The 72,089-nt window shown below is 33.3% G+C and overlaps 3 protein-coding genes and 1 pseudogene across 7 annotated transcripts; 2 read left to right on the forward strand and 2 right to left on the reverse strand.

Moving 5' to 3' along the window:
• The first annotated feature begins 7,483 nt into the window (after positions 1-7,483).
• On the forward strand, positions 7,484-9,741 carry LOC120113498. Its single transcript, XM_039134639.1, has 6 exons — positions 7,484-7,790; positions 7,876-7,978; positions 8,855-9,036; positions 9,283-9,364; positions 9,437-9,547; positions 9,641-9,741. Exons 3-6 carry the CDS (start codon positions 8,963-8,965, stop codon positions 9,719-9,721), a joined length of 348 nt encoding a protein of 115 aa, XP_038990570.1. The 5' UTR covers positions 7,484-7,790; positions 7,876-7,978; positions 8,855-8,962; the 3' UTR covers positions 9,722-9,741.
• An 8,738-nt stretch (positions 9,742-18,479) lies between these two features.
• Positions 18,480-19,857, reverse strand: LOC120113477 (protein DOUBLE-STRAND BREAK FORMATION-like). Its single transcript, XM_039134629.1, has 5 exons — positions 19,790-19,857; positions 19,496-19,703; positions 19,235-19,378; positions 18,944-19,085; positions 18,480-18,753 (listed from the first exon to the last, which is right to left on the reverse strand). The coding sequence occupies exons 1-5, from the start codon at positions 19,855-19,857 to the stop codon at positions 18,572-18,574; spliced, it is 744 nt and encodes a 247-aa protein (XP_038990560.1). The 3' UTR covers positions 18,480-18,571.
• Positions 19,858-24,342: 4,485 nt separating this feature from the next.
• LOC120113493 (transcription initiation factor TFIID subunit 15b-like) lies at positions 24,343-27,642 on the reverse strand. 5 transcript variants are annotated; one of them, XR_005515309.1, is made up of 8 exons: positions 27,417-27,642; positions 27,192-27,324; positions 26,311-27,022; positions 25,895-26,045; positions 25,748-25,820; positions 25,028-25,242; positions 24,847-24,901; positions 24,345-24,570 (listed from the first exon to the last, which is right to left on the reverse strand). XR_005515309.1 is itself a non-coding variant. In XM_039134637.1 (6 exons), exons 1-6 carry the CDS (start codon positions 27,580-27,582, stop codon positions 25,128-25,130), a joined length of 1,350 nt encoding a protein of 449 aa, XP_038990568.1. In that variant the 5' UTR covers positions 27,583-27,642; the 3' UTR covers positions 24,805-25,127. The 5 variants fall into 5 exon arrangements, 1 of the variants encoding a protein (XP_038990568.1); XR_005515308.1 differs by having other exon boundaries at positions 24,343-24,570; positions 24,847-25,242; XR_005515310.1 differs by lacking the exon at positions 24,345-24,570 and having other exon boundaries at positions 24,805-24,901; positions 27,192-27,282.
• A 42,179-nt stretch (positions 27,643-69,821) lies between these two features.
• LOC120113518 lies at positions 69,822-72,040 on the forward strand (annotated as a pseudogene).
• Positions 72,041-72,089: the final 49 nt, after the last annotated feature.

Raw genomic sequence — 72,089 nt, forward strand, 5'->3', positions numbered from 1 at the left:
GAACCCATATACTTCTAACGATTTTTCCATTAGAGGTTCTTCGTGGACCTCTATGATTGTAGTTTTTAAAACTGTTTCTAACAAAGTTGGATTTTGAATTTTCTCCATTTTCAAAACGTTTTCTTCTATCTTTATCAAAAGAAGTTTTAAGATCATCAATTTTCTTTTGATGATCATCATTGACCTTTGAAAGTAAATTTTGCAAATCCAAAATTTTCTTTTCAAACTCTTCTAGTTTGATTTGCAAATCTTTGATTTTATTTTCAAGATCGTTGTTGGTTTTGGATATGAGTTTATTTTCATTTTTCAATTTTGAAACATCATTTTTATATTTTAAAAACAATTTCTCATAATCTGAAGCCAACCCATTATATTCCTCTAATAGCTCATCATAAGATAAATTATCAAATTCAGATGAGTTAGAGGTTACCTTAGAATCTTCCCCGAATGCCATCAAGCACAAGCTTGCTACTTCTTGTTCCTCTTCATCGGAACCCTCTTCATCGCTCCATGTAGCCACATGAGCCTTGTGCTTATTTTTTGATTGACCATTTCTTTTCAATTATGGACAATCATATTTGACATTCTCTGGCTTTTTGCATTCATAGAAAATGATAGGGTCATTCTCTTTTGGTTCATTTTTGAGGCCTTCATTTCGTTTGAATTTTCTTCCTCGGTAAGGTCTCATCATTTTTCTGAACCGTTTGGCAAACAATGTCATTTCCTCGTCATCGTCATCTTCATCCGAATCACTCTCATCTTTTGTGGATTTAAGAGTAACTCCAATGTTTTTCTTCTTCTCCTTCTCCTTTGGTGTCTCGTCAATCTTATCGAGGTCCACCTCATCTTCAAGCATCATTTCATGAGTGAGGAGGGAACCGATTAGCTCTTCAAGAGTTAAGGACTTTATATTCTTCGCCTCGATGATTGCAGTCTTCTTGGATTGCCATGATTTTGGAAGTGAGTAAACTAACTTCCTCACAAGCTTTTCGTTTGGAATGATCTCTCTATATGATTTGAGACCATTGACAATTGTTGAGAATCTATCCGTCATAGCTTTGATATCTTCATTTGGTTTCATCCTGAAATTTTCATAGCTATGTGTTAGAAGACTAATTTTAGATTCTTTTACCTTGTCAGTGTCTTCATGAGTGACTTGTAGTTTATCCCATATTTCTTTGGTGGTTGTACAAGATGAAACTCTTCTATATTCTTCTGGTCCAAGAGCACAAAATATGATATGGATTGCTTTGGAGTTGACCTGGAACATTCTTGTCTCTCATTCACACCACAATCTTGGATGAGTGAGAGGCTTGATATATCCGTCTTCTACAACATTCCATGCTCCCATGTCACTTGCTTGAATGAAATACATCATCATATTCTTCCAATAGGCATACTTAGCTCCATTGAAGAAATGAGACTTGTTGACGGGCATTGAATCGAGACCGGAGTCGATATTTGAAGTAGAGGCCATTGATTACTTGACAATCGATTTAACTCTTTTCGAATTGACTCAAGAGGCGATTAAACCTTCAAATGAGTGAGGCTCTGATACCAATTTTTGAGTTAATCAATCGACGGAATCGGCCAAGAGGGGGTGAATTGGAAATTAAAATTTTGGTGGAAGCTTTTGCAGAAAATTGAAAGTAATTGCATAGCGATTTAGAGTGGTTCGACTTTCTCAATCAAAGTCTACGTCCACTACCTTAGCTATCCACACTAAGGATTTTCCAATAAATTCACTAATTTGATCTTTCTTTTGAGGCCAAAGAGATAACCTTACAACTCCCTCAAGATTATACCCCAATTCTTGAGAACACTCTTTCTCAAAAAGAAGATTACAAATTTGCAAACTTACAAGGAAATCCTCACAAGGTAGATTGTTTGGACAATTCTAGAACAAAGAAAATAACACTAAAAATGAATACAATTGAGTACAAGTAGTGTTCTTGAAAGCAAAATGAATATTGAATGAAAAATAGGCTTGAACTGCTCAAACTTGAGGTTTGATGCTTTCTCTTTGATTCTCTCTTGATTCTTGTTGATTGTTGTTTCTTGTTATTGATCAATGGCTTCTAAGCTTGTTTAAATATACCTTCAAATGATTCTGAACATTGGGGATGCTTAGTGGATTCAATATAACCGTTTAAGTGTGAAAACAATTAATAAATTCAGTTGGGAGAGTCAGTGCATCGATGCATACCCATGGTGCATCGGTGCATCAGTGTAAAATTCAAATATTTTGACCGTTGGACCCTTAGTGCATCGGTGCACTAAGAGTGCATCGATGCATCAAGTGCATTCGATGTTTCAAAATAGCCAGAGTGCATCGATGCATGACTGGTGCATCGATGCATCAAATGCATTCGATGTTTTCATAAAATCCTCAATGCATCGATGCATGAAATACATTTGATGTTCAATTTAATTCATGGTGCATCGATGCATGGATTGGTGCATCAGTGCATCACTTTGAAAATTTGATTTTAGGCTTGATTTTGGTTCAAAATACTTTGTGAAAATTGTTTCAAAAATATATGAAGTATAAAACACAATTTAGCACATTTAGTAAGGTTTGAATTTGATCTTGAAAAGACTTGGAGTAATTGATTTGATATTCGAATAATTGTGTCGAATATACTTATAAAATCATTTGTAAATCTTAAAATTCATTTAAACTTAATTTGTTATATCGAAACACAAAAATGTTTTCAATATTGAGTTTCCGATTTTTTATAGCACCATTTACGTAACCTTATTTTGGATCATTTTAGATGTAGTGCAATCATAAATTTCAATTTTGATCTTTGATTGTTATAGAAATATTAAATTTGAATATTTTGAGACGACTTAATTAAAGCAATAAGTCATTAAAGTGGCCTCAGTTATGGAAAATATTTTATACATGTTATGTACATGTAACTTAGGATATGTTAGTATCGATCGATCCAAAAGAAGATTAATAGTTGACATAATTGAATGTACAACTTTGGTAATAAGCATGTGATAATTATTTGGTTTGATGTGTGAGTAATAAATCAACCCAAAAGAAGATTTTTGCTTGATATGTTCTTATTATCAGTGTTTGATTATCGTATCAGACATCACTTAAGGTAAATATTTTGTCTAAAGATGAAATATTAATGGAGAATCTGATATCTTGAGATAATATTTTAGTGTATTTAACTTTATTAATATTTTGGTTATTTTTTAATATAAAGATAAAAATAAGACAAATGGATTGGTTGACAATATTTATATGGTTTTATTTATATTGTTAATGCAATATGTGTATATATTCAATTCAATTTTTCAGTTTTGATTGTTGGTTATTAGAATATATATATATATATATATATATATTAAAACAAATTCATTCATATTTTGGCTAAGTTTGATATTTTAGTAGATTTGTTGAAACAAAATGTCGACAAAGTAACCTCTTTAGTGTAAAATGATTTATTTAAAATATCAAGATGATTATGTGTTTCTTGTGATTCATGCATTTATTAGTGGACCCAAACGAAAGTTAATATTTGGACGGATTTCAATCGACACCTGTGGTAATAATATGTGACCATTATTAGGTATTTTATGTGTGCATTACATTAATCCAAATATTAGTCTATTATTCAACATAGCTTATTGTCAATATTTGATTACTACAACAAGAGTATTGTTTACTGTTAATAGATGTGAATTAGCCATTATTTTAAATTTATTGTTTGTTTATGTGAGCTTGTTGTTTATTTTGTTCATCTAGTTCTTTTGTTGTCACGGCTTCTGCTAATATCAATTTTATGCTCATGCTTAATGAGATAAATTTCAAGGAATGAGAAAATGCACTTACACATGGTTTTGGTTGTATGAAATTACATAGACTTTGCACTAAGGAAAGAAAAATTTTCAACTCTCATGGGGGATAACATCCTTAATTGGTATAAAGAATTTTGGGAGGTGAACTTTGTTCAAATTGCATGAGTCTAGTGATCATGAAGCACATCATTTTAGAAGCCTTTCGGGGAACATATTCTAAAAAAAATTACTTAGGCCAATGGTTTCCTTGACGAAATTGAAAAATGTTTTCCAAAAACAATAAGATTTAAATGACATCACTTTTGACTTATTTGATGTATATGAAGTATAGTAGTCAAGGAAATGTGAAGGAGTACATTATGAATATGTCTCATATTGCTTCAAGACTTAATGCATTTAAGATTAAGTTTTTCTAAAGAATTATTTGTTCTTGTGATTTCAGTATTGCTTCCTATAGACTTTAATCAACTAAAAAGGACACATGAACTCTAAATGAATTCATTTTTCATTGTGTGCAAGAGGAAGAGAAGTTGAAGCATAATAAGTTAGAAAGTACTCGGTTGAAAAGTGCATATAAAGATAAAAGCAAAAAAATAAGAATGTAGTTGTTAAGGTTCCAACTCAAAAGAGACAACAATACGTTGCAAAAGGTTGTTCTCGTTTTTACTAAATTAGGACATATGAGTAGAAATTGAATTATAAAACAATAAGCAACTACTTTGGTTATTCTAAGCAATTAAGGGGTTATAACTTTTATGATCTCTTAACTATAAATATTTTTAAGGCGATGTCTATAATATTATTTTTAAGGATGTTGAGTTTGGGGGGAGAAATAAGGTTTAAGGAATTGCTTTTGAGGAGAAATTGAATTATAACTCAATTCATATGATCACTTTTGATGATATAAATGTGTTCATACATGTCGTTAATCAAGAAGTGAATCTAGAACCTCAACAAGATAATATTGAACAACTCTTCATTTAAGATGAGATATTATCACAGAAGAACAAACTCAACAACTCAAAGAACTAGTGTCATTAAAAAGATCCATGAGATGAGATAAATGTTATTTAGATTATTGTGTTGTATTTCTCAAAGAAATAAGGACTACAATGGAATGATAGAGGATGATCTAATCAATTTTTATCATGTCATAAAAGTTCTGACTCTTAAAAGAGGATTAATATCATGTAAGAAGAGTATATGCTTTATACAAGATAATAAAGTTTGAGAACTTGTCTCATTACCTCAAAGTACAAAATTGATTGGTCGTAAATGGATATTTAAAACCAAAATGGATGCAAATAGTGATGTTGACAAGTATAAGACATGTCTTGTATCTAAAGGATATACTCATAAAGAAGATATTAATTTTGTAGAGACTTTCTCTTTGGTTTATTGAAAGACTCTTTCAGGATAATCATGATACTTGTTTCTCATATTTGATCTTGAATTACATAAGTTAGATTCTAAAATTGTATTTCTCAATGGTAACATTGATGAGATGTTTTATACGGTGCAATTAGAAAATTGTGTCTGATGATACAAAAGTAATGATATGAAATTAGGGAAATCCATTTATGAGTTTAAGAGTATGACTTCTGTTAATTGTATAAAAAAATTATCAAGTGATTATCTCATTTGACTTTGACATGATTTTGATTGACAATTTTATATACTATAAGTTTCATGAGAGTAAACCAAATGATACTCCTTATTGCTAAACGAAACAAGTTTAGTCTTGACCGGTGCCCTAAGAATGATTTTGAAATTAAGAAAATATTAAAGGTTCCTTATGCTGCAAAAACAAATTTAATGTATACTCAGGCTTATATGCATTTGGATATAGCGTATGATTTTAGGATATTAAGCAAATATTTGAGTAATTTGGATATGGATCATTGGATATCAGCCAAATTGATCCATACGATATATTTAAGAAAAAAAATATTATATGCTCACATATCAGAGGTCTAGTAAGTAAGATATCATCAGGTTTATGGACTTTGACTTATTTGAATATAGATGCAAAGTTTTTTTCACATTAACTATTGATTGTGGATTGATAAGAAATGTCACTTGAGTTATTTTGTGACAATAAAGTTATAATCCTTTATTTCATATACAACAGAAACATCTTAAGTCTAAGCATATAGACATTATGTTTTTTGTTGTTAAAGAAAATTCAGAGTGATTATATGTTTATAGAGCATATTGGTACAAACTCATAATTGTGCGCTTACTTAAAAACTGTCACCCAAGGTCTTTCATGAGCACACTACTCATGTGGGTGTAATATCATTTAAGGTTATTCAATTTTAGTGAGAGTTTGTAATTTTAATGCTCATTTGTTATAGACACAATTTCAGTTACTTCAGTTTAAGGATATTTATTTAAAAGTTATTTTCTATAGAAATAAAGTTAGTTTTGGTTTATCCACACTTTGACTTTGGTAAAGTTTGATCTCACTAATGTTTAAAGATGACCAGTTGGAAATAGACATGTGCGGTTCACATTGCATGTAATTTCTATGTTACACTCCATGATTAATCTATGTCATTTGATTGTGTTTGTATATGTGACCATTAATGGGTTTAGTCATGATTGATACGACGAAAACTGCTTTGATCCTATATGGATATAGTTGATGAACGAGATTGTTATAAATACATATTTCATGATAACAATTTTTTAGCTCATAAGGTTATACATTTATCAGGAAACATATGTTGCCAAAGTGAGAGATTGTTGGATTAAAATCTTTAATTATGGGCACATATTTATAATGTATATTGTTATCATAAAATATGACATAAATTAAGTGACCAATTATGTAATAAAGTCATAAGGTATTAGAAGAGTCAAGGAAATAAAAGTGAAGATACTATTAAAGTTGTATTTATAATTTGATGAGGGGTAAAATTATAAGTACATACAATTATTAATTCTTAAATAAGTTATATAAATGGGTTATGATCCCTAATAAATAGACGATCTCATATTTTCACTTATCCCATCAAAGAGTTTATAATTAAAGATAATTCAATCTTCTTGGAAGATCGCAACAACAAAAAAGATTCAAATATTTCAACTTATCAATTAATTCAGATACACTTCCATAAATCTAGTATTTTATTCTTAATGATTTGACATGATTAATCATGGTTAATTTTATTCTAACACAAATATAATTATTTTTACCTAAGAGTTAAAAAATTAGAATATTTTAAATATTATACTAAAAATGATATTATATATGTATGAACGTGTCTTGTAATAATTCATGGAACATTATTTTTTTAATAAGTTCCCTTACCACATCTTTACATAAAATAATAATAGCATAAATCAGCGATAAACCTAGATGCAAGCAATTAATGAGATCCGACATGAAGCTGAAGTTTAAGAATAATTAAAATTAAAAGAGTTTGTAGGAGAAATCTAAGAGCCCATTTGGATCAAGGAATTTAACATTTTTAGTAGGTATATTTGTTTCCTGAAGAAGGATACCCATGTTTAGTTGGGGGTATGATTCTTAATTGAAGGTAATGTTATAATACTAATAGTATATTTTTAGTGTTTTATTCTTAGTAATATTATTCTCACATGTAAGTTAGGTTTTATTTTATTACCGTCGTAAGGGCTAAAATACCCCTCTTTTCTGCGCAATATCTTCTTCTCCCCGTGCTGCTAAACATTCATCGTTTCCCATCTCCCTTTTAGGTATTTGCTTGTGGTTGATATTTTCAACATTTAAAGAGATACGTTGAATGGCACAATTTAAGAGGAATCCATGCGGTTAATTTTGTAGTAGGTGTTAATGAATTGCTATGGTTTGATCTCGGTGTAAGGCTCGAGCGGCGTATATCTGAACTAAGAAATGAGTTGGCCGAGTGGGTTTTGGAGAAAGAGAAAGATGATCGTGAAAGTTGCTTCATTTTCCATGCTTTTAGCAACACTGGCTGGTTGATGTAAGTTTAATGAATTTGAGTTTTGTTTTCGTTTTCAAATTTTGATCGTTGAAAGTAAATTTGGGTGTTTTTTGTTTATGGGCAGATATGGTTCACTTCTTGATAGTTTTCTGGGAAGAGATGGATTGAGAGAGAAAATAAAAGGGGTGATTATTGATTCAGGAGCAACTGACCCTTTTAATCCTAAGGTTTTGTTTTTTGTATGTTGATTATTTGAGTTCTAATTATGATGCTTTGATGATAATTATAGTTTTTTCCTTGTGAATTTCAGTTTTGATCTTTATGTCAAATTATGAATTTCAGATAAGTAACATGCAATGGAGTTAATAAGATCCAAGCTTTGGGTTTTTGTGTTTATGAACTTGAGTTCTTTAGCTGATTTTACTGAAGATTTGGTCTTAAATGGCGTACAATGAAACTACTATGATTCAAGCTTATGCAAATTCAAATTGATGGACTGTGATTCATCTTGCCTTTATCCAAGAGAATGAGAATGAATCCAGATTCTAGTTGTGAACATTAGGAAATTTCTGCGTGTGGTAGCTCTATCAAATTAGCATCCATGTATTGTGCTTTGTTTACTCAATTGTAAAACTTAGATTTATGTACTACTAGCCGTATAAAAGACACTGGAATGCTTATGTCCGTCCTCGGGATATTTGAATAATAAGCTTTCAACATTTTTATATCTCTACTTATTCCAAGTTTGTTTAGAGCTCTATCATACTATTTTGCTTTTCGCTAGCTCTATCGGTATCATTGAATGGAAGCTTCATTGATGGTTTATCATCCAGAGGGAAGAAAATGGATCTCATCTTATCCTAGAACACTTGCAATATTTAAGCTTGATTGTCGTTTTCGTTTTCAAAAATCTGGGAAATCATACATAGCATCTCTAGCATTAAAACAAAAAACATAATTAAAATTCTTTGAGCTTGTTTGCTGGTGTATAAGATCGTAGGTTCATTGTTCCAGCTTTGAACTTTGTAATTTCATTTGGATGAACTATATAATTGTTCTGGAAACTGGAAATACTGATGAGTCGCGTATTCTTTTCATTACAGGTCTGAGCAGCCGGTTTAACTGCTGCTATACTGAAGAAACAGAGCTATATAGTAAATGGATTAGGAAGTGCAGTGACTGATTCGAAATTACAGAAAGAGGAACCTGGGATGATCGAAGTTGTGGTGCTATCTACCCTTGAAAAGTTCTTTGCTACCATTCTAAATATGCCCGATGTGAATCGGTAGGTTTTCCCTTAAGCCATGTATTGGTTGTCTTACATTGTTAAATGGCAAGAAATATGCTTTCATGCCAACATGCCATACAATGTAAACTCTACAACTATGATCATATCTTGTGGTTGTGACAAATAACAGATTGATACGAACCAGATATAAGAAAGTATATTTACTCATTTGCATAACTCGTGTTACTAGCCGAGTAAAGTTGCCACAGTTTCTAATATTCAATATGAATTTCTTGCTAGCAGGTTCGTGTTCAACATTTATAAAGCTGAAGTCAGGCCTGAGAATAAACAAACAATTTATCAAATTCCTCTTTTGGTCCCTAAGGTGATTACAGTACAAAATATTGATATTGTTTGATCGACTGTTATATCTCTGTTTGACCCTTGATCTTTTCAGGTGTCACAACAAAGAAATGGTAAAGAATGTGGGAACTTTGTTCTCTATTTCATAAAGTCATTTGTCGAAAGCGCCCCGGAGAACTTTAGCATTGAAGGCTACCCTTACTTTGTATATTCCTCGTTTAGTTTAAAAAGTGTATTTTTTTCGATTGTGGATTATAAGTATGATGATGAGGTACGAATTGCCTATTTTACTTTGCAGATGAAAAAGGATTGGTTCAGTGCTGAAGAAGTGGAACGCTTTTGTGAGAGGCTCGATTCTCCGGCATGTGATTTTCATTAACTTTAAAAATGACATTTTTTTATGAGCCTTTTTTTATGTGATCGATTAGCTTTAGATGTGAGTGTAGATCAGCATCTATGAACTCTTTGTATGAATCTCGTTTCATTTATGAAGCATATTTTTTCAAATGTGGATTATAAGTACTAATTGCCCATTTTACATTGCTGATGAAAAAGAACTGGTTCAATGCTGAAGCAGTGGAACGCTTTTGCGAGAGGCTTGATTCCTCGACAAGTGATTTACGTTAGTTTTATGTTTACAATATTGAGATTATATTTCTTGATGAACCTTTATTTATGTGATTGATTATAGCTTAAATGTGGATGTAGATCAACATATATTGATGAAAGAAATTAACGGTCTAGTATGTTCAAAGTTTGGTCTCTGTTGGTTTTTGTATGTTCGGAGAGAAATTACATGTCGGGAAATATGAATTATTGAGTTGCTTGCTTTTCGTAGTCAAGAGTTAAGTACAAATCAGATTAGGACTGAGTATTAATAATTTTATTAAATATTAGCAAAGATAATGATGAATGACGGTGAAATATAAAATTATAGACAATATGATTTTTAGTGTTATATTTTCTTACTTATTTGAATTATATTTTTGTAATATAAATTCATGAGATAAATAATAATGATAAAATATGCAGAATTAAGTATAAATATAAAAGATAAATAAATAAATTATTGTATATAGAAGATATAATAAATATTATATCTTAGATAACAAAATTAATTTACATCTTTTTATTATTATGAATATCTATGAAGAATTTTCACATTGTAAACATTTAGTTAAACGTTGATGTAAAATTTTAATATATTTTTATATAAATTATGTAAAATTTAACATTAATTAAAATTAAAATAATACATAATATATTTAAATACTCAAGTAATATATTATCAACAAATAGAATTTTTATATAAATAATTTTTATTTAAATATTTAGAATTTCACTTGTTAAAAAAATAAATATAGAACAAGGACAATTTGGTAAAATATACATTCCAGTAATTTTTTATTCCTTCAACCAAACACTGTAATCTTACATTCCTGCCAAACCAACCAAACACAATAATGTAACATTCCCAGTAATCTCATTCCCTGATAATCTTTTATTCCCACTGGTAATCTTTTATTCTCACTGGTAATCTTACATTCCGTAAACCAAAAACACCCTAAGACCTATCTACTACCGTTGCATTAACTGCATTCCACATGATTCCAATCGCTCTCCGATCTTGATTTCCAACTAAGCAAAAACAGTTTGCATTCCCTATTTGTCATGGAATATATATATATATATATATATGAACCTTGTCTTATAAACGAAGTCTACGTCTTCTCTTTTAATTTAATTTAATTTTATTTAGTCTTACTAGAAGTTAAAATAAATTTCTGGTAAATTTTATTGAAAATATTTATATAAAGAAATGGACGTTCCCTAATTGAAAAAAATCAAGTCACATTAAATAGATTAAGGCCAGTTTTGTAATGATTTCTAAAAGTATTTTTAGTTAAAAATTTATTTTAATCGTAAAATTAATATCGAGTAAAAAAATAAACAAATGTTATAATAAAAATAGTAGTTTCAAACTAACTACAAAAGTCAAAAGCTAGAATTTCTAGTTTTTCATTTTCAATTTTGAGTTAGAATCGAACTAGAATTTTACTCTTAATAATGTACAAGTTCCACTCAATTATATATTTACATCTATTTTAATAATTTAATACTATCATTCTTAAAAAGAATTTATTACTTTTAATAATTTATTTTAATTATTTAAAATAAATAAAATACTTGATTTATATATTAAAATATTGATAGTGGGTTATATAAAATATATTTTTACTATAATTTACATTTTTATTATAATTTAAATTGATATAATTCATATATAATAATAATTTTTTGAATTTATTATAGTTTAATTGATATGATTCATATATAGGTGTAAATATAATTCAAATGCTATATTTTTAATTTACAACATAATGCTTATAACAATCATTTTATATTTCATACTCACTTTTTAACAACAATTCTAAAATAATTAAATTTTAAATTGTACTATTATACAACACTTTTAAAAATTAGTTTCTACAAAAAAAAATCACTTTTAAGAGACTATTTAAATATGAAAATATGACTAACTTCTTTTATTTGATTTATTTACCTCACAAAAGCGTGTATTCACTTCCAAGTTTCAAACCCCTAGGGAAAATAGAGAAACCCCTATGGTCGTCTAGATGGCAATGAAAAACGGACATATTTTCACAATTTTAGAGGCAATCTTCAATATCCTAAAAACAGCGGAGATTAAAAGCAATTTTTGACAATGGGAACATCCCGAGCCCAAATTACCTGAAATTTTCAATTGCTTGAACAGCGTGAAGTTTGATTCCAGCGCAAAGCATATAATATAAAATATATAAAGCCTCTATCATCATGGATTAAATAAAACAACAATGAAAGAGAAAGCAGTAATTACACACATGATCAACACAACATATTAACACGCTTTCTAAGACGCTAATTAACCCATCCCTTAGTTTCTTTCGCCATTACTTTTCACAAAATATTACAGAATTCATCTGCGTTGCACAAATACGGGATGAATATGGAAACGTGATATGATAATTTCTAAAATTACATAATACATGTATGATAAGAGTACGATAAATATAAATAACGTTTAAAATTCATAATCATTATAAAGTTACGTATTAGATCGTATTCAGTTTTATGTTTGTATTAGCTTCGTTAAAATACACATATCTTTAATTTTCGATATTCAATTGAGGCGTTTCAAGATACATTAGAAACATAACTAAATTACGGTTTATACGTAACGAGACATATCAATCCAAAAATACCCGGATTCCATGTGAAATTCATCATAAGTTAGTTGATTTTCCAAGCTTCAAATCAACTCCAATTTCTTATTCAAAATCATATTTTTTATTATTCAAGTTAAATTTCAAAAATAACTATGAATACGCAGGTGGATATCAAACGTCGTCCCCAATATTTCTCCAAAAATATGTCTGATGTACTCAATTAATTTTAACCATATTCTTTCAAGTTTCAACATGTTGGTCAAACTTGTAGGTGCAATAAATGGTAATAGGAGAAATTAGTTGCCAAATTGGTTGCCAAGTCAAACTTGCAGGTGACGGTGCATCTTTTGTTGAAAATAAGGAAAGCCAATTAAATGAATTAGTTGGTATAAATAGAATGGGGGCTTCTGCATATATAAATAGCTCACCCCAACAGGTTCTTAAAAATCCAAGCAAGAAACACAAAGAAAAGCATAGAGAGAAAAGCTTTAGTGAGAAAGTTGAGAGCAATTTTCAAGGTGTAAATTGGGTTGTGAGTTGTGAGTGTTTTTTATAAACACCTGTAAATTTTCTCCCTTTAGTAAAAGATCTGCAGCAGTCTGGAGACGTAGGCATAATTGGTCGAACTCCATTATCAATTTCGTGTGTTATTATTCCGCTTTTATTTCACATTCTCACTAATCTGATAATAGGGAAATTACTCGTTTAATTTTCCAACAACTAACATCAGAGCTTTTGGTGGTGAATTTTTGTCAATTTTTCTGCGAGGTTACTATTCACGTGAATATTGAATTTCGTGAATAGTAATATTTGGTCAGCGATACTAGTTTGTCGACGGAGGTGTTCTAATACACGGGGTTCGCAGTAATTGTCAGAAACGATCTAAAGGAAGCCAGATTCGAGTGGGAGCGAGCGATGGCTGCAGACGAAGGGAATGTGAAAATTGAGAAGTTTGATTGTACGGACTTTGGCTTTTGGAAGATGCAGATTGGAGATTTTTTGTACCAGAAAAAATTATATCAAACTCTCTCATGAAAGCAGCCAGAGGGCATAGAAGATGAAGAGTAGACTCTTCTCGACAAACAAGCCCTCGGAGTTATCCGACTGACGTTATCCCGCAATGTTGCTTTCAACATAGCAAAGGAAAAGACTACGGCGGGTCTTATAGCGGCTCTCTCCAGTATGTATGAGAAGTCATCAGCCTCAAACAAAGTTCACTTGAAAATGCGATTATTCAATTTACGGATGGCAAAAGGGGCATCAATGGTTCAACACCTAAATGAACTCAACACAATCACAACCCAATTGAGTTCCGTGAAAATTGAATTCAATGATGAAGTTCGAGCTTTAATTCTCTTATCATCTCTACCAGACAATTGGAATACTACTGTTACAGCAGTCAGCAGCTCGTCAGAAAACAGTAAAGTGAACTTTGACGATGTTTGGGATCTGGTATTGAGTGAAGAAATTCAACGGAGAGAATCAGGTGAAGCATCAAGCTCCTTAGCCTTGCACACGGAGTCTAGAGGGAGAACTTTAGAAAGAAATCCAAATCGCGGTAGATCGAAATCTAGAAGGGGAAAATTAAGAACGGGAAAGAAATATTTTAACTGTTATAATTACGACAAGAATGGTTACTTTAAAAGAGATTGTCGAGCATCGAAGAAAGATATCGGCGCACAGGAATCTGCCAACGTGACAGAGGAAATAGGTGATGTCATGATTCTAAGCGTCAACAGTCCGATTGAATCATGGATCTTGGATTCAGGTGCATTTTTCCACGCCACCCCATGCCAATAAATCATTGAGAACTATGTCAGTAGTGATTTTGGGAAGGTTCATCTAGCTGATGATGAAACCTTGAAGATCATCGAAAAAGGAGACATTCGATTAAAGTTGCCAAACCAGACCACCTGGAAGCTGAAAGGAGTGAGACATATTTTTGGCCTCAAAAGAAATTTGATTTCTATAGGACAGCTTGATGGAGAAGGATATTGTACAACCTTTTCAGGCTGTGAATGGAAGATTACCAAATGAGCACTCATCATTGCTCGTAGTAAGAAGACTAGTACTCTCTATGTAACCTCAAATTTGGAGAATATCATTGCAATGGAAGATGTTGATGGAAAATCAAACCTATGGCACCAAAGGCTTGGCCATATAAGCGAGAAAGGGATGAAGACACTTTTGTCAAAAGGGAAGCTTTCGGGTCCAAAGAGTATAGATATCGGACTATGTGAGGATTGCATCTTTGGCAAACAAAAGAAAGTCAGTTTTGCAAAGATTGGCAATACACCCAATGCAAAAAAGTTAGAGTTGGTTCATACTGATGTATGGGGATCATCTCCAGTTCTATCTCTTGCATGCTCACTATATTATGTCACCTTCATCGATGATTCTACAAGAAAAGTGTGGTTTTATTTTCTGAAGAAGAAATCAGAAGTCTTTGATACCTTCAGAAAATAGAATACCATGGTGGAAAATGAGACTAGTTTGAAAGTCAAGAGGTTGAGGTCTGATAATGGATGAGAGTACAGAAATAGTATATTCAAAGAATTTTGCGCAAACAATGGGATCAAGATGGAGACAATAGTTCTCATGAAACCGCAGTAGAATAGCATAGCAGAGCACATGAAGAGAACTTTGAATGAACGTGCCAGAAGCATGAGGATACATGTCCGCTTGCCCAAATTGCTATGGGCTGAAACTATCAACACTGTAGCTTACCTGGTCAACCGTGGGCCCTCAGTTCCCTTGGATGGTGGAATACCAGAGGAAGTTTGGAGCAGAAAAGAAATAAATCTTTCACACTTAAGATGTTTGGTTGTATTTCTTATGTACACATAAATTCTGTTGAAAGAAGTAAACTTGATGCTAAGTCCAACAAATGTGTCTTTGTTGGTTATAGTGGTTATGAGTTTGGTTACCGATTTTGGGACTATGAAAATCAAAAGATCATCAGAAGAAGAGATGCCATTTTCAATGAGAATGTGATGTACAAAGATTGGTCAACCATAGAATCAAGTAGCTCCAATACCGAAGCTAAAACAAAGGAATTTGTTGAGTTTGAGGAGATTTCTGGAAATGATGTTCAAATCAGTCTTGAAGCAGTTCAAGAAGAACCAGGCACACCAGAACTGAGGCGCTCCTCTAGAATTCCTAAACCAACTCAGCGTTATTTTCCTTCTTTGCACTACTTGTTGCTGACTGACAATGGTGAACCAGAGTACTATGATGAAGCAATGTAGGTGGAGGATTCAGTCAAGTAGGAGTCTTCCATGAAAGATGAGATGGACTTGCTTATGTCAAATCAGACGTGGAAATTAGCTGAATTACCACCAGTCAAGAAAGCACTCCATAACAAGTGGGTTTACAGGATCAAATAATAGCACGATGGGAACAAACGCTACAAAACAAGATTGGTTGTCAAAGGTTTTCAGCAAAAAGAATGTATTGACTACAATGAAATTTTCTCTCCAGCCATGAAGCTGTCTACAATCAGACTGGTGTTAAAAATTGTAGATGTAAAGAATCTACATCTTGAGCAGTCAGATGTAAAGACATCTTTCCTTCATGGTGATTTGGAGGAAGAAATCTATATGAGGCAACCAGAAGGCTTAATAGAGGCAGACAAGAAAAACCTAGTATGCAGGTTGAAGAAGAGCTTGTATGGTTTAAAACAAGCTCCTAGACAGTGGTACAAGAAGTTCGATAGCTTTATGGGTAGCAGTGGTTTTACCATATGCCAAGCAGATCATTGTTGCTACAACAAGAAGTTCGACAACAACTTCATTATTTTATTGTTGTACGTTGATGACACACTCGTTGCAGGTTTAGACATGCAAGAGATTATAAACTTAAAGCAAAAATTATTGAAACAGTTTGCAAGGAAAGATCTGGGCTCTGCAAAGTAGATTCTTGAGATGAGGATTAAGAGAGACAGAAAGTCGGAGACTTTGATATTATCACAGGCTAAGTACATCAACAAAGTACTCTCCAAGTTCAACATGCAAGATGTTAAACGAGTAAGAACACCTTTAGGTGTTCATTTTAGACTCTCCAAAGAACAGTCACCAAAGACAAAGGAAGAACGTTCACACATGGTGAAGGTGTCGTATGCCTCAGCAATTGGAAGTCTGATGTATGTCATGGTTTGTACTAGACCAAATATTACTCAAGCAGTGAGAGCTAATAGTAGGTACATGAATAATCCGGACAAAGTACACTGGGAAGCAGTCAAATGGATCCTAAGATATATGTGGGGTACTACAAACAAAGCACTTGTTTCAAAGGTTGAGATACAATACTGACAGGCTATGTAGATGCTGACTTAGCCGGAAATGTTGACATCAGAATGAGCACAACAAGGTATGTCTATACTCTAAGAGGTACTGCAGTGAGTTGAGTTTCTCAACTACAGAAGATAATTGCTCTCTCCACAACTGAAGCAGAATATATCGTTGTTACGGAAGCCAACAAGGAGATGGTTTGACTCCAAAGTTTATTGGAAGAGTTAGGCAAAAAACAAGAAATAAATGTCTTGTATTGTGACAATCAAAGTGTTATCCATATAGCAAAGAATCCGTCTTTTCATTCCAGGATAAAGCACATACAATTACAATATCATTTTATCTGGTCTCTTATAGATGATGGGATTTTGAAACTTCAAAAGATTAATGAAGCTCAAAATCTGGCAGACATGTTAACAAAAAAAGTGACTACGGACAAACTGAAGTTGTGTTCAGCTTCAGTTAACATGCTAGAGTAACAAGACTAGAAATGTTACTGCATCGATCGAGGTGTGAAGACAGATTAAAATCAGTTTTCAAGTGGAAAATTGTTGGTCAAACTTGTAGGTGCAATAAATGGCAATAGGAGAAATTAGTTGCCAAATTGGTTGCCAAGTCAAACTTACAAGTGCAATAAATGGCAATAGGAGAAATTTGTTGTCAAATTGGTTGCCAAGTCAAACTTGCAGGTGACGGTGCATCTTTTATTGAAAATAATGAAAGCCAATTAAATGAATTAATTGGTAGAAATAGAATGGGGGGCTTCTGCATCTATAAATAGCTCACCCCAACAGATTCTTAAAAATCCAAGCAAGAAACACAAAGAAAAGTTTAGAGAAAAAAACTTTAGTGAGAAAATTAAAAGCAATTTTCTGAGTGTAAATTGGGTTGTGAGTGTTTTTTGTAAACACCTGTAAATTTTCTCCCTTTAGTAAAAGATCTGTAGCAGTCTAGAAACGTAAGCATAATTGGCCGAACTCCGTTATCAATTTTGTGCGTTATTATTCCGCTTTTATTTCGCATTCTCACTAATCTAGTTATAGGGAAATTACTCGTTTAATTTCCCAACACAACATATGATGTTCCCGACACATACCTGAATTGCGGTTGTCCCGTGCCTATATCGAGGATGTATTAAATACCTAAAACGGCGTTAGGTTACTGAAACCCAACAACAATACAACATAGTTCATAATAAAAAAAAAAACCACTAATGTAAAAAAATTCCTCAAACATTCTCACCTTGCTAGAAGCATCGACTATTGGGTATTTATGCCTACAACAGTTAAAATTTTCAAAGTCCATTTAAATAAGTGTCCTCAATCAACTAGACACAACATCAACGATAATGGAACGGGAAAGGATGAGTATTGTTAAGTACATCACTACTTCATTCATTGTTATCATATTTTACTTGTCGGATTATTAAAAATGTTAGTATTACCAAAATATTAGCATTTTTTTCAAACTTAACTTGAATAATTGTATAATTGCCTTTTTAACGTTCAGTATAAATTTTATAATTGCTAACCCATAACAAAGCTGACAAGGCTTAAAATTTTTCTATTTAATATCATAGAGCAGCTTATTTTTCATAGAACGTCTACCAAGTTAATCTAAGGGTAAAATTAACAGCATGCAGAGAGGACATTCAATGTTTACCCTTTGTGCTTGGTGGAGGGGAATTGGATGTAGCAGCCCTGAGTATGCAGTTTACACAGATTCACTACCGCAGAGCTTCACCATCTGGCGTACTTGCAATTTTCTGTCATTGCGCTTTTTGATACCCTTTCTGTACAGAGTGCTGGCAGCACAAGGTGCTGTCTTACGAATTGGAGGCTGTGCTTTGCATTTCTCACTCCTCTTCCTCAAGTATTCTGCTGCCTGCGCCTGAACTGTGAAATATAATTAAATCATTTTTCATGGCATTAAATCAGACGACACAAATTCAGGAATAAAGTGATTACATGCTTTTCGTTAGTATCTGTTTGGAAACATCAAATACCAAAAAAATGCATATAACGAATTAGGTTGATGATGTTTGAAGATTTAACATGAAATAGTAAAATATGTAGTGAGAGATACCAGAGCGGGAAGCTTCCGATGTTAGAGCACAATTCTTGATTTTGCTTATTCTTTCAGTAAGTAGCAAATTTTCATACAATTCATCTGTTTTGGCTCCTGCAATTTCATTCCTCTGGAGGCATGATAATGCATAATCACAGGCCTATAGAAGCACAACCAAATTAATCGCACAATTAATCATCAACTGGAAGAATAAATCCCAAGACTAGAATTATTGTTGTAATAAATTAACAAAGCGAGAGATTGAAGCTCAAATATGGAGAAGATGAAAACATGCATTTGTAAAAATACCTTTGCAGAAATAGCATAAAAGCAATTATCTAGTGATTGCTCCGCAAAATTAAGCCATTCCACAGGTGAAACTTGCAACCATTGTTGGATTTGAGACTTGTGTTCGCGAAGAACCAGAGCCTCGTACCTTAAAGCCAAACAACTCTGAATCAAAAGAATGAAAATTAAATTTAAGGGGGGAAAAGGAATTCAGTGGCAGGGAAAATAATGGATTAAACAGAAACAACAGAGCGATCGAATAAAATCAAGGATTTATGTAACCTCGATATCGCCGATGATAGCGAAGGCTTGAACAAAGAATTCGAGAGTGGAGAGCTTTTGATCCACAGATTTGGATGCAATATGGCGAATAGCGGAGAGAGATTCAGATCTGATGAACTGTTTTAAGGTGGACCGTAGTTGAGAAAGCGATTTAACGTCTTTGGAAGCGAGAACTGATTCGAGAATGCGAAGAGAATGGTCGTTGAATCTGCGAAGAACGAAAGGAAAATTATTAAACGCATCAGAGGGGTATCGTGCACCAAAAGGAAATTTTGTTTGGGAGATTGAGTGAACATTTTGTTGTTGATTTGGGAGCGGAAAAGAGCGATTTGCTGAGCAACGCCAGAGCCCGGGTGTGACATCGTGGCTTAGGGAATTGCAAGAGAGTTGGCGGGTAAAGGTTGGCTTGAACTCTAAACTTTATATAGATAAATTTGGGCCTCAAGCGCAAAATTAAGCACAGCCCGCAGCAACTTCTTACGTTACGTTACTCCGGTTACAAGCCTACAACTTGACCTATTCCGGCTCTTTAGATTTTTATTTACTTATATTAATTAGGACTGTATATGAGACGAAACAGATCGCGAGCTACTCGAGATCGATTTGATCAAGGCTCAATAAATAATCGGATTGAATGGACTTGACTCGAGTTCTTAACGAGCCGAAACGAGGTACTTGATATTCGACTCGAAAAGCTCGTGAGTAGCTCGAAAATGTAATATATTAAGATTTTATTTTTTTAAATAAATTATTAATAATAATAATATTTATGTACTGATTTTTAAAAAATATACAATAAGATTTTCATGTATTTAATGTTCAGGTTTAAGTTTGAGTTTGAGGCTTCAATCGAATTAAGTTTAAGATTTTTTTTCATTTTGAACCTTTTCGAGCTACTCACGAGTTTCAGTTTAGGATTTTGAGTTCGATTCGAGCTTGAAAATTTTAAACTCGTAAGTTTTCGAGTCGAACTCCATTTCAGAGTTTTCGAGTCAAGTCGAGCTCAGTAATACCAGAGCTCGACCCGGCTCGTTTACACCACTAATATTAACTTTGAATTCGGATCATCTCAAAATTTTAGTTTAGCATGAACTCCAATTTAGATATCATCTTTTGTATTAATGATTGAAACAATACAGGTCCAAACCATTTTAGATTGTTTTATGTTTGTACCATTATTAAGCTGAATGGATTCATCAAATCGAATTAAATAAAATTGAAATTAATCCAAGAACCAGTTTCCATTACCGGCGTATATTTAGGGATGGCAAACGGAAGGGTCGGGTGCGGATACCCCCTCCCCCATCCCCATACCCACCTAATATTTTTCAATCCACCACCCGCCCACCACCCATGATGGGTAAAAATTTTCAAATCCACACCCGCCCACGCGGGTACATTCTCAAATCCATCCCCACACCCACTACCCACTGGAGACGTACCCGGTTAGACCCGCCCGACAACAAACTTGAGTTATACATAACCAATAAACATAAAACAAACACATCTATTAAGAAACATAATAAAATAAACCAATGATTATCTGAGTTAAGTGTTAATATAGATCTTAAAGTATATAAAATATCATAATAAAAGACATAATTAAAATCTAGAAACATAAATGACAAACACATAATGTTTTTGTTCTTTGGCACAACATTCTAAAATTTCAAGCAATACTTGTGACATCTGATATTCCAGTATTACAATCATCATTCTCATAAAACACTATAATAAAACACCAATATTGCAAAATACTCAGTTGAAATTTGAATTTGAAAAGTCAGTTTCAATGGCGTTAAAAATGGAGTTTTGAGAAGCACAAGTGAAACACTTAATTCTATTCAGTGGCGTTAAAAATAGAGATTTGAGAAGCAACGATCTGACTCTGTTAGCAAAAAACGTGAGTGCTCAGTCACAAGATACTGATTTGTAGAACATTAAGAAATTAAGCTTAAAACAAACATTAAGATGAATATAACAAATAATTAAAAATCAGTACGAGCAAATAAAAATTAAACTCTTAAAACGAAATGCAGAGGAACTTAAAACGAAATGACTACGGAATTGACTCTTACAAAAATTAAATTTCAAGTAAAAAGGGAAGAAACATACCTGAATAAGCTGGAGAGTGAAGACAAGAGGTTTGAAAGAAAAAATTTATGCATAAACTTATCCCTAATATTTGGTTAAATTACAAGTTATATCTTATACAATATTAGAATTTATAAATTAATCTCTTAAAATTACACCTAAATTCATAATGGTCCAAAATTTAATGGATATTTAGTTGGGCGGGCGGATGCGGGGCGGGCGGATGCGGGGCGGGTAAGGTCTCAAACCCATTACCCGCCCACTACCCACGACGGGTACCACTTTCTAAATCCACACCCGCCCACTACCCACTAAAATTATACCCATCCCCACCCCAATTGGAGCAGGTGCAGTGCGGAATCCACGAAATTATGCCCGCTTGTCATCCCTACATATATTGCCTATTAAATATAGGGGAGGGGAAGATGAGAAAACATGTACATTCTTATTTAATATAGGGTAAACTATAGAGTTTGGTCACTTTTATTTTAATTTTAGAAATGTATAATTACTCGATTCAAAAAACACTTTCTTTTCATTTTAACTAAGATGTGATCACGGAGACGTTGATTGCTGTGAATTGGATGATGTGACATGTTAATAAAAATGTTTAATTTTATTTGAACCCTTAAACTTTAGATAAATTATTAATAATGGGTTATTTTGTAAACCCAAAATAATTCAGGGATAAAATATTAATTTACCCCTTTTTTCATATGTTTTCTTCCCCATATCTATCTTCTCCGCCGCGCCGCTTCCCCTGCTTCTTCTCTAAACCACTGTTTCAACAATTATTATTTGCTGGTTCCAAGTTAAGATTCTTTATCATTCATCTTAAAAGTAAATAGCTTTATCGGTATCTATAAAACTTTGAGCATAAGTTGCAATATCAACTCTGATATCTTCTGTATGAAAATAAAAAGATCCAAATTAGTACCACACTGATGTTTCTTCCCTCTTAGCTATGAAGCATCTTGGATGGAAATAAACTTAATAGTAATAGAGAAAGACTGGAAATAATATGTTCTTTTCGAGAAATTGTTTCGTCCTATATTACTTGGCCTAGAGGGGTAGTGTCAAATATAGATATGTGAATGACAGTAGTATACCTGAATTAAATGTTAGGTATAGTTTTCTTCCCCATATCTATCTTCTCCGCCGCGCCGCTTCCCCTGCTTCTTCTCTAAACCACTGTTTCAACAATTATTATTTGCTGGTTCCAAGTTAAGATTCTTTATCATTCATCTTAAAAGTAAATAGCTTTATCGGTATCTATAAAACTTTGAGCATAAGTTGCAAATATCAACCTCTCTGATATCTTCTGTATGAAAATAAAAGATCCAAATTAGTACCACACTGATGTTTCTTCCCTCTTAGCTATGAAGCATCTTGGATGGAAATAAACTTAATAGTAATAGAGAAAGACTGGAAATAATATGTTCTTTTCGAGAAATTGTTTCGTCCTATATTACTTGGCCTAGAGGGGTAGTGTCAAATATAGATATGTGAATGACAGTAGTATACCTGAATTAAATGTTAGGTATAGATACTTGAAGAAAAAGGAAGACTTGGGTGTAATACAAGTTATGTTACTAGTTAATTGGCCCTTTTCTCATTATCATCATTTTTTTATTGTATTGTGATATGATCATCATTAGAACTGAATCATATGTTACTGTAGGCTTTTGATTCTGGCAAGTGGAATGGAAGGCGTTGAAGGATTTCGCCAAAGATGGAGCTTGCATGATCGACTTACGGATACCAAGTAATGTTTCTGATTTATAAAGAATCTTTTTTGTCAGATACCGTATGTCTGTTAACATCATCCCATAAATCAAATACTCATTCTTCTTTTTTTCTCGTCTTTTTTGTATTCTTTGATCTTCTAAACAATAAAGGATTCCATGTTGTAAATAGAACCCTGCACTTTTTTTGCAGTTTTTCTTTCACGTTTCCTCCTGTGTATTTTACATTTAGTTTGTGCGAGAAAAAAATTGGAATCGTTAAAGCTGGGAGTGAAAGAAAAAAAGAGGATGAACCAAGTAAAATTCCTACCAGAAAAAGATGGTTCCTTTGGTAAATATTAATGGCTTCCTTGTAAACAAGATCTCACCGACGTACGGAGATGAAACAATGGTTTAGAGATAAAACAGGGGAAACGCATAATGGTTTAGAGATAATAGGTTTAGGAGAGAAAACATATGAAAAAAAAAGAGTAAATTAATATTTTATCCCTGAACGAATTTAGAATTTTTAAAAAATCCATAATTAGTAATTTATTTAAAGTTAAGGATTCAAATAAAATTTAATTTTTTTTATTGAAATGCCACATCAACCAATTCAAAGCAGCTAACATCTCAATGACCACATCTTAATTTAAACAAAACAAAAATAACCTTATATTATGTTATGTTTTTTATATGTTTATAAAACTGAAACAAAAGTTGTCCGTTTATAAAACTTAAACTAAAACAAAAGTAACTGTGGTTTACCTTTAATATATGACTTCCACAAAATTTCAAGGATTACCTTTAATATATGGTTTCCACAAAATTTCAAGGAATCACACTTGGCTTAGACATCGACATATTTATATATTTGCCCAATCGGACTATTAATTATTAAATCAACGCATTTGCAGTACCTTAACCTCTATTATTTAAAAAGCAGCAACTAAATTTATAACATTCAATGGAGCAAAATTGAGGAAATACTAAAAGAAACATCTTGACAAAAAGCGCCGTACAACAAAGAATCTTAGCTTTCATTCATCACAAAATCGATCAAATAGAATAACATGCAGCATCAAGGTGCTGGAATCCATAGTTCCACGTAACAACAAACCAGATCATAAAGTATGGCAGAACACAACCCTCCAGCCGTTGTTCTGCATTCCATACTCCCAAGAATATGATTGCTGCCTGCCACCATGACACTCATCGTGCCCAACCATCTTTTGATTTGCTAACACTAAAGCAGGCCTTAAAGTTATAACATTAGTTAGGACATATTGTCCAACAGATTAGTCAGATTAAGATCATCACTAAACAACGCCTAGTTTCCAGCATGGGATGCTAAACCCCCATCATCTTTAATCAAAGCACATCTTCAACAAAAAGTTCCCATGAATATAAAACACAAGTTTGTTCGACCATGTTGAATGATGAGCAGACAATGAATAAAATCAAATCAAGCATTAGGGGTTAACAGTAACCAAACAAAAGGGTAAATGTGTTATTTATAAGAGCAGCACTCACCTGAAATTATCAACCTACTTTAGCAGCAAGCAATTTGGAGTTAATCCACTTGCCTCTATAAAAAGATTCACAAATTTGATTCAATCCAACGACAAGGAACTGAGGAAGAAAAAAACCTAGCTAACAGCAGACAGGAGAAAGGAGAGGAAAGGGGTATTGCCCAGACAAGTGAACAACCTACCTCTTAGTCTCCTGTTCAAGAACAATCCCATCAATGCAACACAACTAGAACCCTTAGAGCACAATTCTTAGTACATAAAATACTTGAAGCTTGAAGTCCCTCAATACGGGCGCGAACGATTTCCACCATGGTTGTGCCTATCTGGCCCAGAACCCCCATCGCTGTAACTATCCCTGCGCCGGTTTCCACCACCTCTGTAGCCACCTCTACCACCTCTGTCAAAAAAAGGGTCGATAATATATCTTAAACATAAACAAAAATTATTCAGCCCAAGATCTAGTTTACTTGGTAAAGGGAGAAATAGTTTTAGGCAATCTTTTCTGCTGTTTACTTTCAAAGTGACAGACATAAGGGGCAACCTAACATTAACGTAAGTCAACTATGCAAAAAATTTCAAGACAAGACTAGTAAAATCATAGGTCCTTGATGATAACAAGTGGTGGTCATTTGAGAATTTAGTTTCAAAAGGAAATGAAAGCAAGTGAAACCTTAAAAGCAGAAATCCAACATGGCAACATATAATACGGACTGAGAGGAAAAATGCTATAAATGCGCATCATATACTCATAAATTAAATGTTAAAACAGAGCATTTAAATGCAATATAGATGAACTCAATCCAAAGAAAAGCCCAATGGGACATCTGAAAGATTTCCTGTCAGGAAAAAGCATCCAAATAAAACAGTTTTGTGTCGGTTAATTGAAGGGTTTAAAATGATACCCATGATCAAATATTTTGGGTGCAGTCTTCTCTGCCATAGCCACGTTGATTGTATAGCCTCTCATGGAGTGATCTGAGAGAATTCAACAGGGGTAAGGTGAAATATTTAAGGCAACAAACAAAGTGAAGAAGTTTGCAGGTATGTACTATTAAAGAAACTGCCAGCAGAGTGAGCAGCCTGGGGATCTTCATAAGACAAAACTGCATCGCCTTTCTGGTTTCCTTCCTCATCTGTGTATATTTTTATATTCCAGGGCCATTGATCTTTATAACCACGCTTCTGCTTAATTCTCCCAACCTAAACAAGATGTAAATTGTTAAAAAAACTAGTGAGGATGCCAAAATTTCATGCAAAATAAAAACAGAACTCGTCAATGCAGCTTCATATGTAAAAACACCCAAGTCTACCAAAACATGGAACTAGAGAACAAAATAAGGTTTAAAGGACGATTCTCATAAATCACATATACCAGCTCTGAAAAAACAGAGACACTAGTATGAAGTAGACGACATATTTCCAGTTAGACAGCACATGAATTTAAAGTATAAGATTTGGCAATTACTTGTCCAATGCCGCCAAAAAGGTCTCTTAATTCTTCAATAGTAACATCAGGTGGCAAATTTGATATGTATATTCTTGAGTTGTCACAAGAATCACCACAGTTTCCGTCACACTGCTTGATCTTAACCGATGCATCAACAGTAGAATCACCATAACCACCTCCTTGATTTCGAGGACCAACAGAACCATATCCACCAGGAGCTCCACCTCGACCACCAGTCCTCACATCCCTCAAACCCTCACCACCATAACCACCTTCAGGGCCACCATAAGATGGAGGGTATGATGTGGATCCACCAGTATAGCTTGTAGGTGGAGGAACAGCTTCCATTCCATAATTTCCATTTCCACCATATGCATTAGGAGCAGGTGGATAATTTCCACCATAAGAACTGGACGCTGGAGGAGGAACTTGACCGTAGCCACCATCTTCCACTCCTTGACTACCTCCATAAGAGCCACCTCTACTACCACCACTTCTGTTATCATGATTTCCACTTCTGCCTCCATCATAGTTGTTATTCCTCCCACTATCAAAACCACCTCTACCCCCATCTCCTCTACCTCCGCGATTACCATCATAGCCACCACCACTACTTCCTCTGCTAGAACCACCACTAGTACTACCGTTACCACGTTCACCAGCACCCACAGGAGAGGGTGCACCGCATTTGTTACATTCAACTCTTCTTGCAAAGTTCAAGTTCCTACAGCTACATAGACATATGCCAGTTTAAATTACACAAATCTATACAAGTAACATTAATATCAAAATATCAGCAAGCAATGCTTGAATGTTTGACTAATTAACAATACAAAACCCAGAACGGATGGGAAAACCTCCCCCAAAAGTAAATCAAACACAGTGAAAAGAACATTCACCTGGAGTTAGGGCAAAGCCAATCACCATCTCGGCCTCCGCCACCACGGCCACCACCTCTTCCACCGCGCTCTCCTTGATAGCCTCCCCCGCCTCCAGCAACATCAAGATCCCATTCATTAAAAGAACAAAAGCCTAAAATCGAATCGATCTCGACAAAACCAACATGAAAAATGCGAGGAAAAAACAGTCAATAATGCTAACCTACAGAACACAAAAAAAATTACCTCGATTTTGAGAACCACCACCGTATCCTCCTCTGGCGCCTCCACGGCCCCCGTGACCTCCATCTCGACCGCGTCCACCGTAACCGCCTCCACTATAGCCTCCAGAGCCGCCATATCCACCACCACGAGAAGGCGGGGCAGCTTCGTATCCGTCTTGACCGTACATCCTTCAACAGTGTAACTAGGACCCTTTGTTTTCCTTTTTTTTCTCTCGTTTCAGAACGGGGAAAAGGAGATATTTAGGGTGAAATAAAATCAAGGGTAAAGTATATAAATTGTTCCCAAACTTTAGAATGTTTGCATTTTGGTCATCCAACTTTTGACAATTGCAATAGCATCATCAAACTTTTAGTTTGTTTTCAATAAAGTCCTTATCATTACTCCCAGTTAGATTTTGTTGATATGGCAATTAACTACCACTAAACCCATTCTTCTTCTTTTTCTTCTTCTTTTGTTATTGTTTACCCCCCCTCCGATCAGTGGTGACTCACACCGCCATCGCCACCGACATCACCTCCTGACCACACTCGACCTTCAATTCATACTCATCATCCACCATTCACCCCAAATCATGAGAAGACCCCAATGTTTCTTTTATATTTTTAACAAACGGTGAACGGAGGAGGGATGACCGACTGGATTGTAGTCAAAACGGTGAAGAGGATATGAGAAGACAATTTCCTCATCTCTTTGTACAGAGAAAATTCGAGGATGAATTTTCTTAAGGGGGAGAATTGTAATACCCCAAATATCGGATCAGTGACTAAAGTGTAAGGATTTAATATTTAGTGGTTTAATTTTTATAAATTGCAATATTCAAGGATTAATTTGGAAATTATGGGAAATAGATGAAAAAGGAAAAGGAAAAACCTAGAAACATTTTGGTCATCTTCTCTTCTTCTTTCTTCCACCGTGACTCCATTGCTAAGGTAATAGATTTTAAAGTTAATTGTTTCTTGCATTTTTTAGTTGGGTTCTAGTTCTTGGCTGGTATAGAAGCTTAAGGAAGCTTAAAGATGATTAGAAGCTAAGAGATTGAGGAATTAATGGTGAATTAGTAAAATGAGTTTTTAAAGGAATTGATGAAATTTGACTAGTTATTGGATTTTAAAGTCATATTTGTCTTGTCAAAGGTCTAATTAAGGTGTTTGAAGTATTAGAAATGATTGAGAACATGTTTGAAGAATGGGTATAATTTTTAGTTTTAAGTGTTCTAGTGAAAATGTTGCATGTTAAGAGGGGATTAATGGATATAAGTTGTTTGGGATAAATGTTATTGAGTCTAAGGGCTTGAATGAAGTTAGAGGTGTGAGATTTAGGTGAGTTTTGAGTAAAATTCCAAATGAAATAAGTGAAATATGGGTAAGGGTATCGGTACTGGAAGAACATTACTAATACTATAAGGTTAATTGAAAGAAAAATGTCTGAATCAGATGAACAATATCGATATTGATTGAAGTAGTATCGATAATAATGTGGAGGTATCGATACCAAGAGTAAGGTATTGATACTATAATTGAAGATGAAATTCCAGAATGTCATAATGGTATCGATACTGAATTAGGTATCAGTACCACAATAGAGAAGTATCAGTATTGTGTGTAGAGTACTGATAATATTCAGTCTAAAATTTTAAATTAGGTGTTTCATTTCATTTTTGTAAGTTCTAATTGGTTAGTCGTTAATTGAGAATCGATATTTATCTTGGACATGTTGATGGGTAGATTTGGATCGAAAGCAAACCAAACGAATCGACTTAGTACAAAGATTGAACGAAAGTTAAAAATGATTTCATTTAGGACTTAAGTGAGGCAAAGGTGAGTGCAACTTATTTATTTTATATTAGATATGAGGACGGCTTGCGATAAGCCAACCTCGAAGGTTTTCGATTAAAAACAATTTTATTTATTTTATGCAATATCTTTATAATGTTTTATATAAATTGTATTTCTGAAGTAATGTTTTGATTTTATTAGTATGTGAATATGGTATATGTGAATGTGTTCTATGTGAAAATGTTCTAGGTGAATGTGTTTTATGTGAATAAATGATACTTTGAATAATGTAATGTGAAATAATTATATGGTAAGCCCAAAGTGTATGTTATGAGAATTAGATGTATAGTTGGCATGCCAAGAGTCGAGTGTTCTATGCGGTCCTTCGTGACAATTCTATGTGGTCCTTCGAGACAATTCTATGCGGTCCTTCGAGACAAATCTATGTGGCACTTCGGTGCATATTCTATGTAGCACTTCGGTGCAAATTCTACGCGGCAGTTTCGATTGCAATTACAGTGCACAACCTCAAAGTACTCACATACCTTGAGTTCTCAGTGATATGTGTTGGGTTATTTAAACAAATTGATATTAATGGAACAGTGTATAAGATTATAGGTATGTTTATGAAATGTATATTAGTTTCCATATACAATGTTTCTTGAAAATGTTAATCAAATGTTTTATTTTTTTATGCTCATTATGCCCCACTAAGTCAATGTTAATCAAATGTTTTATTTTTTTTATGCTCATTATGCCTCACTAATTCAATGACTTAGCGTGTGAGTGTTTTCAAACATAAGTTTGAAGAGGTCCGAAGATTAAAGCTAGGACATGATAACATACACTTTGGAGAAGATCAGATCATCTCGATTTTAAATGTAAGTTGTTTTGTTAGTTTGTAATTGTAACATCCCAAAAACTAAGTTAGTGACTAAATTGCAAGATTTTGAAACTTCAGGTTTAATTTTGAAAAATTAGAAAAGTTCAAGGACTTAGACTGAAATAACTTGGTATTAGATTAAATAACAAAGAAGGAATGAATGAAAGGTATTATGGTCTTTTCATTTTAAAGGATATTTTCTCTCCTTTATTAAGAGATAAACACGTGAATTTGGGGAGGTATCTAGAAACATTTTCTCTTATCTTCTTCTTCTTCTTCTCGTGTGCTCCACTTCAAAGGTAAGATTATGAATTTTGTTGATTTTTTCAATTTTTGGGGTTGTGTTGAAGGCTTGGGTGTTATACAAGTTTAAGGAAATGTTGTATAGGATTAAAACCACAAGAGGAGAGAACTAGAAAGAAATTTGTAAAAATGATGTATAAGTGAATTGTTGACATGATATAGTTTTTGGAGTTTTGTTGATAAATTTGACTTGTCATAAGTAAGAATAAGAAGTCTAAAGTATCAGAAAGGAGTTTAGAACATGTTGAAAGTTCAGTGAAATTCTTAATTTCAAGAGTTATGGTGAAATATTAAAGATGATGATGTATTATAGTGATAAAAAATTGTTTAAGTATATATAGTTGAGTTTAATGGCATGAAGGGAGTTCTATAAGTGGATTTTAGGTGAAGTGTTGGTTCTTGGGGTATTGATACAGAAGTGATAGTATCGATACCATGGGTATCGATACCAAGGTGGAAGCATCGATACAATTCTTGTAATGAAATTACAGAATCAAGAATAGGTATCGATACCGTAGGATGGTATCGATACTACAAGCATAGAGGTATAGGTACTGTACTTGTAGTACATATACTACTTAAGTTGGAATTTAGAAAATAGTGCTTTGTTTTGTGTGCATTGATAGGAAACTTTTAGAGTAATTTAAATTTCGATATTTATTGGATTGTATATTTGTGTATATATCGATCAAAAGCAAAGTCCGGACAAGTCGACAGAGTAAGATTTATCGAGAGAGAGATAAGAGATTGATATTGACTAGTGAGACCAATGTGAGTACATGATATTATGTATAAGTTATTTTTTATGGAATTAAGACTTGTGATGAGTCTAATTTCAATATTAGATTACATGAGTACATGAATACAAGTATGTAGTGCTATGATACTTATGTGTACATGAGTATATGCATATCTCTAGATGTTAAGTGCATTTATATACGTGATCTATGTGAATGCATGTATGTGTGATAAATTATGTGAACTAATGTAATTGACTTATGTAATTAAAGGGATGAATGAGATAAGCTATGTGATTATGAGCTATGTGATAATATGTGATGTGATTACATGATCATAAGATATAAGCCATGTGACAAGAGATATGTGATTACATGAAAATATGATATAAGCTATGTGAAAGTGATCTATGTGACTATATGTCTATGTGATAAAAGTTATGTGACAAATATAAATGATAGTGCCCATATTATGTGATATGAGAGCTAGGGGTATAGTTGGCATGCCAAAATTCGAGAGTTCTATGTGGTCTTTCGGGACATATATGTGATCCATTGGAACATATATGTGGTCCTTTAGGACATATATTTGGTCATTTGGAACATATATGTGGTCCTTAGGGAAAATTCTATGTGGCCATTCGGGACATATATGTGGTCCTTCGGGACAATTCTAAGAGGTCCTTCAGGATATCTTATATGGCACTCAGTGCAAATTATACGAGTTCTAGTGACAACATTTGTGCACAACCTCAATGCACTCACTTATCTTTAGTTCTCAGAAGCATACATGGGCTAATAAAGAGATAAAAACAAATACAATGTATATGATATATATGCTTTGTGATGTGAAATGTATTACAAGAATTATGTGATTTTGTGTGTATTGTTTGGTTAAACGAGTCATATGATGGTTACAAATGTTAGGTATATAAGAGTATATGATTATAAGGACTAATGATAAGAATGTTAATAATGACAATGATGGTATATCTGCATATAAGCATTTTGTTATATTAAATAACGTTGGCATGTACCTAAATGATTCAATTGTATAAGCTCTGATCAGTTTTTGTAAACTTTTTGATTTAATGTATGTAAATTATTCCGTATGTTTAAATTAAGTATGAAATTCTCCTCTATTTTATATAAGTAAATGATTTGAAAGGTCAATGTGACACCTCGGACTCGTATTCGCGTCAGATATGGGTTGGGGTGTTACATTTAATGGCATCATAGCTAAGTTTTAGCCGATTATAGACTTAAATTGAAGTCAAAAGTGTTTTAAAAAGTACACATGCCAACAAAAAGGTGAAAACTTCTGATTTGATATAGTAATGAGTATGATGTCTTCTAATAGAGTTATATGGTTATGTCTTAGATGTCTGATCGCGATAGATCCCAAAGTGAAGGGAGAAGTGATATACCTGAAGGTAGTAGCAATCACCTATTCTGGCTAGGCAAGGTGAAGAGTGAACACCTCCGGTAGTACCTGTACAAGATCAATGGTTGTTTTTCAGGACTTTAAACACTATTATGACGTGTTTTCAACCTTCTGTTCCCTCAACTCCTTGAGTGAATGTAGTTAAGGAATTGGAAGGTTTAGGAGCACCCGAGTTCAAGGGTGAAGTTGAGGAAGGTCTTATTGTTGCGGACCTTTGGTTAAATGATGTTAAGATAATGTTAGATGGACTCCACTGCTCTGAAGTTGAGAAATTAGATGGAATAGTTTTGATGTTACGTGGTCAAGCTAGAGTATGGTGGAAAATGTCAACATGAAATTAAGAAGTGATCAAGTGACATGGTCATTATTCTTAGAAGAATTCAAGCACAAGTTTATTGGTGACCAGTTTATTAGACAAATAAAGTAAGAATTTCTGAACTTGATGCAAGGGAATTACATAGTGAATTTAATAAGTTAAGTCATTTTTTCATTGAGCTTATTCCGGCTAAAAATTATGTATATGATTGGTTTGTGGAGGGCTTACGCCCTAGATTAAAAGAGTTGTTGTTAGTTTTGAATTTGTCATCGTTTCAAGAGGTGGTCAATCGAGCTAAAGCTCTAGAGAGAGCTCATAATGAGAGGTTTGGAGAGCAGAAAGTTCAGACGTCTAAGAGAGTTGGTGCTTCGTCGAGTTCATCACCATCAAAGAAAAGTAGAGATTTTGATTCTCAAACTCATATTATGTTTGAATCAGTTACATCTTCTGCTAAAAGATCAAATGTAAGTCAATCAATGCAATGTTCATATTGTGGAAAGAATCATACAAGAGTATGTAGAGTGGTTTCAAGAGCCTGCTTTAGATGTGGTAATATAGAACATTTTATTCGAGATTGTCCGTTCATGACTGATGAGACACTACAGAGAGAGCGATCTGTTACGGTATCTCAGAGAAGTAGAGGTATTGGAAGAATTCAGTCTGAGTCATCATCTCAACATGATATGCATACAACTGCACAGGTTTATAATTTAAGGACTGACAAAGATTTCGAGGATCCATAGATCATTGCAGGTACTTTTCAATAATGTGGTAAAGTAGTTGTAGTTTTGATAGACCCATGATTAACATAGTTATACACTAGTGGAAAATTAGAGGGATAACTGAAAGTTTTGATTTGAAACAATAAGTAATGAGTTGATAGAGACTAAACCAGTAAGGCATAGTTCTCAGGTAAATAAGTTGGGTTGAATTTGTATGTGGTATGAGAAATTATTCAGAAAAATATAAGGAGCCTAGATGGTTATTAATAAGTAGAAGTATAAAACAAGATTTTGTGCAAGTAATGGCGACTATCAAGGTTATATGTATTGAACTTGGAATGAGGATTGTATAAGAGTAAAAGTTTAGTAGTGAGAGTAACCTAGGATTGGTAGAGTGTTATACGTAGATGATTGTTCTATCTCTTTGTGAAGTGAAAATTAAAGGATAAATTTTCTTAAAGGGGGGAGATTTGTAACATCCTACAGCCTAAGTTAGTGACTAAATTGTAAGATTTTGAAACTTCAGGTTTAATTTCGAAAAATTAGAAAAGTTTAGGGACTTAGATTGTAATAACTTGGTATTGGATTAAATAACAAAGAATGAATGAATAAAGGGTATTATGGTATTTTCATTTTAAAGGATATTTTATCTCCTTTATTAAGAGATAAACACGTGAAATTTGTGGAGGTGTCTAGAAACATTTTCTCTTATCTTCTTCTTCTTTTTCCCGTATGCTCCACTTCAAAGGTAAGATTATGAATTTTGTTGATTTCTTTAACGTTTGGGGTTGTGTTGAAGGCTTGGGTGTTATACAAGTTTAAGGAAAGTTTGTATAGAATTAAAACCACAATAAGAGATAATTAGAAAGGAATTTGTAAAAAGGGTATAGAAATAAATTGTTGACATGACATAGTTTTTGGAGTTTTGTTGATAAATTTGACTTGTCATAAGTAGGAATAATAAGTAGAAATGATATTAGAACATGTTGAAAGTTTGGTAAAATTCTTAATTTCAAGAGTTATGGTGAAATATTAAAGATGATGATGTATTATAGTGATAAAAGATGATTTAAGTATATATAGTTGAGTTTAATGGCATGAAGGGAGTTTTATAAGTGGAGTTTAGGTGAAGTGTTGGTAATTTTTGGGTTAAAGAAATATAATCTGGATTAGTAGTATCGGTACTGGATGAGTAAGTACCGATACTACAAGGAAAAAATATGTGATAATTATGTGTGGGTATCGATACTGCATGAATAGTATCGATACCATAAGGCAAAAGTTGGTAAAATTATCTTGGGGTATCGATACTAAAGTGATAGTATCGATACCATAGGTATCGATACCAAGGTGGAAGTATCGATACCATTCTTGCAATGAAATTACATAATCAAGAATAGGTATCGATACCGTGGGATGGTATTGATACTATAAGCATAGAGGTATCGGTATTGTACTTGTAGTACTGATACTACTTAAGTTGGAATTTAGAAATCAGTGTTTTGTTTAGTTTGCATTGGTAGGAATCTTTTAGAGTAATTTGAATTCTGATATTTATTGAATTGTATATTCATGTAGATATCGATCGAAAGCAAAGTCCGGACAAGTCGACAAAGTAAGATTTATCGAGAGAGAGATAAGAGAGATTGGTATTGACTAGTAAGACCAAAGTGAGTATATGATATTATGTATAAGTTATTTTATGGAATTAAGACTTGCGATGAGTCTAATTTCAATATTAGATTACATGAGGACATGAATACAAGTATATAGTGCTACGATGCTTATGTATACATGAGTATATGCATATGTCTAGATGTTAAGTGCATTTCTATACGTGATCTATGTGAATGCATGTATGTGTGATAAATTATGTGAACTGATATAATTGACTTATGTAATTAAAGGGATGAATGAGATAAACTGTGTGACTATGAGCTATGTGATAATAAGTGATGTGATTACATGATCATAAGATATAAGCCATGTAACAAGAGATATGTGATTACATGAAAATATGATATAAGCTATTTGAAAGTGATCTATGTGACTATATGTCTATGAGTTACAAGTTATTTGACAAATATAAATGATAATTTCCATGTTATGTGATATAAGATCTAAGGGTATAGTTGGCATGCCAAGTGTCGAGGGTTATATGTGGTCCTTCGAGACATATATGTGATTATTTGGAACATATATGTGGTCCTTTGGGGCATATATTTGGTCCTTTGGAACATATATGTGGTCCTTATGGACAATTCTATGTGGTCCTTAGGGACAATTCTATGTGGTCCTTTGGGATAATTCTATACGGTCCTTCGGGACAGCTTATATGGCACTCAGTGCAAATTATACGAGCTGTGGTGACAACATTTGTGCACAACCTCAATGCACTCACATATCTTTAGTTCTCAAAAGTATACATAGGCTAATAAAAGATAAAAACAAATACATTGTATGCAATGTATATGCTTTGTGATGTGAAATGTATTACAGAATTATGTGATTTTGTGTGTATTGTTTGGTTAAACGAGTCATATGATGGTTACGAATGTTAGGTATAAGAGTATATGATTATAAGGACTAATGAAAAGAATGTTAATAATGATAATGATGGTATATGTGCATATAAGCATTTTGTTGTAGGAAATGTACATGCATTGTTAATAGTTACAGTTTCCATTATTCATTTACATGTCTCACTATGTCTGTGACTTAGCGTGTGATTATTTCACAGGTAGGATCCGAGAAGTTTGAAACCGAAGATTGGCAGCAGAAACAACATAACATCATAGGAGATCATATCAGAAAAAAAATTCACAGTAGGTTTCTTTGTTATATTAAATAACTTTGGCATGTACCTAAATGATTCAATTGTATAAGCTCTGATCAGTTTTTGTAAACTTTTTGATTTAATGTATGTAAATTATTCAGTATGTTTAAATTAAGTCTGAAATTCTCCTCTATTTTAATAAACAAATGATTTGAAAAGTCAATGTGACACCTCAGACTCGTATTCGTGTCGGATATGGATTGGAGGTGTTATAGTAATTTTGTTGGCATGTACTATAAAGGTTTAAATCAGAAATGCTCTGATCACTATTTAGATTTTATGTAAATATATCAAGTATTTAATTTCATTATGAAATATGAATTTTCAATATGAATTTTTGTATGAGGGTTTCACCACTTAGTCAAAAGTAAAAGTTTAAATTTTAAACGGATTTTCCAAGAGTCAAAGTTTTGAAAAGTCAATGTGACACCTCATATTCGTATCTGGGTCAAAGTTTTCTAATGCTTTTGTTTTTTGTAGGATACCTTGCAAGTTCCAATAAGCATCATTCTAAATGCTTATTGCTGATTTTCCCCCTGATTCTACTTGATATTGTTTATGTTATTATAAACTATGTTGAATGCTTGATTCTGTAAGGTTTGGTAAAGTCGGAAATGTTTGGCACTGTTGGTCATCATATTCCCTTTGACTTTACCACTAACTTCTTGCTTGTTTAATGCAGAAATGTTGGCTGTTGTTGCCTGTTGCATGTTGTTTGTTGCTGCCTTGTAATTTATTTTGTTGGTCTGACTTAAATAAATTGTTGTAACTTGTCATTTTTTATATATTGTTACTCATGTTAAATTATGTTTGTGGCTTTAAAGCTGAAAAGCTGATAAGTTGCCCATAATTTAACAATGTTGGCAGCATATAGATATTTTGATACAAATGCTCGATGAAGAAATTTCTGGTAGCAAAGTTAGACTTTTAGTCTTATAAAACTTTTGTTATAAGATCTGAAAGCTTAAAAAACACTTTGTTTTTGTTCATTTTATTGTGATTTTATTGTATTCAACTGTAATAAATCAAATGTTATTCAAATTTTAGATCAAATGTTATTTACATTATCAATATCAATTAAATTCATCTTTTATTTTATATTTTATATATGTTATAATTATTAGATAAATTTTCTTTACATAAATTAAACTATATAATTTACATTTAAAATAATTTTATTAATCATGTTCAATGCCAATAAATCATTCTAACTTGTAATCATTATAATTAATTTAATTAATAATGTTCAATACATAAATTACTTAATAAAATAAATTTAATGATTATATTGAATATTTATAACATAAGAATCATAATATAAGAATCATAATTAATATAATATATCTATTTATTAATTTAATTATCATAATTAACATTATAACATTTAAAAATTAATCATATTAATTAATATGATTTATTATAAACTTAAAATCTCACAATTTTATTAAATTCTTATAAATTCATCAATGATAATATATAAGTCAGGTAATTTTTTATAAATTCATCAATGGTAATATATAAGTCAGGTAAATGTCAAGTCAGGTAAATATCAGATCAGGTCAATAACAAGTCGGATCATTTATAGGTCAGGTTCATAACAAATTAGGTTGAAAACAGGTCGGATAATACCAATTATTTACCAGGTCAATATCGGGTTTGAGTTTATATCAGTTGGATGCAGTTCGGGTTCGGGTATCATATTTTCTGTTCAATTTGGGTTCAGGTCGTTCTCATGTCGGGTGCAGGTCAGGTTCAGATTCACAATTTTCAGGTTCAACTCGAGTTCAGGTCAACACCAATTTCGACTCGAATCAGGTTCAGATCGTCATAGCGTAGGTCAAAAATAATTTTGACTCGATTCAATTTCAGTAAGTTTTATACCTTTAGTCGATAACCTAATGGATAATGCTGCAATGCATAAGCACATAACGTAGTCGGCAAGCGTACAAGTCAAGAAGATTCAATGCATAATTTAAAATAAATAAATAAATCGAATCTAAATTCATGCTCCCATGAAATGTTAGCCGAGCCTTGAAAAAAGTGTAAAAACCGTCCCTCAACCATGGTTAAAAAAAGATTGATAAATTCATGGTCCAATAGAAGCTGTGAGTCATACCCCCACGTCCTCCCCCCCCCCCTATAAATGCCAACCCAAATCTTTTCTTACTCGCCATGTGAGCTCTGAGCATAATTTCACAAGATTTTAATGGAGTCTGGACGGAGTATGGAAGAATCTGTAAAGCTCAGGAGGGATAGCGCCAGTCATCTCAAGGTGTTATATTTCTTAAAATAACATCTATGTATGGCGCTATCTATCCTGAGTTTCATGGTTTCTTCCTTCTATATATGTAATCTGTTGTTTCAGCTTCAAGAAAATGGTAATTTTTGGGTTGATTCTATTTTACTTGTCAATCTTGTAAAGCTGCAGGTTTTCCCCTTGCTTTATGGGAAAAGGGGTAAAAGAATCTTTTTGGGAATCCTGTGGAAAGTAAAGACTGATGATGATTTTCCAGGAAAGGGTTGGTCATGGATTTTCTTATGTTCCAATATATTTTCTCTCATCTCTCTTGAAATTTTCTCGAATGGGTTTTTGTTTCTCTACCATATTGCTATGTATTTTCTTTCTAGGTTCAACCATACAGGCTTATGTGCAACAATGAAAGCCCTCCAATGTATTTTCTGGGGATTTTTTTTATCTTATTGCAGTGCAGTAAGCTGGGGTTTTGACTTAAATTTGTTTGCAGGCGTTTTCGACTCCTATACGACGTCGTTGAAATCACGGTCTCATTCCCACAATCGTTTCCTTTATGAATTATTTCTTCATCACCGTCATTATCTGTCTTAACAAGAAAGCAAATGCGATGCAGTTAATTAGTGATAAAATCTAATTTTCTTCATGCAAATGAACCATTAGTGAATAATTAATGAAGCTTTTCAATTTCGGGTGGATGATGATGTTGATGCTGACTTTAAATGATTCATCTCTTTTATGTAAATGCAGTAATCCCTTGTCTTCCCCAATGAGGTGCAGGGTTGGCCATTAATGGACAACTATAGGGATGGGATGAATTGATTAGAGGTTGAGTGGGAGTTTTAAAAGAAAATTGATGTGACTTTAGGGCACAGACATGGGAAATAGAAACAGGACGGAATTCGAATTAGATCTTAATAGATGTTGAATCTTTTTAACAGTTTTAAGTTATATATATAATTTTATTTTTATTATTTGTTTTTCAAAAATATAAATAAAAAAATGGTTGTCCATTTTTCTCATATATATGGGGTAAGGGGGAGGTAAGATAGTAGGCTACCTCCAATACCAGGTTGAGAGCAGCTTCCGTAAAAGACCTCCGAATTATGAAATGCCCTCCGTGGGACTTGATCCCACGACCTCAAGGTTGTTCCTTGCAATATCTCTTTCAATGTTGATAAGGATGCAACTCTAAAAAAGTCATCATTTATTTTGTTGTAAAGTGTTATCTTGAAGATATTCATTATAGAAAAAACTTTTTCAACACTTGTTGTAGAAACTGAGGGAATCAATAAAAGTTTTACCGTTCGAAATATATATGAATAAGTGTTCACTTCCCTAGTATCCACCAACCAATTACTTTGGTCAGAGATTGTCAACAATTTTCTTAGACTTGAATTCCAGGATAACTCCACCTCATAATGATGCAATTATGTTCATAAATCATTCCTTTTAACTTTCGTGAAATCTTTCGGATAAAATTTATTCACAATATTGCAAAAGTCTTCAACTTTCAAAATTTTGTCGCCATCTCTTGGCTCCAAAGCACAACCAAGAGTTAATAACTCTATCGACTTCTCATTAAATCTACTGTTTAACTCTTGTAGTTGAACATCAATTGTAGTATAAAAAATTTCTACTCGATAATGATGTTCAACTGTAAAATGATCTTGTTGGTGACGAGCTCGGCCTCCTCTTTCTCTATAAATATAACTCATATCTGATATATGTAAGTTGCAACTTTCACAAAATGAGGTAACTTCCTTAAAATGATTATTCCATCCATCATCTCTAAATTTTTATGAAAGTATCTTTGAACTCTCAACAAGATGTAGTGAATTCAAAATATTATGAGATTTTCGTTGTAATGATTGAGAAAGTGAATCGATGATTTGTAATATTTTCTTCATAAGATGTAAAATGAAGACAAAATTAAAGGAAGTCAGTCTCTAAAGTTGTCACCGCTTCTCCACATTCAGAAGATGTACTTCCTTCATCAATGAGTTTATATAGAAAAACACAAGTGACACTAAACATTTTTATCAAGTTTGAAATTTGTCTCAAGTAAGAACCCCATCGAGTATCACCTACCCTCTGCAAATTACTTGTTTGATTCAAACCAGTTACAGTTTCAAGTTGTTCTTCTTCAATCAAATGATTTATCTCGTCAGAATAAATATTTTTTAGTTCATCGATGCGCTTATATAAGGCAAGAACAACATTGATAGTAAATGAAAACTTGAAAAAAATTGATAAACAGGTATGACCTCTTTCGCTACAGCTACTAGTGCCAACTGTAAACGATGGGCAAAACAATGCACATAGTAAGCAAAAGTACACTCATTGCTAACTAATGTTTCTAACTCATTCCACTTTCCTTGCATGTTACTTGCACTGTCATAACCTTGGCCTCAAATATTCTTTATATCAAAGCAATAACGAGAAAGAACGAAAAATATATCATCTTTTAAAGTCACTGCTGAAGTATTAGGAACATGAATAATGCTAAAAAACATTCCTTTACTAGACCGAAATTATCAATATATCGTAAAATAATAGCTATTTGTTGTTTTCTTGATATATCCCTTGCTTCATCATTAATAACACAAAATTTTTCTTCACCAATTTCTTCATGAATTGCTCTCTTAATTTTCTCTGCCAGAATATGTAAAATCTTCTTTTGTATATCAGGCGAAGTGTAAGAAGCATTTTTGGAGCATTTTCTAATACAACTTTTTCAACATCTTTATTATAAGAGGCTAATTATTTCACGAGTTCAAGAAATTTCCTCGGTTAAATGAAGATTCACTCTCGTCCCAACCTCTCATTGGTAGTCTTTGTAAAGCTAGCCAACACAATGCATCTATAGAAGTTTCAAGTCTAAGCTTATTATTAGCAATTTGTAATAATGTTTGCTTATGCAACACTTGTGGCAGGTGTCTGGTTAAGAAAATCCTCCAATTCTTGCTCAACAATTTTATGAGGTGAATTAGGTTTTGAAGCTACATGCATCTTAAAATAAAAACTTTTTCCATTTACTTTTTTCCAATTTCAAAACCCATTCATAGTGAAAGTCTTGTGTGATGGATGACTACATGGTTTGTTAAAAAAAGCAAATAAAACAGAATATAGCATCATTTTTAGGAGAATATTCTAACCATGAACGAAAGTTTTGTACGAGGAAGCTTGAAGTCGGCGAGGGTGAGAAATATGTCCAGTTTTTTTGAATTCAAAGAGTACTGGTTGATATGGTCGCTCAACAATATAAGCTCTTTGAATTGTATTTCTTTCTTGCTCAAAAGGATATTCCCATATTTGCTTGCGCTTACCAGGATCTCGCTCCAAGTAATTAGAGTTGGTATTTGATTTCAGATTTCTAGCTACTTTTAAAGGTCTATCTTCCGAAGGTGAAACGTCAGTAGGTGTACCAGTTGAAGTTTCAGTTGTTGTACTTGTATTTTTCGAAGTTTCCCCGCTTTTTCTCTTAAAAAACTCAATAAATGTTGTTTTTTCCCCATGGCAAGCAGCATTTATATAAAATTAATTCACGAACATAAAAATATGAAATTTAGTAATCACTATTCACCTTAACAATTATTATATTAACTAAAGGAATACTAAATTTAAATATAAGATCAAATAATTCTAATAATAAATATAAATATTATTTAATTATATACTTTAAAAATTGAGTGTCGAACAATGGAAAATCAGATTAAAGCAATATTAGAGGAGCTTTAGTCGATGAGAGGGTGATTAACTTAAGATTTTTCTATGAAAGATTTTAATATTTTACTCTATTTATAAGCTTTTTGTCGACTCCTATGATTATATTAATACTAGGATAAAAAAAACATAAAATTAGAGCAGGGACAGATCCCCTTAGGCCCCAAGGGCCCTACGTCTATGAATAGAAGAACCAAATCTGGTGTTATCATCCTCACTGTGCATATTATTGGCTAAATTACATAACTGACACCGTTTGCTTTAAATTTTCCCTTTCTGACACCGTTTGACCAATATTTCCAGAAGTAGCACCCTTTCTGCTGAGTTGGCAAAGGCGCGTCCCCGGGGACGCGCTTTACCCGCGTTTTCGCTGAGTTGGATGCACGTGTGGAAGGCGCGTCCCCGGGGACGCGCCTTTGCCAACTCAGCAGACACGTATTTTGTTTTATAATAAATAGTTTATTTTTATTATTATATAAATTAATAAATATTATGTAAAATGTTTCGATTATAATGTAAGAATTATCAAATGTATTTTGTTAATGTGTGTTAAAGGTGGAGTGAATTATCTACATTAATATGATAACAATATATGAAAACAAGTTTGACTTTATTGTAGTTATAGGAAAAATGTATGAAATATAATATTACACATATGGTATATTATTATTTTTATTTTGATTATCGATCTATTAATTTTATCAGTTAATTATTTAAATTATTATCATCTAGTCTCATATCAATATTTAACTAAAATATTGATGCATAAGTTAATAAATAGTATAATTACATATTTAATCTTCAAGACTTACATATTTTATAAAATTAGTCTTATTGAAAATTTAATTTAATAAATTTAATCCTCCAATCAGAACATGAAATGTGTCATCGTATACATAAATTTTTTAATAACTTTTAATTTGTTTAATTTAATATTTTTCTACTTAGAAGGTGGAATTATATATTTAAAAAAAAATTATAACTAATAATTAATTATTATATTAAATAATATATTAAATATTTATGTATTTAAAGTTAAAAAAAATTATTTAGGTGTACATACATTGACAAATATATAAATGCAATAACATTAAATTATTAGAAACAAAACATTCATTTAAATACATATTAATTACATAAGAGTTAAGGTTATATGATGATAACAGAGCTAGACATTTTTTCTATTGTGCCGATGTTTCTACAATGCCCACATCGTTTTGTTCTGTTGACTTCTCCCGAATATCCATATCACAATGTATTCTAGTAGATTTGGACGACCTGAGTCCCTTAATAGCAATGGATCTGGTACAATTGTAAGCCAAGTTTGAATCTCATTTGGGTCTCTTTCGTCCTATGGGCGGAAACTCAATTCATATACCTTGAATACTTGTGAAAGTTGGTATACGGGATCAACATAATTTTTGTAGTCCAAATGCGAATGTGAGCAAGCAGCAATGACATGAGAGCATGGATATTTGAGTGCTTGAAAGAAACCACAATCGCACCACCTCTCTTGCAGATTAACTCTGAAAGAGTTAGCTTCAATCCCTTGCAGCGGACGTGGCATTTCGGTTACGAAACAATTCACGGTGTGCGAGAAAAAATTTGTAACTAACATCCCATTTGATGCAGCCACTTTTTTCTGTAAATCAACTACTAGTCTTGGGTGGTAAATATGTCCGTTTTGCATCCAACGCCGTGACTGGTAAATGACGCGCCCCCTTTAAGGTTGAATTTATTGCTTCAGCCAAGTTTGTTGTCATATGACCATAGCGATACCCCCGCATATGTATTGTCCACATTTCTTTGCTGATGTTCATAATGTACTCGCACCCCTTCTTATTTTTGCCAAACAGCTCTTGTAGCATCGACTCAAACCTTTGAGGTAAGAGTTTGTAACCTAAGCCATTAGGAATATGTAATAGTTAATATGAAGTATAAATAAGTAATAAGAAATTGATAGAAAAATTGGGAAAAAGTAACATACCCATCCGCACGATACAGCCACGTTCATCATTCTTCTTGTATTTTCCGTAATAGTTTGCAGCAATATGACGGACACAATAACGATGTTGAACATGTGGAGGTCTATACATTGTACCCAAAGAGTCCATTGCTGCTTTTATCCCGGCTCCTCGGTCTGAAATAATGCATAGTCGTTCCCTGGTGACAACATGTAAACATAAATTTTTAAGGAAAAAAGCCCAAGACTCAGTGTCTTCTCCTTGAACGAGGGCAAACGCAACAGGAAGAATATTGCGATTTCCATCTTGGACCACAACCAATAATAAAACTTGCTTGTATTTCCCATACAAGAAGTACCATCAATTTGGACAATTGGTTTACAGTACTTGACTGCATTAATACACTGAGGGTAAGTCCAAAAGACTCGGTAAAAATTGGTAGCGATCGCGAACCATTCGATCATTCCCGTAATGATGTTGAGTTTCAAACTCAACAATTGTCCCAGGATTAAGTCTTTGCACAACATGAAACCAACTGGGCAGCTCGTTGTAAGAGGAATCCCATTCGCCATGAAGATTGCAAATGGCATTCTGTTTTGCCAACCACGCTTTTTTATGAGACAGTGTACCCATATTGTGACTGTATAGCAGAAATCAACACTGCAACAGCTATATGAGAGCTTTGCTTCACAATGGGCATGATTGCTTGACAATAATGTTGGAGTCCAAGTTGGGATGATCCTGGTTTATACTGTTGCACAACATGTATGAGGACCGTTGTATCTGGTTAGTTCCCATAAGTTGTTCCTCTTCCTCTTTGATACACGGACATCCATTGACATCCGTTGTCACGTTGGACGCAGTAGCAGACATATTTCTCCGTGTTAGATCGATCAACTCGGGACTGAACTGAGTTACGAATATTGTAACTCTTTATTGCCATCATTGCTTCCTCCTTCGATGCGAACTCCATTCCAATATGTAAATTACCGTCATTGACTGATGATTGAAGTCCATAGTTGCCAACATCAGGAAGATCTGGAATTTAGGCTCATACATTGCATCATAATCAGCCTCATACATATGTGCAGGAAGTTTGGCTGGTGTTGTATTTATCGGAACGTCATCCTCGTCATCATCAGAATGTACGTTAAACTGTGGTGAGTCAGGTTCACGAATAATCCCGTTTCAGCACCATCTGCACCTGGCTCTCGAAGAGGTTCTTCTGGTGGAGATGAGGGTTCCTCCGATAATCCAATGTTGAGGCCAAATAAGTTCCGCTTGCGTGTCCTCCCTTGAACTTGAGGCCATTGTATCATGTGGAATGTGAATAGACTGTCATCTCGTTGGCATTTCCATATGTAGGTCGAAAACATGGCAGATGAATGTCTGCCCCTTGAAGTAGAAGAGATGTTGCCATATGGTTATTGGTGAAGCCGTGGGTTGAGATCATAAGCAGTTGCAGATGAATGCCTTCCTATTGAACTTGATGGCATGGTATATGGCGTTAGATCCGCCATTAATGATGTGAAATCATTACAGATCAGTTGTGTCGGGCTATCAACTTGATCAGTTTGATATGCAATGCCAAAGTGAGAGGAATATGAGAGACCACGAGTTGCACGAACCTCAATAAAAGTGGCATACATTTCAATAAGAGATTGTGAACTCCCCATATAAGCATCAACTATCATAGAAACATCATCATCGTTTGAAAGCTGAAATGATGTATACGTGAGCGAAAAAAGTTCAGTAGGAAATCTGTACTGAAGTGAAGATAGTCTTCTCTGGCATGCTACACGAATCTTTAAGGAAATTTTGTGATTAACTCCTCAATTGTGATGAGTTCTCTTCAAGGTTAAGGGGATATAATGATCTGACTCAAAAACAACCCCCTCTTCAGCTTCCTTAATTTCTCCATCATACAAAACAACACCAGAAAGACGACTCATTTTCAGAGAATTTAAGAATTTAGAGTTTGGGAATTTGATAATTTGAAAGATTGTGAACTGAAGTTTGTTTTGAAAGTTTATAATACGTTGCATATAATAGTGTCTATAATCGGAAGTACTATTCACATGAAGGCGCGTTCCCGGGCGCGCTTTCCATTATTTCGTCAGAGAATATGTTATCATGCCCTATTATGCACTCAGTCCCTCTGGGACACTAGATATATCAGTACCTATTATTTCACTATTCACATGAAGGCGCGTTCCCGGGGGCGCGCCTTCCATTATTTCGTCAGAGAATATGTTATCATTGCCCTATTATGTCACTCATGTCCCTCGGGGACACTAGATATATCAGTACCTATTATTTCACTATTCACATGAAGGCGCGTTCCCGGGGGCGCGCTTTCCATTATTTCGTCAGAGAATATGTTATCATTGCCCTATTATGTCACTCATATCCCTCGGGGACTAGATATATCAGTACCTATATTTCACTATTCACATGAAGGTGCGTTCCCGGGGGCGCGCCTTCCATTATTTCATCAGAGAAATGTTATCATTGCCCTATTATGTCACTCATGTCCCTCGGGGACACTAGATATATCAGTACCTATTATTTCACTATTCACATGAAGGCGCGTTCCGGGGGCGCGCCTTCCATTATTTCGTCAGAGAATTGTTATCATTGCCCTATTATGTCACTCATGTCCCTCGGGAACACTAGATATATCAGTACCTATTATTTCACTATTCACATGAAGGCGCGTTTCGGGCGCGCGCGGGGGCGCGCCTCCATTATTTCGTCAGAGAATATGTTATCATTGCCCTATTATGTCACTCATGTCCCTCGGGGACACTAGATATATCAGTACCTATTATTTCACTATTCACATGAAGGTGCGTTCCCGGGGCGCGCCTTCCATTATTTCGTCAGAGAATATGTTATCATGCCCTATTATGTCACTCATGTCCCTCGGGGACATAGATATCAGTACCTATTATTTCACTATTCACATGAAGGCGCGTTCCCGGGGGGGCCTTCCATTATTTTTCGAGAATATGTTATCATTGCCCTATTATGTCACTCATGTCCCTCGGGGACACTAGATATATCAGTACCTATTATTTCACTATTCACATGAAGGCGCGTTCCCGGGGGCGCGCCTTCCATTATTTCATCAGAGAATATGTTATCATTGCCCTATTATGTCACTCATGTCCCCCGGGGACACTAGATATATCAGTAAATCAGGTAAATTATAACCAAAATTTAACTTCTTTTGAAAGTTCAGCAAGTTAAGAATAACTTAAATTAAAACGTATGTGAAGTTTGAATAAATTAGATAAAATGTTATGGATAAATTGAATAAATGTAAAGTGATAAGTTGATTGTGACATTGAAATTGTATGGAATGAGCATTGAAATGTGACATTGAATAAATTTACAATTCACCCCCCTCTTGGCTGATTCCGTCGATCGATGAATCAACATAAGTTGATTTTAATGTATAGTTTTAATATATATGTTAATGATAAATCATATGTATGGATAAATTTAATTTCAATTTAAGTATTGTGTACTATAATTGGAATATAACTTTTAATTTCGAATACAATTGGAATATTAAGTTGAAAATTATGTTAAATTTTGAATACTATAATTTATATTTTAAATTTAAAATTGAATAATATTATTTTTTTTTATTTTAAATTTCGAATAATATAATTTGTATTTTAAAAACATTTATCAAACATTTAATGTTAAATGTGAATAAAAAATAACATTAAAAATATGTATGTAACAACCATGAACATTTAATAACATAACCAAATTACATAAAATTCTGAAATAAATTATTTAAATAACATTAAATATAACTGGATCACCGATGTCGTCTTCTCGAATGAGTTCCACATGGCAGTGGTTGTCTATTCGTGGAGGATTCTTCGTGGAACTTGTTCTTCAGTCTCCCATCTTCACTATCATCATCAGCAGCATTTTCTTCATTTGGTGTAGATGACGCTGAAGGGGCTGAAGGGCCTGTATAAAATAACGACCCTGGAGGAGTGCTAGTAACATCCCACCGCTCCCCGGGAACTGTGAAAACTGTGGAAACATTGGCATCGATGTATGTGATCCAGATGGAGATTGAGGTGTCTGCGGAGAAGCACCACCAGCCAAATAAGATGCATATGAACCATATACTGGATCATTAAATAGTCGTATATGCACCTCCATATGGTATAAAACCCTGCGGGCTAGGCATGTAACCTGGCGGGCTAGGCATGTAACCTGGCGGGCTAGGAATGTAACCCTGCGGGCTCGGAATGTAACCCTGCGGAGATGGCATATAAACTGGTGGGCTTGGCATATGAAGTGGAGGGCTGGGCATGTACCCCTGCGGCATCGACGAAATAAGGATATTGTGGTGGGATGATGCAGAACCCGGTAGCGCCTTCTCTCCGTCCACGCGTCGGGGGACGATGATTGAGATGGTTGACGTCTTTCTCGGCGCTAGGAATGTTAACACCCCTCGTGCTTCCGCCGAAAGTAGAAACGGCTTCCATTTTCATTTAAAGTCCATATAGTTATCCGTAACCATATGACCAGTTTCAGCTAATATTGTCGAGGGGCCAACAGTGTATATCGGTTCTCCCAAAGCGCAATCCAATCTCTGTGTCTCACCACCCAGTTAACATCTTTCTTTTCGTCTATCTATGTTATGCACGTCTCTAAATTCCTATGAGCTAGGAATATGCGTACAACATACTGACGGAGCACGCGATCAACTGGATGCCAATCAATAATAGCATAACATATAAGAGGTATAACCGATATCCATACCTCTAATGACCCACTAAGGTGGGGTGGGATGCAAGCTTCACTTCATCGCTCGCATAAGGTATCCACTGAAAACTGAAATATAAATATATTCAAAAAATAAATTATCTAATTATCTAACATTTTAAATTAAATATTAATAATTAAACAAATTTAAAAATACCTCAGACCCAGCTTTCGTCATCAATAAGTAAAACAAAATTCCTCAACCCAGTAGGTATACTTTTAGGTCCTTTCTTTTCATCGACACACTATGAAATATAATATAAACTAAATATCACCCTATTAATTGAAAATATTTAAATCAAAATTAGTTCGAAAATTACCTCAACAATAAGGGGAATAGTATGGTTCATTCACGACGGGCATAAGAAGGCATGCGGAACCACGCCCATGATTGTAGAAGCCAGAAGACATCCACCGATAGCAGTTTTCTTATAATTCGTCGCCCGACACATTCTCTAAAGAGAATGCCAAAACTGCAGCAGCCCCAACTATATCTTCTAGCTTCATCAAAACGATCAGATGCCGCAACCACATACAATGCACTGGTTGCGAGATTTGTCGAGCATCAATATTCCTCCAATTATTCGTAGAATATGCCCGAGCACATGCCTTTGCTTGATCCTCTGAAGCATTTTCATTTAAAACCTCAAAATTAGCTTTCAACCCAAGATAAAGCTATCTACCTCCATTAAACTCTGGCGGAGAGCTCCAAGATAATCAATGCACATTGATTGCCAATCACCATCCGCCATACCACACATCATATTTCCGTCGACGGGAAGCCCCAGATGCATAGAGACATCCTCCAATGTAATTGTCGCCTCTCCACATGGAAGGTGAAAAGTGTGTGTCTCGGGCCTCCACCTCTCAATCAGTGCAGAATTAGGACATGTTCGAGTTTGCAACGCTAATTGTTGCAATATACCCGAACGGCAGAAGCCAAATATGGCAAAATACGTTCGGTGTCGGTATACGTGGATTTTTAATAAAAGTCTCTAAAATACGATAGCATCCTAAATATATACATTATAAAAATAAAAATTAATATAAATCTAATAACTTTAAATAAAATAATTTAAATATAACATTAATTATAAAAATATTACCATATCGCTAAAATGTCTGGAGATATGATCAATATCCAATCGCAACAGCATTTCGTTTCCATTATAACTGTAGACAAAACAATATAATTAGCAAAAAAAATTAATAATTCTAAATAATAATATATATAAATATTATTTTAATAAAAAATAATATTTACATATAATATTATAAAAAAAATAACTATTTTAAAAAAATACTAACATAAAAATAAATTCTTACACTAATAACAAATTTAAAACTCAAATAGTTGGAGAATTTGAGTTATATAAGAGAAGAGAATATGATTTTGGTGTAAAGAATGAGGGAGGGTTGAGGGGGTTTATATAGGGGAGGAGGAGGGGTAGTTAAGAAAAACGGATGGGGGCATTTATGACATTTAATGGAAGGCGCGTCCCGGGATGCGCTTTCCACACGTGTCTGCTGATATGGCAAAGACGTGTCCCCGAGGACGCGCCTTCCACACGTGGCATCCAACTCAGCGAAAACACGGGTAAAGCGCGTCCCCGGGGACGCGCCTTTGCCAACTCAGCAGAAAGGGTGCTACTTCTGGAAATATTAGTCAAACGGTGTTAGAAAGGGAAAATTAAAAAAAAATGGTGTCAGTTATATAATTTAGCCGCATATTATTATGCCCATGTAATACATGCATCTTAATGGCAAGGCGGAGAATGTGCTTCAACAGAGACACCCACCTCTCTACAGTTTTTGGAGATTAATCACTCCTTTCATTTCATCTCTGTGTGTGTGAAAGATTTTGAATAAACACACTCATCATTGCGATGCATACAATTGTATTCCCACCTCAATTTTCTTCACAAAATCCAATTTAATTTCAATTCCGGATTTTCTTTTCCAGGGAAACTAATGATATCTAGAAGAGTCTCTGTAGCTGTCTAACTGACTTACGAGAATGGTTTCCAAAGTTTTAAGGCTGTCGTGTATTCTACGATTTCATTGTTTAATCGAGCGCATGAAATGGGAAGACACGATCGTAAATGGGAAAGGTATAAAATAAAAAGCTAGCGGAGTTCTCAGCCCAATATCCTTCACTTGCCAACGCTGCTTTTTCTAAACCCCATCCCATTGAATTCGATATAATTTTACAGAATTTGTCACCACCCGCCACTCTCCCTTTCACGGCCGCCGACCTCCTCCGCCCTTTTCAGAGCCACCGTCATCCTCTTAGTTCCATCTTTGGCCTCTACTTATCCTACGGTATAGTTAACCTCTATCACTCTCTTCTTACAATACAAATTTTAATTCCCAAATAAAATTCCTCGCCTTCTGATTTCTTTTGCTGCTGGGAAGTTTACTCTTTCTTAATCCCGAGGAAGTAAAGATTTTCTGTTTGGTTGATTAAATGAACGAAGACGAATAAATAACTCAATCGTAGGTATATGTTCGTTTAGCTAAATTAATTCTAAAATTGTAACTTATATTAATGAATTTTATGTGATTAATGATGTTGTGATTTATGGTCGTTTAATTTTGTTTGCGTTCGATTTTTCTCATTTATCATTTTAATAAACAAATATAAATGAACACTAATATGTTACTTTTTTTTCCTGAATCAGAAAGCCAACTTCTTTATTAATAATTTAAGAAATAAACGCGGCGTCTAGCTGTTCCATTTTGACATTCTATTTTATATTTATGTAAATTATCAAGTATTTATTTTCATTTTGAATTATGAATTTTCAATATTAAATTTCTTATAAGGGTTTATCAATAAAAGGAAAATAAGAGTTTTAAATTACGATGAATTTTCAAAGAATCAAAGTTTTGAAAAGTTAATGTGACACCTTGGATTCGTATTCGAGTCTGGTACTAGTTGGGGTATTACATTACGGATTACATTATTCCAGAGATTCTACTGTTCTAGAAGGATACTCTGATACTAGTTGGATGTTTGATATTCAAGATGCCAAAGGTACAAGTGGATATGTATTCAATTTGGGAGGAGGAGTTGTGTCATGTAATCATCAAGAAAAACTTGTATAACTCGATACACAATGAAATCTGAGTTTGTAGTTCTAGATAAGTCTGGAGAAGAAGTAGTTTGGTTTCGATATTTTGTTAAGGACACATATGAATGGCCAAAACATATGCATATACTGTGACTAAGAAAAAATTGCTAGAGCACAAAATTTCATGTATAACTGTAAATCAAGACATATGCGTCATTGGCATAATATCGTTAGACAAGTGATCTCAAAGGGAGTTATCTCTATTGATTTTGTACGATCAAAGGATAACATTGCGGATCTGCTAACCAAAAGCGTTAAATCATGATCAATTTGAGAAAACATCTAAAGGAATGTGATTAAAGCCCATGGAAATTGAAGGTGTTATGTGAAAGCAAACCCTAAAACAAGTCACCTATGTGAGAATGAAGTGGGGCCGCTTTAAATAGACTATTGGGCATAGTTCTTTCAAACTCCTATAGAACCAAGTGATGTCCACGACTATATGGACATACTCATGAGAACTAATATGCTTGTCAAAAAGATAGTTGAGTGAAGTATATCATCGTTTACACAAACGGTAGAACAGTTTAGGACATCACGTCTACTGGTTAGTCAGTAAAGTAAATATATTGTCACAAGGGAAGGTTCAAAGAAGGAAACCTACCTATCCTATGCAACTATCATTTCGTAGGGTCTATCACCACATCGAGTTAAAATATTTTGATAAAATCATCAATTTATTTCATATGGGGATTGTTGGAAAATTGTGATAAATTGAAAACTTTAAGGCATATTTTCTAATGGTAAATATGAAGATTCAAATAATGAATTTACTGATTCGTATTCTACTTCATGAGATCTTTAAGACGATATCTCATATTCTCAAAACGATTAGGTGATGAATGAGAAATTGATGCTCAAAGTAGAGTACATGTGAATTGTGTTGTGTAAGGAAAATGTGAAAACTCATATCCCACATTAGTTGGATAACAAGCATGTTAATTGTTTATATACATAAACCAACTTACTAGTCATTGAATGAATTGAGTTAATATTGAGCCTTGCGTGCAGGCGCAAGGGGTGCAAATCCAAGCTTGACGGACACACACAACGTGGGTAACGCGAATGTTCGGGCCCTCTTGGGGATTGTGGAATATTTTTTACTCACTATGAATTAAAATTTTTCCTTAAATGTGGTATAATTTTTTGAATATTCTAAATTAAAAAATATATTATATGATTTCCTTTTAATTCAAATGTTAACATGGTATGACTTGCCGTTCACAAATATATTCTAATTAAAGTGATATTAATTTATTATTTCTAATTTTATTCGGATACTAATTAATATCCTTACTTTTCATAATATATTGTTTCCAACACTATAAATACACTGTAAACCTACTAGGTTTTACACAACTCAAAATTTTCTTTTCATCTTCTCTATTTTCGATGATAAACTCTAGTAAGATATAGTTCGTGATCTTACAAGTTGTGCTACTATGCACTTATCATATCGTTGTTGTATCTTGGGAGACAAATGACTAAAGGATCTCGAGCACTAAGGAGTGGCCGAAAATTTATCTTAAGGAAACTGTGCAGCAACATGCATCAACTAGTTTCCTATTTTTTATTCGGGTTCTTTACTCTAACTGTATCTTTTCTTTTATTAATAAAATTTGATTTTATTTTTTTCTTGTCTCCTATTGTTATACTAACATGCTGATGAAAACGGAGAGATGGAGAAGGAATGAAGAATCTTAGGTCAGAAACTGGTGAAGGATCCCAATTTAATCAGTCGGATCAACCCACCAACGGTCTCAAGCAGTTGCGAATTCAACTTCAGGCGGTGCTTCTTTGACCCAAATCACTTGTAACATGAGAGTTCTACCTAATTTCGCAAGGAGGTGGGCTGGGAGGTTTTGATTTCTTTGCAAATGGTTGAATAAAATCTGCTCAAAATGACTTCTAAGAGACTGCACATTTTGCAAAAGGGCACGAATTTCCGATTTACAACAGAGCTTATCATTTGAATCACCTTTAAAGATGGCTTTTCCCAAAACCAAATTCGTGGATAATAAGGACTGCTTGCTTACATGCCTTGGTTTCAACTACTTCAGGACTAACTACAAAAGAATTCCGGTGAGTGCTAGAGCTCGTGATCAAACCATTTGATTCTCAAATGGTGATGCCTGAAAGTGATGTCTCTATTAATTCATCAAAGCTTGCATCAAAATTAGTTTTGACCAAATCCGTAAGAGGAGGGTTCTATTTGATTGGTGGAGAAGGAACTTGAGCATATATTTGAAATTTGCTTGGTGCCACTTCCAGGGACGGATTTACATTGAGCTTGGGAGGAACATGTCCCTCCCAAAATTTTTGGTTTAATAGCATTTTAGGTCTTTTCTATTTTAAATATTAATTAAACAAGGTCTTTTCCCATCTTAGTTTTTAAATTTAAATAATTAATAGATTATTGTTCTTTTGATGTAAAACTATTTTTACCCTCATTAATATTTGATACTGGCTCCGTCCCTAGCCACTTCAGATGTATAGTTACGGATGAATCAAATTAAATTACCTGGCCACTGAAATGAGTCCTCATGGATTTTTTTAGTTATCTAAAGTAATCATAAAATTAGGATTTTTTTAGTTATCTAAAGTAATCATAAAATTATCACATATATTGGAATAAGCGATTTTCATTGGTTTTCAAAGAGATTGCCTAACTAGTAGGGGTGTGAAATCGGGTAATCATTTAGGTTTCATTCAGATCTTATCATGTTAGGTCAAATCGTATACAAGTCGTGTCTGATCATTGATGGTTCAACTCGGATCAGGTCGGGTCCAATCAGTTCGGGTCATTTTTAGGCTAATTTGATATCAAATTTAGTTTGGTTTGGATCGGGTTAATTTCAGTTCATATGAATGTCAGTTCAGGTCAAAACGGTTTAGGTCAAAATCAGTTAAATACCAGGTTAATTTAGGTTCGGATGGACTTCATGTTTGATCTCGTTCAGATCGGGTCACATCATTGATAGATAAAATTCAGGTCAGATCTTGCCACGGATTGACTTCAGGTCGGGTCATTTTTGGGTTAATTATTTTTCTCCTTTCATGAACGACGAATTGTAATTTGTAATTGTATATGATTTGGAGTAAATTTCAAAAAAAAAAAATACTTATGGGTCAATTTTAATAAAAATATAATTTTAAGGATTAAATTGAACAAACAAGAAATTACAAATTTAAATTTTTAATAAATTAAAAAAGCACGCATGGATGAAGGGTCAAATCAAAATAATTATAAAATGTTAAGTTGAAAATTAATATAAAATGGACTAAATTGAATCCATTTAAAAAGTTGATGAACAAACGTTTATAGGCTTTGGATATTATGATATAATTTATATAGTTTGAAATGAAGTTTATTATGTGGTTTATTGGGTTTGAAGTAAAATATAAAAATATAAATAAGTATGGGTCAATTTCAAATACAAATATAATTTTAAGCACTGAATTGAAAAAATATGAAAGTATAAGTTAAGATTTAAATAAATTAAACAACACATAGGAATCAAATCGAAATAATTATAAAATGTGAAGCTGAAATTAATATAAAAATGGACTGAATTACATTCATTTCAAAATTGGAGGAACAAAAGTTTATAAAATTTTGGATATTATAATATAATTTTAAAGACTAAATTAATTAAACATGAAATTACAAACTATAATTTAAATAAATTAAACAAAACAACTATAATATATATTATATATACTATATGATGAATGTTATGATACATGTATATATAATGTGCATTACATTTATACATCCATTATATTTATAAATATATATATATATAGTATACTTATGTATATATAAGTAATACATATATATATATATATACTTATATCTAGGGGTGTTCAAATCCGGTTACCCGACACTCTTCGGGTAGTTGATTTGTCACCCCGTGTCCCGACACGGATGTTGCGGGTACCCACTACCCGATTTTTTTTCATTTTCAAATTATTAATTTAAAAAATATACACAAATTTAAATGTTTGAAACTTCGAATTACATACTCCAACATCTGAACATAAAATTTAAAAGTTCGAAATAGAAAATCTAATAATCCATAATATAAATAAAACATAAAAATTCATATCTAACTAGGGTAAATATGAATTATGATAGTCATTAACATCTGTTGAGTTAATCGATCGATGAAATCGGCCAAGAGGGGGGTGAATTGGCAATAAAAATTTTGGTGGAAGCTTTTGCAGAAAATTGAAAGTAATTGCACAGCGATTTACAGTTGTTCGACTTTATCAACCAAAGTCTACGTCCACTACCTTAGCTATCCACACTAAGGATTTTCCAACAAATTTACTAATTTGTTCTTTCTTTTAAGGCCAAAGAGATAACCTTACAATTCCCTCAAGAATATACCCCAATTCTTGAGAATACTCTTTTCTCAAAGAGAATATTACAAATTTGCAAACTTACAAGAGAAACCTCACAAGGCAAATATGTTTGCACAATTCTAGAACACTCAAGAATAAATACAATTGAGCACAATAAGTGTTCTTGAAAGCAAAATGAATATTGAATGAAAAATAGGCTTGAAATGCTCAAACTTGAGGTTTGATGCTTTCTCTTTGATCTCTCTGATTCTAGTTGCTTGATGTTTCTGTTGTTGATCATGGCTTCTAAGCTGTTTAAACACCTTGAATCACTTCTGAACGTTGGAGATCATTAATGAAGTTATTGGGCCGTTTAAGTGAAAACAATTAATATTTTTGCTTGGAGCGTGGGGGAAATCGGTTCCCCCTCATAGGGAATCGGTTCCCTAAGTGTAAAATTCAAATATTTTGACCGTTAAACAGGGGGGAATCGGTACCCCCTTGGGGGGGAATCGGTTCCCTCATAGCATTTTCTTTTTCTCGGAGCCAAACCATTCAGGGGGAATCAGTTCCCTCTGAGCAATCTGGAATTTTTGGCTTTGAAATGGTTCGAAATATTTTGTAAAATTGTTTTGAAATTATTTTAAGATTAAAACTTAATTTTACACTTGAGTAAAGATTAAAATTTAATTTTACACTTGAGTAAGGATTAAAAATGACATTTGAAATATTTGGAGTAATATTTTGATATTCGAATAATTATATCGAATATACTTAGAAAATAATATGTGGAAGGCTAATTTTGTGATTATTTTGGACACAATGAAGCCAAAATAGATCTAAGGCACGAAGAGTAGAGTAACCGCCCCCGGATGGTCGAAACCACCAAGAGATCATTAGGTGAAGAAAATGGTCATGAAGGTCTAGAACACTTGCACTATCCCTTCGTTTATACTGAGATCCTACCGTAAGTTTTTCATTGTCTAACCCTTCATTATCTAATCCTAATGCTTTGGCAATGGATTCCGAGTCAAGATGAAAGAATCACCCTAGAAGATAGGATTGGATCCCTATGGTTAAGGTTTTCTCTCGGTTTTTAATGCAAACAGCATTAGAGTAGAAGATACGAACAAGTTGATGGTAGACAATGGGTTCAAGTTCAAAGAGTTTGTCAAATTTCCACTCACGAAGAGTAGGAAGATGACGAAAATTGATGTCTAACATGGCTTGAAGAGATGGGGTACGTTCTTCCCGGATTTTGTAGGACTCAAAGTATTAACAAAACCTATAGTAGAGATTTTATTTACGACAGGGTTCATTAAAACAAGAATTGAGAATGTTTATGTTTGAATCAACGGGATTAGGAATAGGAATCTGTGAGATAGGTAGAGGATTTGGAGGTGAGTTTGGAGGTTGGCTAGAACGACTAGAGGAGGCCCTAGAACGTTTATGAGACATGGTTTAAGATAATCGGAATGGAAAGATAACCTGCATTTTTAAAAACATATGTATGCAAAATAATCAATCCCAAAACTCAATTGAGTCCTCAATATTTCAAGGTTCTCTAAACTAATCCTAATGGGCAAAGGTTTTGAAAAACTTATTGAAAAATAAGGTTTTGAAAATCAATATATGTATAGTTTTCATAACAACAACGTAATTCATTCAAAACACAATAATTTGAAAAACAATTTTTTTTATTTCAAAAATTTCAAAGAATTTTGGAAAATTCTTGTGTTTTGATGAAATTAGTTGTACAATCTAGTTTCTAATCACTAAACAATCAATGCCCGATCAAAAGTTCAACTTAGAACTAATTAAAACTAGTTCTAAAATCAAAAATTGATGAAATAGAGGTTTTAGAAAAATACCTTAAAGAATTTCGGATTTGAGTGAGATTAGATGAAGTTTGCACGTTTTTGATGATTCCAACAGGTTTAGGAGATGATATTTGAAGAGAATTCCGATTAAAAACGATGTTTTGATGAAATATGGAGATAGGGTGAGTGTAGAGAGGAGAAATGGCGTGAAGAGAATATTTGAGGGTTTGAGTTTTTGGGTGTTATGCCCGTGTTAAAAACCAGAACCCCAGGGGGGTATCGATTCCCCTACAGGGGGAATCGGTTCCCCTTCAAAGGGGGAATCGATTCCCCTTCAAGGGGGTATCGATTCCCTCTACACTAAAATACTAAAATTTGATTTTTAAATACTCAAAATGCTAAATAATTCTAGTGTGGTATTGGCAACTCATATATTGAAAATAATCATGTTCAATCAATTAAATTTATCTTTAAAAATTATTTGAACATAAAGTTAATTTTCACCAAAAATCATAAACTCCCCCTAAATAAAAGCAATATATGTAAAAAAATTACTATTATATGCATTTTTCATTTATTCTTAAAAGTGCTAAAAAAATTTAAACACTAAGTGAAGATAGGTTGGTCAAACCTAATTCTCTCCTAAGTGTCCAAAATCTTTCCTTGTCTAAAGGCTTTGTAAAGATATCCGCTAATTGATGCAAAGTATCAACAAATTCTAGAACTACATCTTCCTTAGTGACATGGTCTCTAATGAAGTGATGCCATATTTCAATGTGCTTAGTTCTAGAGTGTTGGATGTGATTTTTAGTGAGACAAATAGCACTAGTATTGTCACACTTGATAGGAATAGTACCGACTTCAATCCCATAATCAAAAAGTTGTTGTTTCATCCATAAAACTTGTGCACAACAACTACCGGCTGAAATGTATTCCGCTTCAGTGGTAGAGATAAGCAACACAATTTTGTTTTTGAAAACCAAGAAATCAACATATTTCCAAGGAATTGGCAAGTACCGGAGGTGCTTTTCCTATCTAATTTGCATCCTCCATAATCCGCATCAGAAAAGGCATGCAAGCTAAAGCTAGAGTCTCTAGGATACCAAAGTCCTAAACTAGGAGTGTCCTTAAGGTATCTAAGATTCTCTTAACAGCTAGTAAATGTGATTCCTTAGGGCATGATTGAAATCTAGCACATAAGCAAACACTAAACATAATGTCTGGTCTACTTGCAGTTAGATAAAGTAAAGATCCAATCATGTACCTATATAATTTAACATCTACATATTTACCTCCTTCATCTAAGTCAAGCTTTGTTGAAGAGCTCATTGGAGGGTCATGAGGCTTGCCATTTTCCAGTCCAAATTTCTTGAGCATATCTTTGACATACTTAGCTTGATTGATGAAGATGCCATCTTTTCTTTGCTTGATTTGGAGTCCCAAGAAAAATGAGAGCTCCCCCATCATGCTCATTTCGAATTCGCTTTGCGTTAGCTTAGAAAATTCTTGGCAAAGAACATCATTAGTAGAACCAAATATTATATCATCAACATAAATTTGAACTACTAATAAATATTTACCTTTATGCTTTAAAACAATGTAGTTTCAACCTTCCCTTTTTAAAAACCTTTTTCAATTAAAAAGGTTGACAATCTTTCATATCAAGCTCTAGGAGCTTGTTTTAAACCATAAAGTGCTTTTGTCAATTTAAGAACATGATCCGGAAATTTTGAATCTTCAAAACCTGGAAGTTGTTCCACATACACTTCTTCTTTTATAAAACCATTTAAAAATGCACTTTTAACATCCATTTGATATAATTTATATTCATGAAAACATGCAAATGCTAATAACATTCTAATTGCTTCCATCCTAGCTACGGGAGTGTATGTTTCATCATAGTTTATACCCTCTTCTTGAGTATACCCTTGAGCAACAAGTCTGGCCTTGTTTCTCACTATATTACCACTCTCATCAAGATTATTCCTAAATACTCATCTAGTACCTACAGTAGATTTATTACTAGGCCTTTCAACTAATGTCCATACTTTACTTCTCTCAAATTGATTTAACTCTTCTTGCATAGCCATAATCCAATGTTCATCATTTAATTCTTCTTTAATATTCTTAGGCTCTATGCATGAGATAAATGCAACATAATTACAAATATTTCTAAGAGAAGATCGAGTTGTTACCCCTTTGGATGGATCACCTATAATCTCACCATCCTTGACATAGTTGTATTCTATTGGGTAAGAGACTTCCCTTTCTTCAATGGTTGGATTCTCGAGAGGATCATGAGTTTCCTCATTTTTTGTTTCTTCCTTTGATGATGGTTCTCCAACGTCATGTCTAACGTCATTTGTATTTATAACACCTAGATTATCATTCATAAAAGAATCCTTCCTCGGAAGGAGGTTATCATCGAAAACAACATGTATAGACTCTTCTACAACCAAAGTTCTTTTATTAAATACTCGATAAGCTTTAGAATTTAAGGAATAATCCAAAAAAATTCCTTCATCACTTTTAGCATCAAATTTGCCAAGATTGTCTTTACTGTTGTTTAAAACAAAACATTTACATCCAAAAGGATGAAAATAGCTAATGTTAGGCTTTTTATTTTTAAAAAGTTCATACGGAGTTTTCTTCAAAATAGGCCTAATCATTACTCGATTAATAACGTAACAAGCGGTATTTGTGGCTTCCGCCCAAAAATACTTTGGCAAATTGTTTTCACAAAACATGGTTCTAGCCATTTCTTCTAAAGTTTGATTTTTCCTCTCAACAACTCCATTTGTTGAGGGTTCTAGGTGCTGGAAAATTATGAATACCATTAGAATTACAAAAACTCAGTAAATCCAAGATTTTCAAATTCAGTTCCATGATCACTCCTAACACTAGTTATAGAGTAACCTTTTTCGTTTTAGATTACTTTTGAAAACGTGATGAATTTTTCTAATGCTTCATCTTTAGTACTTAAGAATAGAACCCAAGTATATCTAGAATAATAATCTACTAAGACAAATACATATTGTTTTCCACCCAAGCTAGTAGTTCTAGATAGCCCAAAAAGATCTAAGTGGATCAATTGTAATACTTATAGTTGACATCATTAATGGATTTAAAAGAAACTCGCTTTTGTTTTCCTTTAGCACAAGCATCATATTTTACATTATCAAATTTTAGTTTAGGCGGCCCTCGAACCAATTCTCCTTGAACTAACCATTGCAAACTCATACTAGCATGTCCTAGTCTCCTATGCCATAACCAACTATCATGTTCATCCTTAGCAACTAGGCATAAATTAGTCATTTCTATGGAGTCTAAATGCACCATGTATATGTTTCCTATTCTATGACCAACAAGCATAATCCGATTAGATGCAATGTCAATGACTTTACAACCATTAGTTTCAAATATGACATTAAATCCTTTATCACATAATTGACTAATACTCAAGACATTATGCTTTAATCAATTCACATATACACATTTTTAATTTGTATGGAAGATTACCTATTGTACCTATACCTTCAATGTGACCTTTTGAATCATCACCAAAAGTCACTTCTCCTTCATTTTGGCGTTAAGCTCAATGAACCGGCTTTGTCACGGTCATATATCTCGAGCATCCACTCTCAAGGTACCAAATCTGAATTATTTCCCGCCTTGTAGCAATGCTCCTTTCCCTACAAACATAGATTAATTTTTGATTTTTGGTACCCAAATTCTTTTGGGTTCATATTCATTAGTTTCCAAAATCCTAGTCCCCTTAGGTATCCATTTGTATAGGATATCTTTATCTTTAGTAGTAATGAGTTCTTTAGGAACCCACATACTTCTAACGATTTTTCCATTAGAGGTTCTTTTGGGACCTCTATGATTGTAGTTTTTAAAATCTTTTCTAACAAAGTGGATTTTGAATTTTCTCCTTTTTCAAACGTTTTGTTCCAACTTTATCAAAAGAAGTTTTAAGATCATTAATCTTCTTTTGATGATCATCATGAACTTTTGAAAGTAAGTTATGCAAATCAGTATTTTTCTTTTCAAAATCATTAATTTTGATTTGCAATTCTTTGATCTTACTTTCAAGCTCATTGTTGGTCTTGGATATAAGACTATTTTTGTTTTTCAATTTTGAAAAATCATTTTTTTATTTTGAAAATAGAGTCTTATAATCTAAAGCCAACCCATTATAATCCTCTAATGACTCATCATAAGATAATTCATCCAAATCGAATGAGTTAGAGGTTACCTTAGAATCTTCCCCGATGGCCATCAAGCACAAGTTTGCAACTTCTTCCTCTTCATCGGAACCTTCTTCATTGCTCCATGTAGCTACATGAGCCTTGTGCTTCTTTTTGGATTGACCCTTTTTCTTCAATTGTGGGCAATCATATTTGACATGCCCCGGCTTTTTGCATTCATAGCAAATAATCGGGTCTTTCTCATTCGACTCAGTTTTAAAGCCTTCATGACGTTTTTTCTTCCTCGGTTGGGCATCATCAACTTTATGAATAGTTTGGAAAATAATGTCATTTCCTCGTCATCATCATCGTCATTCGAATCACTCTCATCTTTTGTGGATTTGAGAGAAACTCCAATGTTTTTCTTCTTCTCCTTCTCCTTTGGTGTCTCATCAATCTTATCGAGGTCCACTTCATCTTCAAGCATCATTTCATGAGTGAGAAGGGAACCGATTAGTTCTTCAAGAGTTAAGGACGTTAGATCCTTAGACTCGATGATTGTCGTTTTCTTTGATTGCCACGATTTTGGAAGGGAGTAGACTAACTTCCTCACAAGATTTTCATTTGAAATGATCTCTCCATATGATTTGAGATCATTAACAATCGTTGAAAATCTATCCGTCATAGCTTTGATATCTTCATTTGGCTTCATCCTGAAATTTTCATAGCTATGCGTTAGAATACTAATTTTAGATTTTACCTCATTGGTACCTTCATGAGTGACTTGAAGTTTGTCCCATATTTCTTTGGCGGTTGTACAAGATGAAACTCTTCCGTTCATCTGGTCAAGAGCACAAAATATGATATGGATGGCTTTAGAGTTGAGCTGGAACATTCTTGTCTCTTCTTCACTCCACAATCTTGGTGAGAGAGGCTTGATGTATTCTTCTACGGCATTCCATGCTCCCATATCACTTGCTTGAATGAAGTACATCATCCTATTCTTCCAATAGGCATAGTTAGCTCCATTGAAGAAATGAGGCTTGTTGACGGGCATCGAATCGAGACCGGAGTCAAAATTTGAAGCGGATGCCATTGATGACTTGATAATCGATGTAACTCTTCCCGAATCGACTCAAGAGGCGATTAAACCTTCAAATGAGTTAGGCTGATGCCAATTGTTGAGTTAATCGATCGATGGAATCGGCCAAGAAGGGGTGAATTGGCAATAAAAATTTTGGTGGAAGCTTTTGCAGAAAATTCAAAGTAATTGCACAACGATTTACAGTGGTTCAACTTTATCAACCAAAGTCTACGTCCACTACCTTAGCTATCCACACTAAGGATTTTCCAACAAATTCACTAATTTGTTCTTTCTTTTGAGGCCAAAGAGATAACCTTACAATTCCCTCAAGAATATACCCCAATTCTTGAGAACACTCTTTTCTCAAAGAGAAGATTACAAATTTGCAAACTTATAAGAAAAACCTCACAAGGCAAATATGTTTGCACAATTCTAGAACAAAGAAATAACACTCAAGAATAAATACAATTGAGCACAATAAGTGTTCTTGAAAGCAAAATGAATATTGAATGAAAAATATGCTTGAAATGCTCAAACTTGAGGTTTGATGCTTTCTCTTTGATTCTCTCTTGATTCTAGTTGCTTGATGTTTCTTGTTGTTGATCAATGGCTTCTAAGCTTGTTTAAATACACCTTGAATCAATTTTGAACGTTGGGGATCATTAATGAAGTTATTGGAGCCGTTTAAGTGTGAAAACAATTAATATTTTTGCTTGGAGCGTGGGGGGAATCGGTTCCCTAAGTGTAAAATTCAAATATTTCGACCGTTAAACAGGGGGGAATCGGTACCCCCTTGGGGGGGGAATCGGTTCCCTCCGAGCATTCTGCTTTTCTCGGAGCCAAACCATTCAGGGGGAATCGGTTCCCTCTGAGCAATCTGGAATTTTTGGCTTTGAAATGGTTCGAAATATTTTCTAAAATTGTTTTGAAATTATTTTAAGATTAAAACTTAATTTTACACTTGAGTAAGGATTAAAAATGACATTTGAAAGATTTGGAGTAATTTTGATATTCGAATAATTATATCGAATATACTTAGAAAATCTTTTTGGAAAATCTTAAAATTCATTTAACTTAATTTGTTATATCGAAATATCAAAATGTTTTCAACAACATCCAATTACTAAACTATCAAAACATAATCCAATTATAATATTAAATTATAATCACAACCCATTTATATAATTTAATTACCTATACTTTAATTACCTAGACTATCAAAACTTAATCCAATTATAATCCAATTACAAATAATATCAATATTTATAGAAATTATCATGTTAATGTTTAGTAATTGGATTATATAACTAATCGGGTACTCGGAAAAACTCAATTTTGTGACTCGGGCCCGACCCGGGAAATGTCGGGCCAGGTATCCGACCCGGTTAAGTAATTTTTTTTATAGAAAATTACCTGGTTTTTAGGTTCAAGTCAATCGGGTCATGTATTTTTGCACACCCCTACTTATCCATAAATTTAATATATATACATATAAGTAATTAAGTATATATGTATGATTAATGATGTATGTACATGTATATAAGTATATATATGCATGTATGTACATATATACGATTATTTATGATGCATGTATGTACATAAATGCATATATATATATATATATATATATATATATATATAATAATTTATTTTTTTAAGTAAAATTATAAACTTCATCTAAGGCTCACATGTAATTAGTTTTGTTCACATTGATTACCAACTTGACAAATCCTTAAAATTATCAACACCATAAATGCAAGAACCCCACCTCTCTTATTATTCTAAAAAACTGACTCAGAATGACGAAACTAGGGGGAATTTTTAACTTTTAAAAATCAAAAGCAAAATGGGCTACAAGTAAATGGATGCTATATGAATTGTATTGGGCTTTTATATGTAAATGGATGCTAAATGAAATGTATTGGACTTTAGTGTATTAAAGTGTATATTAATGATTATAATTAAGTTTCATAATATAGGGATTATATATATATATATATTCAATCTTAGTTCATTTCATTATATTATTATTTAGTTCATTTTATTGTAATTTTAGTGTATTAAAGTGTAAAAAAAATTATATCATTCAAATATTCAATATCAAAAATCTTTTATATATTTTAAAATTTTAAATTAATTATATTTAAATTATTTATCAATGATTACATAAAAATAAATTAAACTTATAAATATTAAATTAATTTTATATAATCTAATAAAATCATATTGAATAAATAAATTATTTAATTTAATTAATTTAATGATTATAATTAAGTTTTATATAAAGATTAAAATTAATATAGAAAATAAATTTATTAATTTAATATCATAACCGATTATTTTTTTAAATGATTTTTAACTTTTAAAAAATAATCATATTAATTATCATAGTTTATTACAAATTCAAAATCTCATAATTTTATCAATTGTAACTTATAAGTCAGATAAATATCAAGTCAAGTAAATATCAAATCAGTTCAATAATAAGTCGGTTCATTACAGGTCGGTTAATTGCAAGTCAGGTTCATAATAGGTCATGGTTGATAACATGTAGGATAATTCCAATTATTTACTAGGTTAATCTCGGGTTCGGTTTCATATCAGTTAGATGCAGGTAATGTTGATACAAGTCAGATAATTCCAGTTATTTACCATGTACTATGGGATTTGGGTTTGGTTTTCCTATTATCGATTCAATTCGAGTTTAGGTCGTTCTCAAATCGGGTACAATTCAAATTCAAATCCATAATTTCCCGGTCCAACTCGGGTTCAGGTCAATACTAGTTCAAATTCGAATCGATTGCGGATCACCACCATCTCAGGTCACAAATAGTTTTAACTCAAATCGATTTTAGTTAGTTTTAAGGTAAACTACATAAATGACCACATAACTATGGGTCGGGTTACAAAATGACCACCATTTTCAAGTTTGCGCTAGTATAACCACTAAACTATTTAAATGGTTTCAATATAACTACATGTTGTTAACATTTAAAGGAAGTGTTTACGTGTCCTTTAACAAAATTGGTATAATTATGGTACATGTCCTTGTAAAGTTATGTATTCACGGTACTAAAACCCTGCTTTGTTTTCTTCTATTTTGGTCACTACTTGTATATAATTTGTTTACTTGGATTTTCATTTAATGCAAGTTGATCATGATTATATTTTTAATTTGTCTAATGTCTTAATTTGAGCATTAACTTTAAAATCTTTTATTTTATGCATGTATTCAATTTATAGATTATATCCCCTAGATTTCAGAATTAATCGTTGAGCGAATTCTCGCACTTGTTATTAAGATAATACATATGTTATATAATTTGTTCAAGTTTAGGCAGAAATAAAACTAAAGTAACTTAATTGCATTTGAACCCAAGATCAGTTAATAACCAAGCAAAACCTTAACCAATAGGCTAAATCTAATATTTAGGAATCAATTAAAATATTTATTATATTTATAGTTAATGATAGAAATAAAAATAGACAAGTGAGAACTTAAATCTAGACCAACTGAGAATATTTTTTTGGGTATAAGCACCGGTGTTTGATCTATTGATCTACTAATCTAGATCGGGTATTGCAGAAGTAAGGGCGACACTCCCAACCCAGTTTGCTCCATTTGCAATGGCCAAGATTCGAACTCATGACCTTGCTTAAGGGATCTAGTGCCTCATCCCACTAGATCATCCCACTAGAACAACTGGTTGTTGATATGAATTGAGAATATGATAACACTTAAATTGTTAACAAATATAATATATTATTTATAATTAATTTAAGATTTTAATATTTTTAAATTAAATTTAGTTTTATATTTATTTATTAATTATTATATATATGAAATTGTATTTAAAATAAATTTATTTAACATACCCAAACTCACGAGCACAATTTAAAATCAAAAGATAAATTTATTATTTGAATCTTAAATATTTATTATTATTATAATAATTTAAATATTCAATTATTTTTAATGATTTCATATATATAATAATTAAAAATAAATATGAAAATAATAATATAGTTTAAATTATTAAAAACTTAAATCAATTATAAATAAATTATCATATTTATTTTAATGATTTAAGTGTTGTCATTTTCTCAATTGACCTAGATGTAAGTTCTCATTTATCCAATTTTATTTTTTTTATCATTAACTATAATCAATTATAATATTATATATATATATATTATATATATATATATATAATATTATAATTGATTTCTAAATATTAGATTTAGCTTATTTGTTAAGGCTTGCTTAGTTACTAATTCATTTTGGGTTCAAATCCAATTAACTTATTTTTTTTTAAATCTACATAAACTTGAAAAAAGTTATATAACATATGTATTATCTCAATATCAAGTGTGAGAATTAGCTTTGTGGTTAAGGCATGTGCATGTTATCCTTGGGACCCAAGTTGTATTTCCTTGGGTGTCAAAACTCACTTATTTTCACTTATATTCAAAAGGTGACATGTGTCATCTTTTGATTAGATTAAAAATCTATAAAATTAATTAAATTGCATTATACAAAAGGTGAAATTTTTCACAATTTGATTGGAAAAATAAATTTATTAAATTAAATTGAAATTAGTACTTAATTAAAAATTAAGATTAAAGTAAATATTGGTGATCAAATCGATTAATTCTAAAATCTAGGAGATATATAACTTAAACATACTAAAATATTAAAAGAGTAAGTTAATGCTCAAATGAGGCATTGGACAAATTAAAAACAGAATCAGGATCAAATTGCATTAAATGAAAATTCAAGGAAACAAATCATATACAAGTAGTGATCAAAATGGAAGAAAACAAAGTAGGGTGCCAGCGTCGGGAATACGTAACTTTACAAGGACCCACACCCTAGTTTTACCAATTTTATTAATTGCCATGTAAACACATCCATTAAATTTTAACGACAAATGACTATATCAAAACTATTTAAACAATTTAGTGATCATCTTAACACAGATTTAAAAATAATGATTATTTCACGACTCAACCCTTAATTACGTGATCATTTATGTAGTTTACTCTTAGTTTATGAGGTAAGATCCGCTTTTTACATCCCTACTTACTAGAGTAACCACTGGTATTCAGTAGAGGGGGGGGGGGGGTAAAACCACGTTTATAATACATTTCATATGTTCGTATTATATCACGTTTTAATTTTCATATTTATGCTCTAATAGTATGGATTCATTTTCCTAATGAATTAAAAAAATGTATATTGAATATAATTCGGTAAATGAATTGTATGAATGAAATACATATTATGAGCAAATTAGTTAACATTTGATACTTGAAAAGTTTAAAAATGTAGAACATGTCAAATGCAAATTTACTCTTAAGTGTTCTAAATCATGTAACTTTATAAATTTAAGAAATGTTCATAATATTATATTCTATTATTTAATTTATATTATTTTAATTTAAAAAACCAAAATTTGAAAGCTAAATTCTCATACACTACTTTAATAATTAAAAATAAAATGTCTAATAAAAAAAATAAGTGTCTAAATTATATTCAAAATTAATTTTTCGTATTCAATGAAATTTCCGTTAAAAATAGATGTCTAACATTTTCTCCGTTACACTTTTAATTGTCTATATAAAAACCTATCAAGTGACACGTGTTATATATATATATATATATATATATTTAAACAAAATATTATTTTAAAATATATATATTTTTAAAAAATATAAATGTGACGCATATTACTTAAAGATTTTTTTAACGATAAGCAATTAAAATTATAATAGAAAAAACGTTAAATACTTATTTTAAACGATTTTTTTAAATATTAAAAATCAACTTTAATTTGAATATTTATTTTTATATTATTTCAAGAAAAAAAAATGATGTAAGACAATGTATGTATCTCGTAATAATGTTAATATTACAAAAGTAATTGAGTTCATATTATATATGCATAATGACAATATTAAAGAAGAGTAATTGTGTTAATGTACACGTTGAATCCAGCTTCGGTTAACGCTAAAACCAAATCAAAGGGAGGATTGCATAACTACCAAACCAATCTTCTCTTTTTTCCATTTCATAAATGTCCATCAACTTCCTTTTATCTCTGAAACCGCGTTTCCCAATGCCTTTTCCTTGCTTTATATCATTTTCACTTCTACCTTCCCCCGCCTTTCTGCCTCTATCTTCATCTGACTCAACTCCCTCAATTCCTATCAACAAACCCTAACCGTTTAATTTATATTTCCGAAAACAGAAAACGCGTTGTTACTTCCAACTTCTAAAGTAGTAGGCCTGGCTGAGGTATAGATAAGTAGTTATTACAGTTGTTGTTTTTGTTACCCATGGCTGAGAACGGTGAGGAGAAGCTGCTTGCGGTCGCCAGGCATATAGCCAAGACGCTGGGCCAAAACGACACCATGGCCGACGATATTTTGCAGATCTTCTCCAACTTCGACGGTAGATTTTCTCGCGAGAAGTTGTCGAAAATGGTTGACGACAACAACCCTCGTGGCTGCGCCGCCCTCGAGCGTGCCCTTCACTCCTTGGACCGTCAGATCTCCCAATACGTGGCGCTTGATCACCCCATCTGGGCTCACACCGCTGATTCCTCCGCCTTCCTTGACGCTATTGACGACTTGATTCGTACCATCAGGGACTGGAGCCCCATGGCCGCCGAGAAATACGTCGGCGCTTGTCTTGTACGCGCCGATGACCTCATGCAACAGGCCATGTTCCGCGTCGAGGATGAGTTCAGATCTCTTATGGACCGAGGTTCCGAGTCGTTTGAACTGAGTCGGAACAACCTTGAGTCAACTGGGAACTTATCATTAGATTCTGACGAGGACAATGATGAACACGAAGAAGGTCTTCACAACGGTGCAGATCTTGATCATCAGATCCCCGTAGCTCAACCGGTAACGGACTACGACATCATAATCGATGCCCTTCCATCCGGAACTATAAACGACCTTCACGAGATCTCCAAGCGCATGGTAACTGCAGGGTTCGGTAAAGAGTGCTCTCACGTTTACAGCGCCTGTCGCCGAGAGTTCCTCGAAGAGAGCATCTCTAGGCTAGGATTACAGAAGCTGAGCATCGATGAAGTCCAAAAAATGCCTGGCAAGAGCTAGAAGATGAGATTGAACGCTGGATCAAAGCGGCAAACGTTTCCCTTCGTATCCTTTCCCAAGCGAACGCCGGTTATGTGATGTGTCTTTTTCGGATTGTCCTCAGCTGCCGATCTCTCCTTCATGGAAGTCTGCCGTGGCTCCACCATTCAGTTACTTAATTTCGCCGATGCCATCGCTATTGGAAGCCGATCCCCTGAGAGACTTTTCAAAGTTCTTGATGTGTTCGAGACTTTGCGAGATTTGATGCCTGAATTCGATTCCGTATTCTCTGATCAGTACTGTTTGGTCCTTAGAAACGAAGCGATTACCATTTGGAAGAGAATAGGAGAATCAATTAGAGGGATATTCATGGAATTAGAGAATTTGATTCGGCGAGACCCGGCTAAGGCTGCTGTTCCTGGTGGTGGACTTATCCTATCACTCGTTATGTAATGAACTATCTCCGTGCCGCATGTCGCTCGCGACAAACATTAGAACAAGTTTTCGATGAAAGCAATGTGGTCGTTCCACCTAATGAGCTTGATGATAGACGGGCTTCTTCATCAATGTCAGTTCAGATGGCGTGGATTATGGAGCTTTTAGAGAGTAATTTGGAGATGAAGTCCAAGATTTATAGGGACTCTGCTCTGTGCTCTGTTTTTATGATGAATAATGGAAGGTATTATACAAAAGTGCAGGATAGCGAGTGGAGTCACTTTTGGGTGACGATTGGATCCGGAAACACACTGCAAAAGTCCGGCAATATTGTACGAATTATCAAAGAAGTTCATGGAACAAGATTTTGGGTACGTTAAAGCTCGACAATTCCTCGTTGGCTTCGAATGCCATTGCCAAGTCTAGAAAGAGAAGATCAAGTCATTCAATTCCCAATTCGAGGATGTATGTAAACACAGTCATCATGGGTTGTATTCGACCAACAGCTGAGAGACGAGCTAAGGATTTCAGTGTCTAGACTTTTGTTACCAGCGTATGGAAACTTCACGGGGAGGCTCCAATGTGTCCTGAAGTCGGGAGGAACGCTGATAGGCTTATTAGGTACAGTCCAGAGGATATCGAGGCTAGGATTAACGAGTTGTTTGTGGGGGGCAACTGTTCATCAGGTGGCAGGAAGTAGCAGCTCAGGGCTCATTTTGTGTTGTAATGAATGGAATTCATTCTAGGTAACTTGTTATGCATCTTAGCGCACAGTTTTTCGGCTTTTATTTGTGAATTA

Source organism: Hibiscus syriacus, unplaced genomic scaffold (genome assembly GCF_006381635.1).
Source record: "Hibiscus syriacus cultivar Baekdansim isolate YM2019G1 unplaced genomic scaffold, ASM638163v2 tig00110209_pilon, whole genome shotgun sequence".
Classification (NCBI taxonomy): Eukaryota; Viridiplantae; Streptophyta; class Magnoliopsida; order Malvales; family Malvaceae; genus Hibiscus; species Hibiscus syriacus.

Excerpts from the sequence above, each read along its gene's own strand:
- LOC120113493 (XM_039134637.1), bottom strand. The coding sequence starts at position 27,582 with ATGTACGGTCAAGACGGATACGAAGCTGCCCCGCCTTCTCGTGGTGGT. Across the intron at positions 27,325-27,416 it reads TGGTGGTTCTCAAAATCGAG|GCTTTTGTTCTTTTAATGAA; the intron begins GTAATTTTTTTT and ends ATTCGATTTTAG. Across the intron at positions 25,243-25,747 it reads CCCAAAATATTTGATCATGG|AGGTGGTAGAGGTGGCTACA; the intron begins GTATCATTTTAA and ends TTTTTTTGACAG.
- LOC120113477 (XM_039134629.1), bottom strand. The coding sequence starts at position 19,857 with ATGTCACACCCGGGCTCTGGCGTTGCTCAGCAAATCGCTCTTTTCCGC. Across the intron at positions 19,086-19,234 it reads TTTATGCTATTTCTGCAAAG|GCCTGTGATTATGCATTATC; the intron begins GTATTTTTACAA and ends GTGCTTCTATAG. Across the intron at positions 18,754-18,943 it reads ATCGGAAGCTTCCCGCTCTG|TTCAGGCGCAGGCAGCAGAA; the intron begins GTATCTCTCACT and ends TATATTTCACAG.
- LOC120113498 (XM_039134639.1), top strand. The coding sequence starts at position 8,963 with ATGATCGAAGTTGTGGTGCTATCTACCCTTGAAAAGTTCTTTGCTACC. Across the intron at positions 9,037-9,282 it reads AATATGCCCGATGTGAATCG|GTTCGTGTTCAACATTTATA; the intron begins GTAGGTTTTCCC and ends TCTTGCTAGCAG. Across the intron at positions 9,548-9,640 it reads TTGAAGGCTACCCTTACTTT|ATGAAAAAGGATTGGTTCAG; the intron begins GTATATTCCTCG and ends TTTACTTTGCAG.